Here is a 68,440-nt window from a genome sequence, read left to right on the forward strand (position 1 = left end):
CACCTCTAATCCCCCTCCAGTAACTACTCCATGCCGGGATTTCCCCATCACCGACCCTGAACCGTTTCATGGTGAAGTGGAGAAATGCAGGGGATTTATCTTTCAGTGCAGCAAGGTGTTTCGCCAGCGCCCCCAGTCTTTTTCTTCTGATGTTACCAAGATAAACTATGTGTTGAGTTTGCTTCGTGGTAAAGCCTTAACTTGGGCTGAGGCACTAAGTTCATCAGTGGATTATGACAGCCTTTCTTTTGGAGTTTTTTCTGAACAACTGTCTGTAGTTTTTGATCACACTGACTATTCTGGCTCGGCTGACAATCGTCTGCTAAAGATACAGCAGGGGAATCGGACCGTGGCAGATTACTCCATTGAGTTTCGTACACTGGCGGCAGAAGCCCGATGGGACGAGGCGGCTCTAAGGGCAGTGTTCGTTAAAGGATTAAAGGAGCAACTGAAGGACGAGCTGGCTGCTCGAGATGTGCCAGCAGACCTTCAATCCTTGATTGATTTGGTTTCTCGTCTCGACAGCCGGCTAAGGGAACGTCGTGCGGAGCGAGGACAGCGTCCACCAAGTGCCTTTTTCAGTAAGCCGAGCTATCCTCCCAGAAGTGCTCCCTTTGATTCCACACCATCTGCATTTTCCTCGCCATCTCACATGCCCACCTTGGATAAGGAGGAAGCGATGCAGGTGGGAGGTGCAGGATTATCACCTGAGGAACGCCTTCGCCGCATGAGGGCAGGAGGGTGCCTGTATTGTGGCAAACTGGGGCATCTCCTGGCCGGTAGCCCTGTCCGCCCAAACGCAGGTGCTCGTCGGTGAATTTGGGGGTCCTGACGAGTACACTTCCTACCTCAATTATTGCTCCTACTTTGCGCCGTTTCCTCATACCTGCCAGACTCTGTTCCAATTCTCAGACCTTGCCCCTTTCCGCCCTCATAGACTCTGGTGCTGAGGACAGTTTTGTGGACCTGGAGCTTGCCAACCAGCTGGGAATTAAATTGGAATCCTTATCGGACCCCATGACTGCTTATGCCTTAAATGGCCAACGCATCTCTAGGGTGACCCAGCAGACCTTACCTGTAACTCTGTTTATTTCGGGGAATCACAGAGAACAGATCCAACTCAAGGTCATTTCCGCTCCATCTACCCCGTTGGTTCTTGGTTACCCTTGGCTTCGCGCTCACAACCCTCATATTGATTGGGCTGGAGGAAGGATAATTGCTTGGAATCAGAAGTGTCACCTTAACTGTTTGCAATCAGCTGTACCTCCATTTCCTGCTAAGCCAGTGTCTGCTCCTTGTGACTCTTCTGATGTGGATTTATCTGGCGTACCTGAGGTTTACCACAAGCTGGGGGAAGTTTTCTGCAAGGATAAGGCTCTTTCTCTCCCTCCTCACCGTCCATATGACTGCCCCGTCGATTTGCTTCCTGGAGCGCAGTTACCAACAAGCAAGCTCTATAATCTGTCCCGACCTGAGAGAGAGGCCATGGAGAAATACATCGGTGATTCTCTGGCTTCTGGAATAATCCGTCCTTCTTCCTCCCCTCTGGGTGCGGGGTTTTTCTTCGTGGAAAAGAAGGATAAATCACTACGTCCCTGTATTAACTTCCGTGGATTGAATAACATCACTGTGAAAAACAAGTACCCACTTCCCCTGATTAACTCTGCTTTTGAGCCTCTCCAAGGTGCCACCATCTTCTCAAAGCTGGATCTCAGAAACGCTTGCCACTTGGTTCGGATCCGCCAAGGTGATGAATGGAAGACCGCCTTTAACACTCCCCTTGGCCACTTTGAGTACCTTGTCATGCCCTTCGGACTCTCTAATGCCCCAGCAGTTTTTCAGTCCCTGGTGAATGATGTTTTGCGGGATTTCCTCAACCGGTTTGTTTTTGTTTACATCGACGATATCTTGATATTTTCCAAGAGCCTGGAGGAACACCAGAATCACGTCAGCCAGGTTCTACAGAGACTGCTAGAGAACAAGCTGTACGTCAAGGCTGAGAAGTGTGAGTTTAACCAGGAACGTGTCAGCTTCCTTGGATTTATCATCAGACAAGGCAGGCTGGAGGCGGATCCTGGAAAGATTCTTGCTGTCTCCGAGTGGCCAGTCCCCACGACGCAGAAGGAATTGCAGAGGTTCCTGGGTTTCGCCAATTTTTATCGCCGGTTCATTAAAGACTTCAGCAGGATCGCAGCTCCACTCTCCAGTCTCACTTCCATCAAGGTCAGGTTCTCCTGGACCTCGGAGGCTAACGAGGCCTTTCTCAGACTCAAGTCTCTGTTCACTTCTGCCCCCATCCTCATCCAGCCGGACTCTAGCAAACAATTTGTTGTTGATGTTGACGCATCAGACATCGGAGTCGGCGTTGTCCTGTCTCAGACAGCAGGGCCAAACAACAGGCTTCACCCGTGTGCGTTTTTCTCTCACCGTCTCTCCCCTGCGGAGAGAAACTATGATGTGGGCAACAAGGAACTGCTGGCAGTGAAGATGGCTTTGGAGGAGTGGAGACACTGGCTTGAGGGCAGTGAGCAGCCATTTCTGGTTTGGACAGACCATAACAATTTGGAATACATCCAGTCAGCCAAGCGGCTGAACTCCCGACAAGCTAGGTGGGCTCTCTTCTTCGGCCGCTTCAACTTCTCCCTCACCTATCGCCCTGGTTCCAAGAATACCAAGCCCGATGCTCTGTCCAGATCATTCTCGTCTGTGGGTCCAGTAACCTCTGTTGACTCAATACTCCCCCTGAGTTGTGTTGTGGGAGCCATCACCTGGGAGATTAGTAATTCCATTCAAGAGGCCCTTTTGGAACAACCCGACCCAGGAAGCGGGCCGCCTAACCGTCAGTTTGTTCCTGACTCTGTTCGTTCCCAAGTCCTGCAGTGGGTCCACAGTTCCCGTTTCTCGAATCACCCCGGTGCCAATCGAACACTTTCTCTCCTCCGAAGACACTTCTGGTGGCCTACAGTCGACAGAGACACAAGGGAGTTTGTGTCAGCTTGCACAACCTGTGCTAGGAACAAGGCCTCCCATCAGAAACCCGCTGGGCTGCTCCAACCCCTTCCAATCCCTAGTCGACCCTGGTCACATATAGCCCTGGACTTTGTCACCGGTCTGCCTCCCTCTCAAGGGAACACAACCATTCTAACAGTCGTTGATCGTTTCTCCAAGTGTGCACACTTTGTTGCTCTACCCAAGCTCCCTTCAGCCCTGGAGACCTCCAAACATCTAACACAGCATGTTTTCCGTCTATACGGTATCCCAGCTGACATTGTCTCCGACCGGGGTCCACAATTCACATCTCAGGTTTGGAAGGCTTTTTGTCAGTCTCTTGGAGCTTCAGTTAGTCTAACATCTGGCTTTCATCCCCAGTCCAACGGCCAAACTGAGAGGGCAAATCAGGACCTGGAGTCTGCTCTCCGCTTTGTGGCTAACAGTAATCAGAGGACCTGGAGCTCCCATCTACCGTGGGTGGAGTACTCACATAATTCCCTCACCTCATCTGCCACGGGACTCTCACCCTTTGAAGCCTCTCTGGGATACCAGCCACCCCTGTTCCCCGAAGAGGAGAGTGAGTTGGCTGTTCCTTCTGTCCAGCAACGTGTCCAACGTTGCCGTAAGATATGGAGGGACATCCGCTTGGCTCTCCTCCAAGCATCCGCCAGGAGTCAACAATCGGCCAACCGCCGTCGACAGGTTGCTCCCCCTTACGCCCTTGGACAATCGGTATGGTTGTCCTCCAAGAACATCCCCCTCCTCACCGAGTCCAATAAACTGTCCCCTCGGTTTATTGGTCCCTTCCCCATTGTGCGACTCATCAATCCCTCTGCTGTCCGTTTAAGGCTCCCTAGAAATATGAGAATCCATCCCACTTTCCGTGTCTCTCAAATCAAGCCAGCTCTCACCAGCTCTCACCAGCGACCTGTGCTCTCCGGCCGTTCCCCCTCCTCCCCCCCGTGTCATCGATAACCATCCAGCCTACTCTGTGCGGCGTCTCCTGGATGTTAGACGCCAGGGTAGGGGTCTACAATACTTGGTGGACTAGGAGGGCTACAACTTGGAGGAACGTTGTTGGGTTCCTCGTTCTCGAATCATGGACCCAGTCATGGTCAGGGAATTCCACAGGGCTCATCCTGACAGGCCTGGTGGTCGCCAGGAGGCTCCCGTTGAGGGGGGGGTACTGTAAGGATTTGCAGTACTCCATTCCTTCTGCTTCCCTTTTTGTTTGTTGTCTGTCTGTGTCTCCCGGGCTGGGCGTGGCTGACCTACTTCTGGTTCCTGCCAATTCATCTCCGCAGCTGCTTCTCATTCATCCTGATCATCTACTCGTCCACACCTGCTTATTAACCCGGTCTCCTCATCCAGTCTTCACCAGTTCGTCGTCAAGATTACACTGAACCCATCATCACCTCCTCCGCTAGCCACGTCCAGCCACTTCCTCGTTGGATTCATCCGCTCTCCACGCTACCAGCTCCAGCCTGCTCGCTCCCCTCGGCTCTGAAACCCCTGCTCGCCACACTCCAGTCTGGTAGGACAAACTCTAACTCCAACTCCAACCTACTCACTCTCGGGAGCGTACAGACTCAGGCTCAAGCCACCTCTCATCTGCCTGGCGATATCCCCAGCTCACTCCGGAGCCTCGGCTGAGGATCTCCATTCCCTAGTTTTTGTATCCCCTTTCCTGGACTATATTACACAGTCAATATCCCCTGTCACGATTAGAAAATAAACCTTTTGCTACAAACTCCTGTTTTTCTGTCCGTGTTTGTATTGTGGGTTCAGTCCTGAAAAGCGATCAAGGAGCTTAACAGCATTCAAAATGTTACTCAAGTAAAAGTATAAAAGTATTCTCATCAAAATATATTGGAAATAGCGACAGTAAAGGTAATCGTTGTGCAGATTGGTCCATTTCAGAATAATATATATGATGTGTTTTATAATGATTGATCATGAGAGTGTTCTCAAAGCTGGTCAAGGTGCAGCTAGTTCGAATGACTTTGTATACTGCAGGGTAGCTTGTGGATTTACTCCAGGTGGAACTAAAGTCTGATTTAACACTTGATTATATTTCACATAATTCATCCAGATCCGTAAAGTAACTAAAAGGTATGAAATACATGTAGCGGAGTAGAAATACACCATGTACCTCTGAGCAAAACATTTAAATACTCAAATAAAGTACAAGTATCTCAACATTTTGCCCAAGTATAATACTTGTTGAGTTTATGAACTTAGTTACACCAGTGGCTATACAGATAGAAAGACTAAGCCTTGCACAGAGGCATGAAAATACATTTATGAAAATGCTCAACAGTGCTGGCAAAATTATATACTGACTGCTACACAATTAAAATAAATGCTTTTATATATATTTCTACTAGCGTGACTCTGTAGCGTTTCTGTTATTACTATCACTGCTGCTTTAGTTGTTCTGCCAGCCAAAATCATCTGTTATTCCTCACACAAAGTGGATTAAGGCAAATACACATCCAAAGTGTGTGTGTGTGTGTGTGTGTGTGTGTGTGTGTGTGTGTGTGTGTGTGTGTGTGTGTGTGTGTGTGTGTGTGTGTGTGTGTGTGTGTGTGTGTGTGTGTGTGTGTGTGTGTGTGTGTGTGTGTGTGTGTGTGTGTGTGTGTGTGTGTGTGTGTGTGTGTGTGTGTGTGTGTGTGTGTGTGTGTGTGTGTGTGTGTGTGTGTGTGTGTGTGTGTGTGTGTGTGTGTGTGTGTGTGTGTGTGTGTGTGTGTGTGTGTGTGTGTGTGTGTGTGTGTGTGTGTGTGTGTGTGTGTGTGTGTGTGTGTTGTGTGTGTGTGTGTGTGTGTGTTGTTGGGGGTAGCCTGCTTCTGGGAGAGTTCCTTCCAGATGTTCCTTTTTGTGCTGAGGCCATAAAACCCCCCCAATGGTCGCTCCGTGGTCTGCTCAGAATCTCTTCCCCTCCAGAGGTCACACCTGTCTCTGACCCCGGGTGCTGCGGTTTTTATTTATTTTATTTTGCAGCACCTTAGGAGCAGAGAAAGGGGGAGATTTTGTCCAAAAATGTAAACTTCTTCATGGGCAAAATAGCACCACATTTAACTGTCCCTGACTTGTCTTTAAAGCGTTCTTTAAGGCCTGAATTGAGTCTTCTGTTATGTAGCGGAAAATCCCATTTCCAAAAAAATCAAGAGCAAAATAGTTTAGTTGAAAAAAACTTCTCTGTCTGTTCGGATTTGGAGATCTCATGATTTATTGTTTGGGCTCGTGAAAGAGAGGAGGAGAAAACAACATCTATCTTTGAACTGCAATTACTTATCTTAAAAAGATTGCAACATTATACTCCTTTAAAAATTGCTCAATTCATTTAAACACATTTATTATGTACACAATAAAACCTCAACAAGTATATTGATCCTGGCTTAACCAGCGACCTTTACTCTATTGTTCATAAGCTCAGTAGTTTAACAATTATTAGAATTGTAGTAATTTCTGTAGACCAATTGTACTAGAAATAATTTGAAACAGTTTAATAAAGAATGTTAAACTATATTTAAAACTATAATTGAACTTCAATTTATATCAATTATCTGATTCCAGTGGCCAGTTGGAACAGACAATCAACAAAGTTTTCATTTTGCAGCAACAGCGCAAAAGGTTTCAATCACAATGAGTATCATGTCTGAGTCTAGTTCTGTCTTATCTGCTTTGTTTCGGAATGAGTTCAATACATTATGTTTTTTTTTATTTAAAAAAAATAAAATTGTATTCATTATTACCATACAATACATAGATTTAAGAATAAATGAAACAAATAATACAACATTGACCTATTTGAGCTTTACATCTTTACATTATTTATTTTTCTCAAGTCATTTACTTTTGGTGAGATAACTAAAGTGTAGTTCATTTTACCCTGACTATGGACTGATTCATTATTAGTTGTTACAAAGCATACACAAGACGGTAGACAAACCAATATGGAAACAATTAGACAAACAAACATGAACCCGCAACAAATATCAGCGTGACAGAAAGCTCCTCCAACTTAATTTAATCCGAATTAGGGAGATTTTCAGAGGGGGTAGAGAAATATCTGTTTAATATGAGTGCCTTCTTACTCATATATACTTGTACAAGTGCTAAGAACGGAATCTGTTGAAGAGCAATAACTAATTTATTCTCAATCAACAACCACTATGCTAATTTAGTGGTGCTATACTCGTCTGTCCGAGAGCATAGACTTTATTTTATCCATACCCTTCCTTTCAAGACAACAGCCAAATTCAGCAACTCATCAGCTATGAGAACACAGCGCGATGTCACATTTTCATACCACCTTTCCCATAAATAACCGCTTTCTTTAGTTCGAAAATCGGCAATGGTGTGGAACAAATCTGACACTGTGCTCCTTCCTCTCTGTCCGCGGCTCTCCACAGGGGGGAGGAGAATCGGCAGGCAGCTAGGAAGCGATGCCAGCTGTCTATTTAATCAGTTTAACCTCTGAAATCTCCAGAATTCGGCGATTTGTTTCAATACAAATCTATCACATTGCTCCTAATGCAGAAGCTTCACTTTACTGATGCTCTCTTTTAAGGTCTCTCCGAATATTTGCTGTGTGTAATTGTCCGGTAATTTAATTCCGAGAAACACACACAGAGGAAATCAGTCAAAGTCGATATCCTAGGTTATTTATTAGCCCCAAATATTCTCATTGTTTTTACATGAGCTGTGCTTGCTCTGTAGGTACGTGCCCAGTAGCAATTACAGTGCAAATCGGCCAGGACAAAGTCCCCGAGACACCGTTTCGTCAGGTTATGAATTAAACCCCCAAATGTAAACGAGTAGAGAAACCAAAAAAAATGCAGCCGCTCAGTTTCACAGGTAATTTATGATACCGTCAATCACAGATTCTGGTAAGGCAATGTCCAAATATAGATTTGAAATTACACTTACCAGTCTCTGAAGATATTTTGGTATCCTGTTCGTGATGCCAATTTGTGAAGAAAACTTCTGTTTAGCAATGTAGAACCAATGTTAAGGAAAGGATGGAAGCTGGAACGTCTTTAGTCAATACACTGACATTTATTGAGAGACAAAACGGCCGGAGAATTCACAAGGTATATTCACATCTCTACAGATGAACTGCCCCGCGAACTCTGGAGCCAAGAGGGGCACAGCGCAGATCTATACATTAGAAAAGGAGTGGCCTATATTCCCACCTTTCCATCTAATCAATACCAGACATTTAAGAACGAAGAATGGTTTGTTATTACCAACTTGCATGGTCCAGACTTCCCCCACAGGAAAGGCAAAAGGCCTCTTGACCTTTGTCCTCCTCAAGTTACAGACAGGGCACATGCAGGAAAAACTGAGAATCTCTAAAATACACAGATCGGACTAAAATATTCTCTGACACTAACTATGGATGGCATTAATTTGGCCTCCAGTGAGACTGTAAGGAATCTTGGTGTTATATTTGATCAGGATTTATCCTTTAACGCCCACATAAAATCAATTTCAAGGCCCGCCTACTTCCATCTACGTAACAATGCAAAAATCAGACATATCTTGCCTCAAAACGATGCAGAGAAACTAGTCCATGCATTTGTTACTTCAAGGCTGGATTATTGTCACTCCTTATTATCAGGGTGTACTAAGAAGTCAGTCAAGTCGCTTCAGCTGATTCAAAATGCTGCAGCTCGTGTACTAACCAGAGTTAGGAAAAGGGACCACATTACTCCTGTTCTGGCTGCCTTACACTGGCTCCCTATAGAACACAGGATATCATTTAAAATTCTTCTTCTCGCCTACAAAGCCCTTAATGGGCAGGCGCCATCTTACCTTAAAGAACTCATTATACCCTACTGTCCTACTAGGGCATTGCGTTCCAAGAATGCAGGGTTGTTGGTTGTTCCTAGAGTCTCTAAAAGTACAATGGGAGCCAGAGCCTTTTCTTATCAAGCTCCACATTTGTGGAATCAGCTTCCAGTTTGTGTTCGGGCGGCAGACACCCTATCCGTTTTTAAGAGTGCGCTTAAGACCTTCCTTTTTGATAAAGCTTATAGTTAGGGCTGATTAGATTCAGCCCCTAGTTTTGCTGATCTTGGCTTAGTTTGTCAGGGGACATCTTACTTCTTCCTTCTCTCTGTCTATACCTGTGTACTCTCATGTTCCGATTAACCCAGCTTCCCCAAATTTCTTTCTTTTTGGTGTCTATATACGCCGGGATCCGGAGTCATGGATGATCCTGCGGTCCTGTGTCCTGCATCGCGAGCCCTAGATCTTGAGTCGTGGCTGTGGTCCTGGATCATCGGTCCTGGATGGATATCCTCGTGGATTCATCTTCCTATTATACACACATGCATTTCCAAATATTTGGACTACCTATGATGCAAATGTATTATCTTTTCAATTTACACAGGGCATCTATTGCACGTCTGTCCGTCCTGGGAGAGGGATCCCTGAATGGATACTGTGAATTAAGCAATGGATGAATTAATTAATTAATGTAGATAGATAGATAAATAAATTAATATATAGATAAATACATAAATACATACATACACACATACATACTACAAACACACCTACATACATACAAACAACATTTCATTTTTTTATTATTATTATTATGCACTCAACGCTACAGCCAGACCAGAACTCAGGGGTGGTGCTCGTAAGGTGGCAGAAAATGATGCCAAGAAGCAGCACGTGATGGATCACATCAAAAGTTTTACATGTAGGGCTAGCCATTATGGAAGAAGGGGAGCACTTGGCCAGAAATACCTACCCTGTGACCTCAGTGTGAAAAGAATGCACAAGCTATTCGACCAACACAACCATGATGTAGTCAGCTACTCCCTGTATTACACAGTTTTTCGACAGCACTTCAACCTTGGATTCGGGCATCCTGCCACAGATGCCTGTTCTTCATGTGCCAGGTTTCAACTGAGAGTCAAGGTTCCCAGCTTGACTGAAGAAGAGAAACGCAGTGAGTCTGCATCCTACATCCTACACAGGAGACAAGCACGGGTGTTCTATGATTTGCTGGGGCAGGTAGATCCAACCCGGTATCACAGCAAGACGTGAACATGTGACAATTTACCATGCTGGGAGACGTGAAGATGTCACGATTTCGTCCCTTCAAACGTGACAGTTACAATTGTCAATATTAATATAATAATGATTTATTTTTTAATAGTCACACTCAATTTCGCCGATTTTCTTGTTGCCCCAGCTGGTTGACACCTCTTTTAGCAGAAACAAAGGCTACATTCATGTATTAAATCGATGTTAATCCATGTGAGTTGTGGAATTAACAGACGTGAGGTTGTGCGATTGTGTTGCCAGGCAACAACTTGGCTTCATGTTAATTTACAAACTCTTCAACTAGAACCGTAGTTATATTTGAAAACATTTTAGAAGGCCTCACGAAATACTTTAATGTAAAAATGTAAATGTGAAGGACTGTGTGTATAACAAAATACATCCGTACCGGAAACAGATGTAGGAAAGATCCTCAGCTCTGTGATTGGATGGTTTAGCCGCAATGCATGCTGGGATTTGGTGTTTATGTGATGTGAAATCCAAAAACATTTTTTAAAAATAAAATAATACTTTATTCCGAGTGTGCTTGCTTTTCTCTTTGAAAGTCATCACATAACGGCATTGTAATACACAGTTTGGCTGCATTAAATATTACATATCTGCCGTAGTTCTCTATTTATAGAGCCCTGCTGAGAAGACTTCTAGACAAACAGGAGAACTTCCGCAAAAACTGAAAACGATCATACGATCATACATATATAAGCAATTAAACAACATCTTACATTTCTTTTCACACAATATGTCTCCTTGCAGTATCAACACTAATTCGGCTGACTTTTATATTTGATCCAATTGGTAGATAGGCTGTATTTACACCATAACGTTGCACAGCTGATAGAAAGGGACACCTAGTGGTTAAAGCACGTTATTGAATTTATTATTTGTATTAAAATAGATCATTAATATATTAATATTGACAATAACAACCGACCGTCGTGGTACAGCATTTTAGTGTACAAAATAAATCATTATTATATTAATATTGACAATAACAACCGACCGTCGTGGTACAGAATTTGCTTGGCATTTCCGGGTATTTGGGCCATGTTAACAATACCGTGTAACTGTCGTGTTTGAAGGGACGAAATCGTGACATCTTCACATCTCAAAGCATGGTAAATCGTCACATGTTCACGTCTTGCCATGATACCGGGTTGGTTAGATCATGATGCAGTGACCCTTAGCTTTGACATGATGCAGAATTTGATACTCCCTAAAACCACCATAGGTCAGGCATACTATTCCAGACAGCTCTACATGTATCTCTTTGGTGTTGTTATTCACCATGGGATGGGAAGTAAGCAAGCAGTGGATGATGTTCATCTGTACACATGTATGGAGCATGAAAATAGAAAAGGTAACAATATGACTGCTTCAGCTCTGGACCACTGTTTTCGTCAACAGTTGAGTGGTGCTCTTCACCGTGGTCAGAGGCTGCGATTGTTCAACGATTCTTGTTTTGGTCGGAACAAAAATATTAACCTGCTGTCCATGCTGTTTTCCTTTATGAAGGAGGCCTTTCCAAGAATCAGTGCTGAGTATGTGTTTCCTATAAGGGGGCACAGTTTTCTGGCTATCCACGGATAGTGTGTTTGGGAGGATTGAGCAATAGGTTCGAAAGAAGGATACCATTCTTATGCCAGAGGAATACTATCAGCTTTTGCGCAGTCATGGAAATGTACAAGTCTATGGGCAAGACAGGGAGGCTTATGATTTCAAGACAGAAACACAGGCTTTTGTAAAGTCACAGAAGTCATTTAAGCTAAGTGAAGCAAGAATGCTGGAATTCAGGAAGGAGAAACTTGGATTCAAGGCTGTGTATAGCGGTGAATACTGCTACCACTCAGTGCTGAAGAGAGGAAAGAAGTGGGCAAACTTCAAGCCAAGTCAGCTTCCCAAAGAAAGCACAGTGAAAGAAGCAAAAAGGAAGGATGTCCTGAACTTGCTCTCTGAAATTGGTGTGAGTGACAATGTGCATGCCTTCTATGATGATGCACTCTCTCAGTCACAGATGAATGAGATTGACTGTGACTGTCATGAAGAGCCCATTGTGCCAGCCTTTTGAGAGTGGCCATTCCACTCTTAATGAATTGTAAGTTGTATCAACTTACTTACTGTTGTGTATTTTTGCACAATTTCAATATGAAAAATAACTTTTATATTGATAAAATGGATTTATTGCATTTTGGGGAAAAAATACAGTTTTTAAAATAAATCTTTGAAAATCTAAATCTGGATTTTAATTTGTAATGTTATTATAACCTCAATATGCTATGTGAAAGTCTGAAACAGAAAATAGTGGTTTTCACTTGCCACTATTCTTGGTAAAGAAAACACATTTTTACTCAAATTAATCAAAATGTATTTATAGCATTTTGGAACCAAACTCTTCATATGTATGCACTTGTTGGTCCCCAGCTGACAGCACTCAGTCAGTCCTCAGCCCATCTGTATTACAAGATGTGATGTCTCACTCTGATGATCAGAGTTATGACAGATTTTAAACACAACAGTCTTCAGTTGCAAAGTGATTCTCTAAACTGATGTGTGAATATGTGAATATGTGAATAAGTGTGTGTTTGTGTGTGTCAATCTGTCATCTGCATGAATCAATTACTATTTGGCCTGAGACTTGGGGTATTGGCATGGAGACAAATTTGCTTTAATTGTTCACACTCAGCTGTCATATTGTTGCTGTCATTGCAGGAAAATACCAATTCACTTATGACGCTCACATTGTGCTTTTAGTTTCCAAAACGTCATATTCAATTAAAGTCAGTGAAGAAAAGATACCTTTATCTCGAATACAAATCAGCTGCAGCCTAGGACTCATACATTGTGGATGAAAGAAGAAATCATCTTTGTTGATTTATCTCTGTCTCCAAGATGACATTGCTGAAAAAAAGACAATGCATGCTTCAGTCTGTCTTTCCATCTGTCTGTATGTGATGGCCCATAATATGGAAACCACTGATTGGATTTTAATCTCCAATGTTCAGATACACACATTTTGAATCCAGGATCCATGGAGCTGTAGCGCTTTCTAGAAGTATTGGTTGGGAAACATGCAACATGCCAGTTCATCTAAGAGCTTTGGACAAAATACTAATACAAAGCAGTGTAAAAGCATTCAGATTTTTTTTTAAATAAAAATACTTATACCACACAGAAAATAGTCGAAATACATCTGCAATGAAAGACTGCTTTCAATGTCCAAATGCTAATTATTTAACAGAGACATGCATTATTTTGTTATGGCCACAAAAACATTAAGATATTGCCCAATAATAAATGACACCTGGGACTCGTTAAATGAAGAAATATTTCAGAGAGAAAATGGACGCCTTTGTTTGAGGACACATGCCATCATTTATAGAAAATGTGGCTAAATCGAGGAGGGACTATTAAAAAAGAAATCCAGCTAAGAACGCATTGAGCAGTCTTGAAACAGTGATGTGCAAAGAGGCTAAACCAGTTCTCTAGGTAATGAAGGCTTGTTTTTCACAAATGTTATCATTCATTATTCTCATATATTCAAATCCATGGCAGAGGACATTTCTGTGAAGTTTTTTCCTTATGTATGTTTAGCTAAATACATGTTTTAATGTGAGTGGACAGTTATGTCTTTTATTCTGCATGTTATTCAAAAGGTTCTTCTTTATAAACCTAAATTAAGTAAAAGTATTAAAGAATTATCAGCAAAATGTACTTCAAGAAAAGTATTCATGCTGTTTCCTCCAAGTGTTTAACTATTGTTGGTTTAATTCATACACAGTCTATGGTTTAATTTCATTATTATCACTGCTGCTTCAATGTGTAGGTTGTAAAATGTAGATGACTGAGGTAAATGCAGTAGTAATGTCGAATCCAGATGTCTAAGCTAAGCTTTGTGTTTACCGCTAATAAGCACACATTTGCATGCTAACAAGCCAGGATGGTGAACATGTTAAGCAGTAGACCAGATAAACATCAACTTTTTAGCATTGTCACTGTGTGCATTTTAGCATTGCGGCGTTAACATTTAGCTCAATTGGTTGCTTTGGCTAAATATGGCCTCAGAGCTGCTAGCATGGCTGTAAACTTGTTTTGCCACAACAGAACAGATGTATCTGTGCGTTCTGCTCTTTTCATAATAATAAACAACTATTTTATACATATACAAACATACTTCAATGTCACAAAATAAATCAGGAAATGACTCCTTGCTTGGTTAGCTAAATTTAAGAGGCTTGGTGTGAGGCTTTTTCAAATCTTTACATGCAGGTTTCTTGATAAACAAGTGCAACACAGCATGCACTCGCTTGCTGGTTTCCTTACATGTAACAAGTAGGTCAATTAACTTTTCAACAGTGAATAAGCCTTGAAGTAGACGCTGATTTTTTTCGCAGCGGTACAGTGGTGGTGGTGGAATATTCAATAAAGGAAAATGAGGGCCATTAAAAAGAAAACTTTCATCATGTGAATGAACAGATTGCATCTTCAAAATCGGAGCCACGGTGTTGAAAATCTCATCATTTTACTTGTAGATTTTCAAAGAACGGGATTCATGCTTTCTGTCGATATTTAGTTCAGTTTGTTTTGGGGCTTTCAGTGTAAATAAAAGTACCATGACTCACAGTTTAAGTAAGAGCTCAGGGACGGGACTGAGAAAGTGAACAGAAATTGAGTCAATATATATATCCTTTATTTAACTAGGCACAAGACTCATTGAGATTAAAATCTATTTTCCAAGAGTGACCTGGCCAAGAGGGGCAGCATGTACGAAGTTACAACAGATAAAACACAGACATGAAAGGCAGACAAATACAGCTGTAAAACACAAATAAAATGGCACATTAGCCAGTCAATATGCGAAATAAAACAAACTATTAAAAATCATTCAAAACTGGCAACATTTAAAACGATTTTAGGATATACGAGCACTCACATCTACCAATGGTGTCGTGTTCTCTGTCCTTTAAGATGGACCTGAATTCCCCCATAGTGATTACAGTTTTTCTCGATTGCTAACACACAAAAATTATACATAAAGCACAATTATTTTAACTGACACTCAAAGAGCAAAACATCGGCTCAAATCTCTAAAACTCTAAACACGTTTTCAGCTTTTCACACAATTTGCAAATCAACATGGCACTTTTTGCAAACCACTGCACACGTTTCTCCATGTAAGACACAGGAATCGGACATAAAGTCACGTGTTCGCAGGTTAAAAACTCTGATAAAGACAACGCTTGTATCTTAACCTATAATAATACATGATAAAATATGTCTTGATTATATTTTGTAGTGTTTGTACGTCCGGTGGCTGCAGAATCAACCCCCGGTGGCACCAGCAGTGAAACCTCGACCAGCACCACCGAGGAGTCCTTCCACTTTGATGCTGAGCCCTGCACTCCCCTGGCAGAATCCACCATCTGCACCACACCGGCACCGCTCGGAGAGAGGCCAAGCACACTCGGCACTCGAAGGCCTCCGGCGAAGCGCAGGATGATGATACTAAATGAGATACTGTCTACCGCTGTTCATTGTTCAAGATTGAAATGGACAAGCCGTTTTTCTGCCCCTCTATTCACATGTAGCCTTTCATACGTGATGGTTTCTTCATTCTCTAACTGTTGTGGAGCAGAACTATACAGATGCAGGATTAGTCTCAAGTACCTCAATATAATTATAGTATGTCTGCACTTTGTGCTCATTTCATCATTCATTCATGTATTTTATATTCTACTAAAACTGAATCAAACCATAAACAAGGTGGCCTGTTGGGATTAATATATATATATATACAGATGCAAGAAAAAGTATGTGAACCCTTTGGATTCTCCACACATAGCGTTGTGTGTTCCTTCCAAAAAACTCAACTTTGGTTTCATCTGTCCACAGAATATGTTGCCAGTAGTGCTGTGGAACATCCAGGTGCTCTTTTGCAAACTTCAAATGTGCAGCAATGTTTTTTCTGGACAGCAGTGGCTTCCTCCGTGGTGTCCTCCCATGAACTCCATTCTTGTTCAGTGTTTCACGTATCGTAGATTCCTCAACAGAGATGTTAGCATGTGCCAGAGATTTCTTTAAGTCTCTTGCTGACACTCTAGGATTCTTCTTCACCTCACTGAGCATTCTGCACTGTGCTCTTGCAGTCATCTTTACAGGACGGCCACTCCTAGGGAGAGTAGCAACAGTGCTGAGCTTTCTCCATTTATAGACCATGTGTCTTACCGTGGACTGATGAACATCAAGGCTTTCAGAGATACTTTTGGAATCCTTTCCAGCTTTATGCAAGTCAACAATTCTTAATGGTAGGTCTTCTGAGAGCTCTTCTGTGCGAGGCATGGTTCACATCTGGCAATGCTTCTCAAGAATAGCAAATTCAAAACTGGTGTGTATTTTGTATAGGGCAGGGCAGCTTTAACCAACACCTCCAATCTCGTCTCATTGATTGGACTCCAGGTGGGCTGACTCCTGACTCCAATTAGCTCTTGAAGAAGTCTTTAGCCTAGGGGTTCACCCTGCACTGTGAATGTTTACATGGTGTGTTCAATAAAAACCTATTGTTTGTGTGGTATTAGTTTAAGCAGACTGTGTTTGTCTATTGTTGTGACTTAGATGAAGATCAGAACACATTTTATGACCAACTTGTGCAGAAATCCAGGTAATTCCAAAGGGTTCACATACTTTTTCTTGCAACTGTATATATATATATATATATAATATATCTGCATTATTTGATCCCACTTTATGCTTTGCTCTTGCTGCTTGTTTTACACTGATTTTATATCTTATTTCTTACTGATGTAAAGCACTTTGAACTGCAATCCCCTGTATGAAAGGTGCGATACAAATAAAGTTATTATTGGATGGATGTTTCTCTGTTCATTCTCCCATTATCATCCTCAATCTGCCTAGAAGTATTTTAATGTTGTAGCTGTTACTATATACAATACTAATGCTAGGGCTGCAACTGACAGTTATGTAGGCACATTGTTATTGTTTCTTATCGCTGTGTGATTAAAAGAACACAAATAGCAGGATAGGCAATGCAAAACTTTATTTTGCCCCTTCATACACACATAACACAACATTAGAATGAGCTTTTATCAACGCCTACATGATGATAACCTGTCAACATGACTTTAATACAGAGCGGGCAGAACCCAAATCTAGCTCCAGTGCCGCACGAAACATGTTTTCGATAGACGAGAGCGAAAATGGAACGCACACGCTATTTGTTGTTTGTTTATATCACGGTCTGTTCTTCTTCTCTGTTTTCCGGTTGTTGCCTCTTTTGAATGACTAATACACACTACCGCCGCCTGGTGGTAAAGAGAGTTATTGCCACTCACGCACTGTGACTGAAGTCTTTGCGGTGTGTTCCCGTGCGACACATGGCCAAGACGCAGGAGAACACCGCGACGCAACAGCCCTCTGGTGACTGCTTGGTGTGTCAGGGCCTTTAGAGAGATCTGAAGCATAGTAGCTATGTGCTGAGATGCATGTTGCACAATGTTAGTTTTGAATAAAATGTGATTTTTTTCAGTGATTTTCATTCAGACCAGACGCGATGCGAATATTCGCTTCGCTCTAAACGCTCCTATCGCATCGCTCTAGTCGCTCGAGTTTCACCGCAGCTGCCGCTGTGTTTACTCGCATCATTCAAACAAGACGCGCTGGCTCTGGAGCTACAACTACAACAAAATGAACATATTTTACAGTGATTTAATTGTAATACACGTTTCAAAATGATGCCGAAGTAACAACATACTGATACCGGTTAGTAAAAACCATGAATTAATGCTTTGACAAGTCTGCAGACAGACGGCAGGCGAAACACCCTTTTAAAATGCGTGCTTTCTAAATGGAGCTTGGCTATGCTAACGTTGTATATGCTCCGACCGTCCACACTCACAACAACGGCCTATACAGACATAAATAAACCAGCGACTGTATTCTCCATGACACAGACAGTCTGTGGTTTGTACTTTTGTCTAGTTTCTGAACAGATCATATCTGTCCCGGCTGTTTGAAGAGCAAGCATGGGAAACAAAAGATAGCATTTACCTGTTTGCATCCAGCTAGCCATGTGAGAAGCCTTGTTGATGCGTTTTGTCTTTTTCACGTGACTAGCTTACTGTGATATATACAAATCGGGTTGGTCCGGTCCAAGGTCTTTAAGTATCAATTTATCTCCCAAACTTCTCCTTTCAAAAGGATTGGAGAGTAGCTCTTGCACGGAATTGGGTGCGGAGCACTGCGGACGGAGGTTCCGGCGACTCCACCTGCACACCATTCTCATCCAAATACTGCGTCACCTTGGTCACTCACGAGTCTAAAAAACAACTCACATCAACGCACGTAAGCAACATGGGCGCCGACGTGAGCGCCGACGTGAGCGCCGACGTGACCAAAATATTTGACGGCGCTGATTGGCTGAAATTATGTTTCGGCGGCACAGTTTACTATTGAGACTTTTGCAATGTGCTGGTTGCTGCTGTTTGGCTCGGGGGCTCCGCCCAGTAATGATAAAGCCATGGGCAAGGCCAGGCAGGAAACATGTGACTTATCAGTAACTTTAGACATCGTAACACAATTTTAAACGAGATTGTATTGTATATTATACATGTTTGTGATACCAATTGTATGATATTTACCTTATTCATTAAAAATTAAACTATAAAATATATTTCTTTTTTAAATATTTTTTTTTAAATATTTTTATTTTTATTTAATATTTATTTCTATTTTTATTTTTGTATCTGGCAAGAGGTGGGGCGGCGCCCCTAGCGCCCCTATGGGCCGGCCGCCACTGGCATAGCCCATAAAAGATGAAAGTGCTTTAGATTATGCTCAGCAGTGTAGCTGGGTGGTCAAACAATCTAGTATTATGAATGAAGTGTGTTATATTTGGTGCTAAAGTTTGCATTTGGTAAGTGTTTATGGAGTTTTGAGTGCAGTTCTTCACTTAGCAGGAGAAATTAGGTGTTTTGCACGTTGGGTGTGTGGTTTTGTGAATTGTGTTTAGTGTTCTGAGAAACTGAGCAATTTAAAAAAAAATGTGTGTTAGCAATCGAGAACAACTGTAAATCTGAGAGTTTCAGCTCCTTCTGTACATTGTTCCAAGCTGTGGGGGCAGCATATTTAAAAGCTGTTTTATCCAGTTTTGTTCTCACTGTAGGAACCAGCATCTGAATAAAATCTTGGGAGCGCAGGCCATATAGACTTTCTCTCTGACACATATATGTGCAAATGTAGGAGGGAACCAACCCAAGCAGAGATTTATAAATAAAACCCAACCAATGGGAAAGATGGCCAATTAGCAGCAGCATATAAAGTGCAATGGTGTACTCGATATCCACATCCAGTAATAAATCGTAAGGCACAATGGTACACAGTATACAAGCTCTTTATAGGCAATGGTCAGAGGCATTCATGTATAGCAGGTCACCATAATCGAATACAGGTAAAAATGTTGCAGATATCAGATGTTTCCTTGTCTGAAAAGAGAAACAGGATTTATTTCTGTAAAAGAAACCTAATTTTATTTTTAGCTTTGAAACAACATTTTCCGTGTGTAACTTGAAAGACAAGTTCCATTTCAATAAATACAAAATGATAGAAAACAATAGAGTGAGGAAGAAAGAGCACTTTCAGATAATGACACATCCACCACCTTCACAAACCAATGCATTTTAAATGAGTTAGGACACACTTGGTCGGGCTAATATAGAGGCTCTAATGTTTCTCTTACGTGTGGGTCAGAACTGAAAATTGGTGTCACTCGATTTCCTCATGAGTGAGATAGTACTTCATACCACAGCGGTGCAAGGCAGATGTGTTTCTTAGCATCTAAAACAGACATGGTACTTCTCAACAAGTTATTCAGATAGAGAATTAGTGAAGAGATGAAGATTTCCAACCTTTTATAATGGATTTTTAATTAGATGTTTGGCGGGGTAATTACCACAAAGCCTCTGCTCTGTTTCCTGTAATAGAACTCAGTGTATAAGGTGGCAGTTTATATGTATGACTTTTTCTCAAGAGGTTTTTTTCAACGAACAAGGAGCTGTGGAGGGGGATTTTAGGTGCTTTGATTTCCCAGAGCAATTCAGTGGCAAACGCTGCGAGAAGCAAGCAGAGAAACTGCAATTTACGGCGTCATTATCATCATCACCTAAGAGGAATGTTGGGCTGATTATGTGTCAGTGTACTTGAGAGAAATACACAAGGGAGGACATGTGTTGGACAAAAGAAGTGTCTTTCACTGTCATGGCACATGGTGAGATTTTGAGCATAAAAGGGGAACTTTGTTAACACTAGATTTATGATTCATCCGTTTTGACAAGACGACAGAACTTTCCCACAAAGCATTCGAGGCCATTTTTTTAAACCTAAAAGAAAACTTGCTTTGAACTATTTGTGGCGCAGGTGGTCTTTATATATCCATACAAACAGCCCGAAGTCACACACATGCTGCGTTCCATTTTCTATAAATAGATCAATACCGGGTAAGGTTAAATCCAATTTCAGCACATGAATGATCCCCTGCTCTCATTTTTGTGCTCGAAGCCCGATCAATGGCGTTGGACCATCTGTTATCGTTTCCCCGTCAGTCCACACAAGATGCTTCAGCAGCTGCTCCCTGGCAAATCACAACACTGTGGAAGGGTTAATGCTGTCAACAAAGCTTTAGATGAAGAGACTCTGTGTATAACGTGTATGTATGAATCATGATGAGCTGTAACACTAGAAGAAAAACAGGTTGATGTCATTATTGCATCATGTTTGCCTTGTCAAACAGATACACCGGAACTATAGAATACACAAGACAGACATTTCCATCAGTATTCTTTTTTTAAAAGGGCAGTGAAACACGTTGGAGAAATATGCTTTTTTGACATTTTGCAGAGTGGTAGCTGGACATATTATTCAATAACCATGGGCATAAATCTCTCTGCTGGTTTCAGGAACTGGCTCCTCTTCAGCCACAAGAACATTAAAGTAAGCCTCCAACAAAGTGCATGTTGGATCATCAAACAGCCTCTGAAACCATGTGCACAGAGGGGAGAAAGTACGCAGGATTGTATAAGTAGACGCTGATGTGTTGGGTGGCTATTTCTTTGCTTTTATTACAGACAAAATGGAGAGGGATCAAATGTTATGATACAGAAAGAGACGCAATAAAAGTCCCAGGCCAGACTCAAAATGGAGACGTTGCGATTCATGGTTGCCTTCTCAATCCCCAAACTGCAGGAGAACGCCGTAGGCATGTTCTCTTTTGTATTACTCACACAGCTACTTATGTAACCAAGTGCAACACCAGGAATGCCTTTGAGGAAAAACTGTCAAAAACTTATTCTATTTAAAAGAAAACTGTGTTTCACTATACTCTAGAGAAAAAGCTTGTGAGACAACATTTCATACAAACCAATTGTTTTGAAGCACACTGGACTCTTTGGCTAGGTCAAAACACGTTCGTCTGGCTCTTACAGTGTAATGTAAAAGGTGTTGGTTCGAGTTGAGGTCAGCATCAAGTGCAGGACCGTCAAGTTCTTCCATCCCAAACTGGGATGTCTTCTTGCAGTTGAGGTTTGTGTGATGGAGATGGGGGAATGTTTGTTCACAACAACAATTGTGGCTACTAAAGAGAGTTCATAGATGCTGCAATAGCATCACTTAAACCAAAGCTATGAGTATTAATTAATATCAAGAAAAGCAAAGAAAGGCATTCATGGCTCTTCTCCTAGGAAAATATGTTTTCGCTCTTTTCCTGATTGACATCAAGAGTTTGATTGACGGATGGTTTTCAAATCACCTTGCAAGTATTTTTTGAATGTGCATGCCTGTTGTAAAAAGTTTTCAATGACAGCTTTTCAAATGGTTCCTGCACTGGTTGACAACATTGATGATAGGTTTTCTCATGGTGTAGTTCATTCTGTGTTCTTCCTTAATTACAGTGTAAATTAATGTTTAATTTCGTTTTTAGTTAACAAAGAGCAGCCATCAAAGGGACTCTAGTTAAGGTGTTAAAATGACACCCACAGATCAGGAGAAGTGATGATCAGCAAGAGATTCACTTCTGTAATCGGTATTCCTGTTTTGTCACATGTCTGTCAGTAAGTTTTAACTTGTGACCCATGTTCCTCTTTGTTTGCAAACTGTTCTCATGATTTTCTCTAACTTTCACATCAGCACAATGCAGAAAAAGTCACTTTTTTGTTTTACTTTTGCAAATCTGGGTGCTGCACTTGCAGTTTAGGCTCATGTGATTAGCTGTTTTTGCTGCTCTGTGGTCTCATGCTGCTTTATAAAATCACATCAAAATGCTGATTGTTGCTGACAATTACCAGTCACCCTCAGGTCATAAGGAATGACACAGCTTTGTTGAAACGTTGCAATGAAGATTAAGTTGAGTTTGCACTTTGCCTTTTGGTTTTTAAATCATTGTATCTGCCTCTTGTGAATTTCATAATGGACAATATAATAAACTAATTTCAACTGAATGCCCTGCTTTTATTACATGTGCTTATGGCTGATGGAAAAGGAGGTTCATGTGGGACCAAATGTGTGTATGTGTGTATTTGAGTGTGTGTATGTGATACAAATACAGTATTAAAGCCCTTTCTGGAAGTTAATTAGCCAAAACACAGGATGTCACTGCATGATGTGGCTCTAATGCAGCTGTGTTTAGTGTTATCTCTAGCCTCTAACCATGACTTGCTCATTTCTGAGTAAAGGAGTGAAACATGTGACATGGCTGTCATGAGGCATCACCACCACACTATGTGCACTATGTAAATCCTAAATGAGTCAGAAGCAACATTTCCACGCCTTAGACATGCTCAGTAATACGAGTGATAATAGCAAGAATAAACTGTAGTACTGTGCCTGTTTTGTAAAAATGGAAGCGATTTAATGTGTTATATTCAATGAAAATATTATTTCAACAAACATGGAAGATGATCAAAATCAAGCTCACTTACGGAATCTTCACGATACGTTTTTTCTAAATGTGCTGCCTTTTAGGGATTTGTGTAATAAAAAGAAATAACATAGGTTATGTAGGTATGACATCAAACTCTGCAATATGGACCCTTTGGGACCCCAAATTAGATAATGAATGATGAGATAAATATATTGCGATTCTTTATCTGAAAGGTTAACCTGAAAGTAATTGTCTTTTTAGTTCTATTTGGGGACATTTAATTATATTTAGCATTTTCATTTGGTATAATGATAACTTTATTGCAGAGGGTTTAATGAGGGAATCAATAATCACATATATATCTTTGGGTTTGTTTTAAGTCTCCTATTTATTCTTCTAGTCTTTTTGTCATTGGTATTGCCTTAAACCTATAATGTTTAGATTTCTTGGAGAGTTTGATGGTATTATTCAAACCCCTTTTTATGTAAGTCAAGATCCATGGTGCTAGTGAAGCTTAGCGTAGCATTAACACTGCAGGAATGAGTCCTAAAACTTGGAAATGAGTGTGCATTTTTTGCACCTTTTGTCATCTCTCGCAAATGATGTTAGTTTAGTTAAATGTTTTTGTATTTGTCTCGTGATTTTCCCCTTTCATTTTGAATAGTAACCTTTCCTCTCGTTTCAGATACTCTGACCTCCCTTCCTTGTGTGTCACTCCTGTGATTGTCGACCACGCCCCTGATTGTTTCCACCTGTTCCCCATTACCTGGTGTATTTATTGTCCTCGTCTCCCTTTGTCCTGTGCCAGTTCGTTTAGTTTCTTGTGACAGTCTACCAACGTATCATGCCAGAAAGAATCCCAAGCAGAGCTTTGAGCCACGTCTTGTCTAAGTATTCATATATTCATGCTCCTAGTGTTTTTTCTCATTGAAGTGATTTTGTTTTGTTAGTGTTTTTTCCTCATTAAGAGTGACATTAAAATGTGTCAAGTGTAACAGTGCCAGATTTAGCTTTGAGCTAATTTCCATCCGCAGTCCCTCTCATAAAACATTTAAGAAAATTACATTTTACAAACATAGCAAAAACAAACAAAAAGTGCAAAAGAGCAAGAGCAGCATACATAAGTATTTACCACATGGCAGTACAATATAGCAGCAACGACATATAAAGTGCAAGAGAAGATACAAGAGCTACCTAAAGTGCAAGAGGAGATACCCCTGTATTAAAGTGCACTTAGTAGTGATTGCACATCTGTTTGTTTCTCAACCATTCTTTGAGTTGACCTTTGAAGCTATTGAGAGTGGGACAATCCCGTATCTCAGTTGGGAGGCTATTCCACAATGAGCTGCCTTTAACGGAGAGGACATTTTGTCCAAAAGTGGTCCGTCTGCGGTGGACCTCACAGTCTCCTCTGGTTTCTGACCTAGTGCAGCGTCCATGTAAACATTTATAAATAAAACACATACTTTTAAAAGACTTTAAATTGTCAAAGCTTAAGAAATTGTGTTTTTCAAGGATGTTGATGTTTTTACATTTAACTTTAGCAAATGTTGTTTAGCCAGTGTTGAACCTTGTCCAATGCATTTGAGAGATTAGATCATTTCAGTGTTCTTCCCGTGTAGAAAGATGACCGCATCATCGGCATACATTTGCACATTCAACTCAGGACAGAAATTAGGGAAGTCATTTATGTACAGAGAAAACAGTAATGGTCCAAGAATGGAACCTTGTGGAACCCCAACAGGGTTGTAAAGGTAGGGGGATTTGGCTCTGTTGACCAAAACACACTTCTGTTTTCTGTTCGATAAGTAAGACTTAAAACCAATGTATCGAGACTGGCGAAAAATTGAAATACGTCAGCTTTGTAAGGAGCACTTGGTGGTCAGCAGTGTCAAAAGCCTTCCTGAGATCAAGGAAGACAGCACCTACATATGGGCTCGTGTCCAACATACATTTAACCTTTTCCACAAAGACACAGTTAGCTGTCTCAGAGTGGTGAGCACGAAAACCAAACTGCATTGGGTGGGGTGGAGTGAAACCTTTGTCTAAATGTTTGGTGATTAGTTTTGACACCCATTTCTCAGCTATCTTAGAGACACAGGGGAGGATGCTGATTGGTCTGTAATTGGACATCATTGCCTTATCCCCAGATTTAAAGATCGGTGTCACCGTGGCCACCTTCCAGGATGATGGAACTTCCCTCGTGCTGATAGATTGATTCACTAGCATAGTTCACTAGCATAATTTTATTAGACCGTCGACTTGTGTTTTTATAAAGTTGGTGTCTAAATCATCTGCATCCCTAGCCTTAGAACCTATTCACCCTAAGATTATATGTTTGACCTCAACCTCTGTGATTTCCTCCAGGTCAAAAACGGGGTGTGTATCCACAGTCGGGCTAGGTGACTGTCAGTGGATAGTCCGGATTTCAAACTCTGCTTTAATGGGCTAGTTGCACAAGATGGCGTCTATCAACTTCCGGCGGCTGGGTGTGCGGTTGTAAACTTCCGGTCTACAGTAGAGCGGTAGAAGGAAGAGCGATAGATAGCGTATAGATATTATATAGGCACTATTTTACACTCGATGTCTCCAAGACCTACCGAAGGTTAACATCAGTGATGTACATCGGCTGGTACAAGCGGCAGGCTCAGCCCCGAGGAGCAAAAGAGAAAAGGGGTTCAAGATGTAGCTACATATCCAGCTACGTCGACAATTATGAAGGTAAGTGACAAACAAAGCTGTAGTTACTGGCTAACTTTGACAAATTGACAGTCTTGATACAGTGTAAAGCGTTTTAATGATGTACTATTACGTTTTTTTGGATAACATGAATGATATCCAATTCCCCACAGTTTCAAACAAAGATCTACCTTCAGGGAGAGTGAGCGTCAGGGCTAGCTGTTACAGGTCCATGAGAAAGCATGAAAAGCCTCACGATCTCAGAGTAGGGAGGAAAATAAAAGGTGTTAATCGGTTCAAAGCCTCAATCAGGTTCATGTTCTGGGGTTTTGATGTGGCAAGAGTAGGTAACCTGTGATTTAGGATTCAAATAAGCCCAGCTAGCTGACGTGTTGCAGCAGATTACATAGTGACAATACATTTGCTCACATCAACTGGTAGCTAGCTATGTGCAGGGCTGCCAACACTCACGCATTGTGCGTGAGAGTCACGCAATTAACCCATATCTCACGCACTCACGCCACACTTGCCTTTCCTCACGCTAAGTTTTCGTCCAAAATAAATGTATATAAATATAAAAATAAAGTGAAGGAACAGCAAACCGAGCGGTCTACGAAATTAGACTTCTGGCTTAGTTCAGTAAAGTTGGAACGATATTGGGAGATTCCGATTTCACGGATCAATAACTCATGAACAAAACGTTATTCAGACACAAATGACGTCTCCTAAGTACCGTGGTAAGGTTGACAACGAACTTCAATCACATTTTGATCAAAAAAAGCCAATACGCGCCGTCCTCCGAGCTGGACACATTACATTGGTCTCTATTCTTTCACACACACATACGGGTATTGGGCCGAGGGCGACACCGTACTTCCGGTATCCGCCATTTCACGCGAGGTGCAAGCAGAATATCATGGTCTATTGCCTTAATCAATATAGTCAACTCTAAAATACCACATATATGCAATGGCATGATAATATTATTGATAATATTATTGTGACAAGTGGGGTATTCACCTGGTGTTTCCAGAAAAAAAGAAGCACTTGACTTTATGCAGGAAGCAGACAGCGGGACATTGTACGAAAAGTCAGCACACTCATGATAGTGCAACATGTTTGCAGCGTCCAGGCAGCTCCCGTTCGAGCATATGCCTTGAGTTGCACATAGCTCCAACGATCCAACACACACACACACACACACACAAACACACACACAAACACACACACCCCATTTATATTGAATGAGAGAGGTTCCAGGTTGTTGTCTTTAATATTCATGAGAATATTTGTCATTGTTCAAATGATAATAAACATTAGCATAAAGCATATTTGTCCACTCACATGTTGATAAGAGTATTAAAAACTTGAAAAATAATCCTCTAAGGTACTTTTAGAACAGATCAAAAATGTGCGATTAATTTGCGATTAATCGCGATTAACTATGGACAATCATGCGATTAATCGCGATTAAATATTTTAATCGACTGACAGCCCTAATATATATATATATATATATGGCGCGCGTTGCATTGTGGGTAGCTCGTGACGTCACTGTGTGTGAAAGAAACCGCAGCCGGAGAAGAAACGAGTGCTCAGGGACCGTCTGCAAAGTGCAACTCCGAAAAAAGAGAATACAATAATATTCAATCACTATTATACAGCTTATTACTACCAGACTCACCACACACATCAATAGTCTCCTGGTGGTCATACTACAGCAAGGAGTTTGGAAGAATATGCTTTTGAATAATTTTGGGGAATATTTATTATGTAAAATCATCTTCAATAAATATGGCATCATCTTAAATAACTTTACTATCATACTGTATGTTTCTACCAAACTCACTAATTGCATTGTTGTTGTTAGCATCTGGTTAGCTAGCTGCGCTAACGGATATTAGAAGCTGTTTCTAAAACAAGGAAAGGGAGAGCTCTCTCCTGTCAGACTGAGAGAGATAACTACAGCTCAGTGAGGTAAGGGACTCTTGAGTGTTTAGATAGTTAACTTTAGTCTAGTTATCTCAGTGGGTCTCAAACGTTTTGGTCACCATTTATGAGAATAAATGAACAGTTATGAAATACTATATGACAGTAAAACAAGAATACAGTTTAAAAGGTGAGTGATTTGTAAAATATCCATAAAGAAAAAGAAAATCTGTGTACAGTTCTGTTTCATATGGGTGTTGAGAGATGTATCCATACATTCATTTTGCTCTCAAAGTGCACCAGGTTGATGCATTTAACTTCAATATGTAAAAATCTTACCGGGGAAGCATGCCCCGGGACCCCCCTAGAGGAGGTGAGGACCCCCCCCCCCCACTTATAAAATAGCCCTTACACCTAAATGCCATTTTATATGCTGTGAGCTGATTATCGAGCCTTCATTGTAAGAGTCGTGGGTACACTGTGTATGTGCGTATTCCACTGTAGCGCCCGGTACATTAATGGGAAACCCTAGTTTGTACATGTTCAATACATTTGTAACACTGTACACATGAACGCTTCTTTTTTCTTTTTACCAAAAAAAAATCTCACTCCAAGCTGAACTCAAATGGTGGCAGCCCTGCTATGTGTGTGTAGCATGAAGGGGCTACAGATTTATTTTCGTTTTTTAACCCTCTCGTGTAAAATGATAAATACATTAGCTAAACCCAAACTTAGCTTTCATCAAAGATTCTTCATGAGAGGTTGAAAACCGTCTCTGCTTTCATGGAAACCCCAGAAACTGGTTGTGACGGCTGCTGTTCTTTACTGTATGGTTAGTATAATCCATGTAGGGTCCAGTTATTTGTATGGGCCAGTGTTAGGTAAGTGCTGGTTTTGTACCCTACATCTATGTTAAGCTGTTCAACGTTCTACTAACACTATTTTCTGTAGTTATAATATAAGATAATACATTGAGAGAGCTGAGACAGGCTATACAAGCGTATCTGTTTGAATGTCCTCAAATTACAGTATTCCAAACAGCAGAACTTCTGTGTATGTGATGTGACTGACAACCTGACATGGCTTAGCCTTTTCCCACACCTACTACTTGCCTGATCAGCCTGCTCTCAGCTTTCTCATTTGTCTGTGTTGTATTGAAGCAGTGTCCTAAATGTAAAATGACTGACATTTTGTTTTAAGAACTGTTCACCTGTAGAGATTGCAGTAGCAAAGTGTTCCTGTGTAGCTGGAACAGCACTCTGCAACCACAATGTTGCACTGCTGTTCCAGACCGCACACTACTCCACACTCAACCTGGCTGCTGTCCCCCCTGTCCTCAGCTGCACTGAAACAGAGTAGCGATGGCACAAGCCCAGAACCATGGTAAGTACAGTATGTGTTCACAACCAATCCATGGTTTAATGAGTATTTCCTTTGTGCAAAGAGCTGATTTAGTATGTTGCATCAACGACCTTTTCAATTAATTTGACAATTCTTTTGTGTAATTAATAGGGTGTGAAACCAGGCAGAGTGAGTGACATGGTGTTCATTTCCACTAAGCCAAAGCAGTTTACAGTTGCTGACGGCGTAAGGTAATATATATTGTCCTAAGTAATTGTATGTAGCCTGCTACAACTTTGTGATTGTTGCCTGAGTGTAACATTGTTCTTAAAGTCCTAATTATCATATAAACATGTTCAAAGGAGTACACGTTACAAGGCCGTGCGGGGGGAGCTGCCAGACCCAGATGTCCTCAAAGTCAGCGAGGCATACAAGGACTTCTCAGCAGACATCGCACCACGAAAAAAAAAAAAAACGAATGGCTCACTACTCAACTCAACGACTAACACTCTATGTGTTGGAAATGCACACATTATATATATTTTTTGCATCTACTTTCTGGATATTGTACATCTGTTCATCTGTTATATAAACTAGCATTACTTAAATATGCAGAGACTAATTGAAATGTTTAAATATGTATGTTTCCCCCCGATATAAAATCAACCTATGTTTTGTAAAAGTTTATTAAATTAATCTGTAAAATGTTATCATATTGTGGATTTATTAAATTATGTATTTTCCTTTGTTATTTATGTGTGCGTTTGTTTTGAGGATATAATTCATTATACCTAAACATAGTATGGTATAACTGCTTTTTGTAATGAAATACACAATTGGTTTGGGAGCAAGAAATCTTTTAATCGTTGTTGCCCAGGCTTGCCGAAATGAATGGAAACTTATCTCCCGATTATAACATTGTGTAACTTGCTGCTGTTAAATACCGTCAAACTATGTGCAATATGTGCTTTATGTGCAATATATACTTTATATACATATGCCATCTTTAATAACTGTAATATATATACCGGGCTGCTAAATCCTAAGAACTGCTACAGGATTTGATTTGTAGATTTGATTTGTTTTTTATCTGTATTTTTGAAAATTATGTAACTTTTTTTTTTAGCATATTGTTTATTATATTATAACTTAGTACTTTTTTAGCATATTGTTTATTATATTATAACTTAGTACTTTTTAACGCATGTAAGATATTCAACACTAAGCTGTCTGTGGCTCTTTCCTACTGTAACGCTGCAAATGTCCCCTCTGTGTGACTAATAAAGGTATTCTGATTCTGATAACGGGACGAATTTGTACAAAGGGGCACACAGCAATGTAGTGCCGACTTTCTTACACGCTGGAAGGCCAATCGCTTTTCTTTACCCCGAAATCCGCTCATTCTTGCTCTCGGTGTGACATAAACTGTCAAACTGTCAAGTTGTCAAAACTCGGTACTCAAACCGGAAGTACTCAGCCGCACACCCAGCCGCCGGAAGTTGATAGACGCCATTTTGTGCACAGAGCCTTAGATTTCATTAAGCCCCAAAGCCCCCCTCGGCAGGGGCTTTTGGTTTTCTTTTTCACGACACTGTGTCTCAGGGCATCTTAATATTTAAAAACCTATTAATGTGTTATACCAGATTAACGGGAAGAATCTCAGCTAACTGACGATACAAACCATTTTTACCAAAACAAAACACAAGTCTCATAAGAATCATCTAAATGACCCCTGAGCGAAAAATGCTAATGCACTTTGGCACAGAACTCAAGATAAAAGATACCCTTATTACTTATCATAGCTGCACATACAAGATATCCGATTAAAGCTGAGGTTCCACAGATTATTTAGGTATATATATCATCACTGAGTGATCCGAACTCGCGACAGGGGAAGCAAACACAGACATCACAACACGTACCTTTACGTAGCTTTTACGGGAGATCGTCTCACCGTTGCTGTCAATCTGATCAAAAGACTTGTTCAATGGCATTACAACGAGAAAAAACACGGCTGAATCGTTTAATCCATAGGTAAAAATGTTTCTGTGGAATCATTTTTTTTATTTATAATCCACAATTCCATTTTTATGTAAAAATCGGAGAATAAAAATTAGCTGCTATAATGGTAGCCACCAGAGTTATCGCAGCTTCCGGTTTTGGCTATGCGTCAGTCTCACACATACACATTACCAAATAAGGAGTATGTGGGAGTTCCCCTCGATTCCATTGGTTCTGACGGTTAGAAAGAGATGTCAATCAGCAAAATCGAGCAAGGGGGGCCAGAGATAGGTCAAATCCACCCAAATGACCCCAGAAGTGTTTTTGTTTGCTAAATCTCTCTAAAAAGGTCAAATATCACTTGTTTTGCATCAATCTTGATACAGGGTACTTATTATATGTTGTAGTTTGGATTCCTAAAGCTTTTAGTCTACCATCCCATCATTCAAGGGTGGTTTTCCACTATAAGTAAGTACTTTTTTCTTTTTTGGACGGACACAATCATTTACATTTTTTTACTGTGTTAAATCTGAATTTACTTTAAAATAAAAACATCTATATTGATTCTGACACTTCTACATCCAACTCACAGGTGTAACCTTGCTTTGAGAAAAAAGATTATTAATTTAACCCTTTTAGAAGGGAAGATATGGTCATTTGTTCTGGGAATGTCATTTTCGAGCCTGAGACCTGAAAAACAGGCTCGGGGCATAAACAGGTTAAATTCCTGCATTGTAGATTCAGCCAGGGAAGATGATGTTCCTTCCTGTCCCTAAGGCACCCTCTCTTTGAGAAGGAAGACATTGTATCATTAATTTTAGCTATAAACAGATCACTGTTTTCACCAATATCTTCAGAGGACAAAGTGTCCCCAATCAATCATTTTCACTGCATCCATAAAACGTTGTTGCAGGTTTTTGGGGATGAAGCGTGAACCGAAGGCAGGGATTTTATGTGTGGCCATGAACCTTTTTTCTGAGTTTCTTGGTAAAAAGAATAAGATTATGGTCAAAAAGACCAGTCAGGAAGTTGTACATTTTAAGCTGTATGCAAACATATCAAAAATGTTCATGGACAATACATCACAGTTTATCATTTTACACCGAGACATGCTGCAGCTGCTCAAATGCCATTATTTCCAAAACTCACTCACTGCAAATTTAATTAAAACAGGAGATAGAGGAAGTGACAGAACATTTATTTAAGGATTAATGTGTACATGGTATTGCATTTGTAGTCATATTTGTTTGCTGTGATGCTGTTTTCAAGCAGCCGTGCTGTCAGACTTCAACCGTGTCAAATATCCAATTATGTGTAAATGTTTATTCCCGGTATATAACTTTGATGTGACAGGAAGGATATTGTCTTTATTTAGTTGTGCTGTCTGGATAGCTCAGAGTTTCCACCATGAGGTTTTTTAAGAACATGGTAAGAATATTATTTGTAAACCCTGGAGGGAGGTTGCTATCCAATTTGTGGGAAAAGGACGCCACTAGCTGTTCAGTTTTTGTCACTGCAATCAGAATCAGAAACAGGTTTATTACCAGGTTGACACGAACGAGGAATTTGACTTGATGTCATGGTGCATACATAAAAGTAAAACAAAAATTAAAAACAGAGGTGGAAGAACTATTTTAAGAAAACTATAATAACAGTACTATAATAAAAAGTACTTAAAATAATAAAAGATATAGTAAAATATAGCAGTATTTACATATAAATAGAATGGAATAAAATATGGAATAAAATTTGGCAGTAATAAAAAAAGAAAACAAGGCGAAATTTATTACATATTACTTCAAGGATTCCAAGGTGTTATGGTCATAATGCACAAAGCTACAGTGTATAAATGGCCATGAAATTATTCTGACCTGAGGTCCTCCAACAATGCAACATATATAATAAAATACAAAAATACAAAATTGTGCAAAAAGTCTATATGTCAAATAAGAACTTACTTCAACTTCAACTATGGCTTGTTAGAACAACAGCAACCTTTAGTAGAGATGGTTTTAATTAAACATATAAACTGAATCTTAAACTGCCCAACAGTTGGAACGAAAAGCTGAAACAAGTATTCGCTTCATACAAATTAATTGGCCAATATTTTGACAATTATTTTTATTATAAATGTGTTCAAGATCCAGTGAAAAAAATGCAGATTTTTTTGGGACAGAATTTCTCTCTAAATTACTGTTTTTACAAAAACAAACAATCAATAAATGAAAGAAATATCTAAAATCATCCATAGCAAAACATATTATTAGTTAATAGTTATAAAGGTCATCCTTAAACAATTACCACAATAAAACCCTGATTTTACATCTAATTATGATAACAAACTTGTGATAAGATAAAGGCTATAATGTATAAATCACAAGGGATATTTGTACTACTTTAAATACCGTTCATGTTCCTTGTTGGAGCTATATATCTCTTTATATTATTTAATAGTTTAACATTTATTTTCTTGCTGTTTTATAGTGTTTATTGTAAATGTATTCTTAGTTAGTCTCATAAATTAAAGTAGTTTCTATGCTTTTATTTTGAAGGCATGTTTTGGGCACTGGGTGATTAGAGCACCTGGTGTAATTGTATATATTTGAGACAGGTGGAGGTGGGAGCCAGAGCACTAGTAGGCAAACGGTTTTTTACCAGGGTGTTTCAAGCTACACAAGGGAAAGCCATAGGAAAGGCTTAAGGAACGAGATATAGGAAACCTGTTCATTGTATTTTGTTATAGGAATAAAATGCACAACGGAGAATCTTGTCTGGACCTGGATCATTGCCCTGCGTAAGATCCGCTAACTAGTGCCTTAGCGGCTGTTAAGTTAACTATCTGTTTTAGTTCTATATGATTTTGGCCGCTACAAAGTAAAAAACCGTGCCGTGAAAGCGGCGGACTTGTTTTTTGAAGTTCTTTTTTGTGGATTTTTGGATTGCCCGCGTTTGAAGTGGAGTATTGGATTTCACTTTAAAAGACACATTGGGCTCTGGACTGACTTCAACAACGGCACAGGAACATGGGCGGTATGTGAACATTTTCTCCAGTGGCTGTATAGGAAAACGGCCTCACTGTTGGAGTGCTGGAGTCATTGTTTCGCCGCATATGAATGAACAGTGGAAAAAGTTTAAAGAATAGTTGGACCGTGGAACAGGTGCACACAGTGATTACGCACTCTGACGCGCATGCATCAGCATTTTCTCCTGTGGATTAAAATAACACATTTTGATATTTAAATAACGCCAATCAAAGAAAAATGATGCAAGACGTCACATCACAGGACAGAAGTGGATCTTCTGACGAGGTAAATCCTAAGGACATTGCACCACACATGTTGTGTTTAAAGGACAATAATTCCAGATCACAGAAAGTAGTCAGATTATCATACAGATCATCTGCAATAATCAAAACTGAAGCTGATTTAGCAGTCCTTAAAGAACGCATGGCTGCATTGAAGAGGAAGCATGCATTGGAAGCCCAAGAGGAGGAGCTTAGAAAAGAAAAGACAAAACTTGCTTTTGACCTAAAACTGACTGCACTCAATGCCAAACTTGACACACTGAAAATCCACTCTAGGCGTGGATCGAAAGGATCTGTGGAAAATGGTAACAAACAGAAATCTGAAAAGATAAAGTTTCCTTCTGCCCCAAACTACAACTGTTTTTCTCTCCAACACAACCACCACTCACAGGATACATGTTCAAGCTTCAATATGAAAATAGAAAATGAGGAAACAAATTCCATAAAGGTGGATGGATCTAGTTTTGTTTGCCCTGCTGGTCACATAATCAAAGATTATTGGAGATATTTGAAGTGCAGTGTGTGTCACCAGAAGCAACTGTCAGCCCTTCACATTGAAGATGAGGATACAGGCACATCCTACAACAAAGCACACGTTTCACCTGGACAGTCAGAGGCAAGTGTTCATACTGGGGCCAGTGGACAGGACGATGGATTCAGCTCTGGCTGCCCTATTGTATTAACCTCCCAGCTTGCAGTGGAACAACAAGAGAAGATGCTCATCAAACTTCACATTCATCATGATTCAAAAGAAAAAACATCAGCAGTGCAATGGGAAAAGCACACGGAGAGTGAGGAGCAGGGAAGAAACCACAAAGAGGAGACCAGCTCCAAGACATCAGAGAGTCAACACAGTCATAAACATCAGACCGAAACACAGGTTGAAGAAATGCTTTCCAACCTCAAGATAGATTGTGTGAACAGTGATGGAGACACAGAGGAGCCTCCTTATGAAGAGGATTTGGATGACAGAGCGAGTGGAAAAGGCTCAGAAAATAATTTCCACCGGGAGATATGTTCTTCATTGCAAATACAAGTGGACCCTGGATGAAGGGAAGGACGGAAAAGGATTGGTCAGCTCTGTGAGCCCCAAATGAAGACCAGTGTCATGGAGAGACCTGTTTGAAGATCTGCCGGTTCCTGGATGCAGCAGCGTAGCATCATGAACATTTATTCTTTGTTTCTTTAGACTATTTTTTCTTTCTCTCCATTTCTTTTGCAGGAAGCTGTTGCCTGAAAACTATGCAGATTATTTGTAGGTTGTATGGATGGGATAAAGATAGAGTATAGCTCCATTTTTATATATATGTAATTGTGTGTTTCCACTGGCCACAATTAGGGGCCGGAATGTTGGAGCTATATATCTCTTTATATTATTTAATAGTTTAACATTTATTTTCTTGCTGTTTTATAGTGTTTATTGTAAATGTATTCTTAGTTAGTCTCATAAGTTAAAGTAGTTTCTATGCTTTTATTTTGAAGGCATGTTTTGGGCACTGGGTGATTAGAGCACCTGGTGTAATTGTATATATTTGAGACAGGTGGAGGTGGGAGCCAGAGCACTAGTAGGCAAACGGTTTTTTACCAGGGTGTTTCAAGCTACACAAGGGAAAGCCATAGGAAAGGCTTAAGGAACGAGATATAGGAAACCTGTTCATTGTATTTTGTTATAGGAATAAAATGCACAACGGACCTGGATCATTGCCCTGCGTAAGATCCGCTAACTAGTGCCTCAGCGGCTGTTAAGTTAACTATCTGTTTTAGTTCTATATGATTTTGGCCCCTACATTCCTGATCACACAAGTGTAATGTCCAACAACACAATATATGAAAATAAACATTTTGAAATCGATCTCATTATTTTCTTATAAATGTACATTTGCTTAATTCAAACGTTAAAACGAGCGTATAATTACCTTCCAATAACTAAACTAAAAGCTAGAAAACATTTCCGTGATTAAATTGAAGTATCGTTAACAGATTTTGTTTTAAATACCGGAAGTGACGTCACCGGCGCGGATTGAGGATCACGTGACGAAGCCTGCCCGCTGCAGTCAGCTGATAGAAGTCGGCAGTTGTAGACAACAAGTCTGAACTGCTCAGTCATTGTTGCGTTTCTGATTCTTCCCACTGTTACAATGAAGATGTTATTGCTGTGTGTGTTCGCGGCCTTAGCCCTGACCAACGACGCGCTTGTTCGGTAAGAAAGTAAAATAGTTCTATATCACTAGTACAAGTATTTTTAAGTCAAGGTTTATGGGATTGAATGTGAGCTAGCGTGAAACCTACAATTTCAACTCGTGTTACCTAACGTTTCACGACAGAAAATTGTCTGTTTGCACATTTTACACCTGAAATATATATAATGTAGAAGTTTGGTGTGTTAGCTTACAGATTCTGTTAGCTACTTTTTATCTCGACTGTCTCTCTGTGATCCTGTGCACAGCAGAGGACAGCGTGTGACTTCTAAACCTGTTCAGTGTTGCTTGCTGTGAACTATCACCTCTCTGTAGGCTGATCATAGAGAGGCTTCCAGAAACCAGTTCATCATACTGGTGGAGTAACCTTATATGCAATTTGAGAGTACTCGTTTGTTTTACTTAACCAGTAGCCTATATATGTTTAGCATTATTTGCAAGGGGTTTGACCCACTTTTTCTGGTGGGTACTCAGGACTAATAAGGCTGTCTTCGAGAATAGAAATGATTAGTCGATTTAAGACCATATCTCTTTGTCGACTAATCAATTAGTTGAATGAATCGCCTGATCTGTAAAACGGCGTCAGTCAGCATGTCGTTGTGTCCCTCCCTGGGCAAGACACTTCTCCCCAAATTGCTCCTGTGGGGATTGTCCACAATATTGAGTATGTAAGTCGCTTTGGATAAAAGCGTCTAATAAATGACATGTAATGTGTACTAAGAAATAATCCATGGATTAGTTTACTGGGGGGTGCTGTTCTTGAATATGAAAACACATTCAGTAGAAAACACTGTTAATAAATGTAGTAAAAACGTTTCCCTCTGAAATGTAGAAACATTGAAATGCACTTAAAACAGGAGTTTACATTAACGATGCAAAGTGAAGAATAATACACTGTTGCAGTTCTCACTGAACCAGTCAAACCTTGATCATGGAGCACAGCTAATGAACTAGTTTCCACCTTTTCCACCCGGGTGCATTGGTTGTTATGGAGCTGATGGCATGGCCCAGGTGCGATGCCAGTTACCTGTGTGTTTGTTCATTCAAAGATATCAAATCTATGCAACCGCTGAAGGCTGGATGTGACTTCCTGTTATTGAGCTTTCCCATATTTGGTTGCACATTCTGCTATTTTTAAGACATCATTTTAGGTTCTTTAAAATGTGGAGGTCTCTTAATTTTGTACAAATATTCAAACTTCGTGATTGACAGCTTGCACACAAGTCATGGCATGTGCTAAAAATAGAAAGTGTCCCCTCTGTGGTGTGACTGTCTTATACATCCTGCTTTCTTTCTTTTTTTAAACCCACATGTCAGCAATATGGTGCTTTAGTCGTTAAGAAAAAAGAGAGCTGTTTCAGTCAGACACTGAAGTTAAGTTAGCAATATGACTCCATGAAGTTTGCTCTTGGTTTCATATTTAATTTTGACTGTGCTAAAGTCACAAGTTGATGACTGGTTAAAGGAACACTGTTTCTGTGGCTGGTTTATCAGTCAACCCTACCTAGAAAACACAAAACACTTGCAGCCTAATGCCAAAATCCCCCTTCATGAAGATTTAAATGCTCAGTTTGGATTGAAAGTGTTTTGTAGAACTATTTAACATCTTCAGGTAGTTTGTTTTCCTTTTAATCTTTATTTTTGTTTTCTCTTGCTTTTGCTTTGGCACACCCTTCTTAAATTAAACTGGGTGAAGAACACTAAGAAACACAGAATACTGATCTTTCTAAATGGAAGATTTAATGTAGGACTTCTTCAGTTGTCTGAGCTATGTGTGTATTTAGTCAATTCAATGGATATTGATGCATTATGCACAGTCCTAATAATATTTTGCAACACTGTGAAGATAAGGAGGAAGTATGTAGGTCAAATCTTATCTGCGACACCACCAGTTGTGTAGGCGTTTCTACAAATGAAGTAGCCTAATGATAACTCTTAATTTCCACCACATTTAAACTTAAATGATGTTGTTCAAAGCACAGTCAACAGTCTTTAATGTTTCTTCCCATACAGAATTCCCTTAAAGAAATTCCGTTCCATCAGACGTCAGCTGACCGACTCTGGGAAGAGAGCAGAGGAGCTCCTGGCCAACCATCACTCCCTGAAGTACAACTTTGGCTTCCCCGCCAGTAATGCACCCACTCCAGAAACCCTGAAGAACTACTTGGACGTGAGCGTTTCTCTCAAAACCACTGACCTGTGGACCTTTAAGTCTTCCCTTTACCCTAATGCACTGCTCAAAAGCCAAGTGGGGGGGGCAACAAAGGTCCTGTTGTGTTGTGACGCCTCTGCCTTTTCCTCAGCTCAATAGGAAATTAGACTTTGCCTCTCCAGTCCAGTAAATCCTTTGCAAACACAGCTTTTTAAGAAAAGCTGATTCATTCTGCTGAAGACTAATATCAGCTTTTCTGTGAGAAAACTGAATGTGACGAAAGAGGAATGTTTACCACATGACCACTGACTCAGTTGTTTATCTGGAAGCCTGATAATCAGCTGACTGAACGTTTGTTTGTTTGTTTGCTCTCAGTTTTTCTTTACATATCAAACTTTTTTTGTATTTCTGGTTATTACACCCATCAACCTTTCAATACAAGAAAAGGTGAAATGTCAAAGAGCATAATATTCAAGAGATTGTCCATTTTTGATGTTTTACATAAATTAAGTATTTACGATTGTGATTATATCTAGACTGATAATATTTGTTAACAGATATCAGTTTATCTGTTGATGAATAGGTCTGCACAATATTTAATTTGGACATACTAGAAAAGCCAACAAGTCGGACTTAAACTGTCAAATTTAAATAAATAATACAGGCCTATTTTCAATCCTGCAACGCAAAATAGTAAATAAATCATTATTTATCATAACAATATTTCAATACATTTTATTTACTAAATAAATATAAAAAAGTGAGAAAACAAAGCTTTCCCTAACGCGGTGCAAACCTCGGGAACTCCTGCTGTATATCATCCAGAGTATCGAGGACACTGCTAAAATAAATTGTTTGTACATGTCAAATGTAGGCACCACAAATACAATTATCTCCATTACAGTCAGAAATGTCAAAGACCATGTCACCTAAATATAAACTAATCCAATACTATGCAAACGGCTTAATGGTATGGACAACATCTGTAGCTCGGGCAAACCAAAGCAATAACAAATCGAAGTGTAAATCAGATAAATGCGGGTTTAAAATGTATCTCAGAATAAAAGGAAGTGCTTTGAGGGTGGGATGACTTGACAAAACTCCCCCAGGCTGAATGGTTGGGCCCTTTTCAATTTCAGTCACATAAAGGGAAGTACATTTGTCGAGACATCGTGTGTTGAGTCACATTTCAAATTGTGAAACATTAAGTGATTTATTGACACGACTTGGTACTTATGACCTGTGTCCTAACACTTGAGCAGCTGACACCAACAGCTGCGAGGACTCAGCGAAGGCAACCAAACAGTTTGTCACTGTTAAAGGAGACTGGAGTCTGAACATAACATTAATTTCCCTTTATCGAATTGCTATTTGCCATTTATCAAAACATATCAAATTAACTGAAAATGACCCTAATTTGCTGATAAATGGTTCATGCAATCTCAAGATCAACATACAGCAAATCATGGTTCAACCGGCCCATTCATTCTGCCTTATTTCAAATTAAGAGCTTGCGGTATTTCTAAATAAGTGTTGGGGTTACTTTTATAAAAGAATATGCCTGAAAACTGCTGTGAAAGATCCACATTTGCTCGGGGTGACCAGGATTACATTTTCCTCATAACATTACAATTATGACATGCTCAGTTTCTCTGCTGTTGGTAGAAATGATGAGTGTTTTGTTATCTTAATCTCTATTATTGAAAACTTAAGATCAGCTCTAGGATTAAGTGTTTATTAGATTTATTTCCTGCTGGGTTTTTTTAAGTCCTTGAAAGCCCACTAAATCTCAAAAGGCTTGTTGATAATCAAATGTTTTCTTCCCCCCCCCCCCCTCCAGGCCCAGTATTACGGTGAGATCGGCCTGGGTACCCCCCCTCAGCCCTTCACTGTCGTCTTCGACACGGGTTCCTCCAACCTGTGGGTGCCCTCTATTCACTGCTCCCTCTTGGACATCGCTTGCTGTAAGTCCACCTGTCGTCATCGCAAACACAGTGCTGTAAAGTTACATTTTCTCGGTAAAATGTTGGAACTTTCAATAAAATATCTATCTTTTCTTTCTCACAGTGCTTCATCACAAATATAATTCTGGCAAGTCCAGCACATACGTGAAGAACGGCACCGCCTTCGCCATCCAGTATGGAAGCGGCAGTCTGTCGGGATACCTCAGTCAGGACACATGCACAGTAAGGTTCTCGCATCAAAGTAAACTTCAGTTTAGATTTCAGTGGAGATTTATGTGACTGACCCGTTATTTCTCTTCATTTCCTAGATCGGAGACTTGGCAATTGATAGCCAGCTTTTCGGTGAAGCCATCAAGCAGCCCGGGGTTGCCTTCATCGCGGCCAAGTTTGACGGGATCCTCGGCATGGCCTACCCCCGCATCTCTGTGGACGGGGTGGCTCCGGTCTTTGACAACATCATGAGCCAGAAGAAGGTGGAGCAGAACGTCTTCTCCTTCTACCTGAACAGGTGAGGAACTGAAGGGTTTCAGCATGTTGCCACTCTAAAATGATAGGTTCTTCTTGTTTCCACTGTCGGCACAAACCAGTCAGTTGCCTACAATCTTGTCCACTTCATAGTTGTTTGAATTTGCTTGACTGTGTGCATTTTCATTATTTTTTTCTCACAACCTGCACTGTTTGCCTGCGTGTTGCATTGGATGTTGGCCTCCTTCTGAAATACTAATGACATACGATTGGAAAAACGGGGGTTTTTATTTATTATTTGAAGCTGCCCTTTTGATGTAACTATTATGAAATCTGGGTATACTGCTGTTGAGGGTAACGACAGAAAATTGAGAAACCATCTTCCTCTGAAGAGTGTGTGTGTGTGTGTGTGTGTGTGTGTGTGTGTGTGTGTGTGTGTGTGTGTGTGTGTGTGTGTGTGTGTGTGTGTGTGTGTGTGTGTGTGTGTGTGTGTGTGTGTGTGTGTGTGTGTGTGTGTGTGTGTGTGTGTGTGTGTGTGTGTGTGTGTGTGTGTGTGTGTGTGTGTGTGTGTGTGTGTGTGTGTGTGTGTGTGTGTGTGTGTGTGTGTGTGTGTGTGACCACAAGTGTGTGTCATTGGTTAACTGTAAAATGTTCCCTGATAACTGTAGATAAAGAGGATGTGCAGATGGATCATTCTCACGAACGGGTTTCAGGGTTCGTACGGTCATTGAAAACCTGGAAAAGTCATGGAAATTCAAAATGCAAATTCCAGGCCCTGGAAAAGTTTTGGAAAAGTCATGGAAATGTAACTAAAGTTGCGTCAAATATAATTTACATTTGATCTAATCGCCGAAATAATCTGCGGTCTCGAGCTGTTATGTGCCATCATGACGCGCATGGTGTTATTTTTTAATATATGAAGCGCGAGCTGTGTGCTCGAGTCTTCCTTCCTGTCGGTTGAACTCTGCTGCTCCGGGGTGAGGGTCAGCTACATTAGCTACGGTGCGTTCGTTAACTGTGCGGAGTCACTGTGGCACAGACTGCACCGCTGGTGAACAGCTGTTAGAACAGGCCGTTCAGAGCAGAGCGGCAGAGTGTGATGTGAACTGAAATGTTTTTCTGTCGCAATATTATTTAAGGAATCGTTGAGCTAGCTAGCTAGCATACATTGTCACTATCTGCTAACGTTAGCTTTAGCCTTCGTTTTCTAATAGTTTTTTTCATAGGCTAAAAACAGAGGTGGTACAAGTATAGATATTGTCCTAGAGTAAAAGTAGAAGTACTCGGATCTTGTACTTTAGTAGAAGTACTCAGATCTTGTACTTAATAAAAGTAGAAGTACTCAGATCTTGTACATGACTAAAAGTAGAAGTACTCAGATCTTGTACTTAATAAAAGTATAGTACTCAGATATTGTACTTTAGTAAAAGTACTCAGATCTTGTACTTAATAAAAGTATAGTACTCAGATATTGTACTTTAGTAGAAGTACTCAGATCTTGTACTTAATAAAAGTAGAAGTACTCAGATCTTGTACTTGAGTAAAAGTATAGCACTCAGATCTTGTACTTGAGTAGAAGTACTCAGATCTTGTACTTAATAAAAGTATAGTAGGCTACTCAGATCTTGTACTTGAGTAAAAGTAGAAGTACTCAGATCTTGTACTTGAGTAAAAGTAGAAGTACTCAGATCTTGTACTTAATAAAAGTAGAAGTACTCAGATCTTGTACATGAGTAAAAGTAGAAGTACCAGAGTGTAGGAATACTCTGTTACAGTAAAAGTCCTGCATTCAATATGTTCCTCAAGTAAAAGTAGAAAAGTATTATCATCAAAATATAGTGAAAGTAGCGACAGTAAAAGTAGTTGTTGTGCAGATTGGTCCATTTCAGAATACTATATATGATATGTTTTATAATGATTGATCATGAAAGTGTTCTCAAAGCTGGTAAAGGTGCAGCTAGTTTGAATGACTTTGTATTCTGCAGGGTAGCTTGCGGATGTACCTCTGAACTGTAGAGGAGAAGAAGAACAAAGTAGCAAAACATTGAAATACTTAAATAAAGTACAAGTATCTCAAAATTGTACCCACGCATAGTACTTTTGAGTAGTTTATGAACTTAGTTACTTTACACCAGTGGCTATAAAGATAGAAAGACTAAGCCTTGCACAGAGGCATGACAATACATTTTCAAAATGCTCAACAGTGCTGCCAGAATTATAAACTGACTGCTACACAATTAAAATAAATGCTTTTATATATTTATATTAGATGTGACTCTTTGGCGTTTCTGTTATTATTAACACTGCTGCTTTCAGGGGGTCAGGGGTCGGGTCCTTGCCACCTTTTTCATACCTGATGACTTTGCCTCCCTGACTACAGTTGCTTTAGCGTGTAGAAGCTAGTAAGCCTACTATTTGATTTGTTTTAGATAGGCACTACATGTTTCATATGCAGACCTTATTTTCCTGTTCCATGTTCATTTTTTTTTGGTCATGGAAAATTAGGTAAAAGTCATGGAAAAGTCATTGAAAATCATTGGTGAAAAAGTGTATGAACCCTGGGGTTTATAAAATGGGAAAGTGCATTAAAAGACAAAATGTCTAGTCTTTATCACAAATAAGTGTTCCAATCTTCTGGTCAGATGTGAGTGGAATAAATATTGAAGGGAACCACGGCTGAAAATGAATGCTAATGTTGCGTCAAGTCTTCTGGATGTAGAAACAGGAAGCTGGTAACTTCACTAAATACTCTACTTTATACTGAATTAATTTAGCTGATATACATTTTATTTTAATCTTTAAATATCTTTTTATACCACTTGTTTAACAACCATAACCAGGGTTCTTACGGTCATTAAAAACCTGGAAAAGTCATGGAAATTCAAAATGCAAATTCCAGGCCCTGGAAAAGTTATGGAAAACAATATTTTTCCCAAAGTTTTGGAAAAGTCATGGAATTGTAACTAAAGTTGCATCAAATATAATTAATATTTTAGCTAATCGCCGAAATAGTAATACTATAATGATAATACATACTGTGTCGTATATTAATGAAACATAAAATGGCAATTAACTGTCGAGATATTTTGCTGCTGAGAGATTTTATTTGCTTTAGCCTGGAGAAGCTAGTAAGCCTACTATTGGATTTGTTTTAGATAGGCACAACATGTTTCATATGCAGACTTTATTTTCCTGTTCCATGTTAAAATAAACCATTTTCAGTGGTACCGCTGAGAAAGAGTAATTTGGTCATGGAAAATTAGGTAAAGGTCATGGAAAAGTCATTGAAAATCATTGGTGAAAAAGTGTATGAAGTGAACCCTGCATAACACTGACATTTTCTTTAGTTGTTATTGACACAAACAAAACGTCATTCAACTGTGTTGAGATAGCAAGCAAATGGATACTCAAACTATACCAAACCAAAATATCTGCCTGTCTTTATACTAGGTGAAATTAAACGTTTTTGTTGCCATCTCTCGTCAGGAACCCCGACACAGAACCCGGCGGAGAGCTGCTGCTGGGAGGAACCGACCCCAAATACTACACCGGGGACTTCAACTACGTCAATGTCACCCGCCAGGCCTACTGGCAAATCAGGGTGGACAGGTGAGTCCTCCAATATTCAGATTCAAAACCTAGAGATGACGATGATTGACTATACATCTTGCAACACAAGAGGAACTAATACTGAAATACTTTGTCAAAATAATTGTTACTTAATCTTCAGTCTGTTGACAGAAAATCTATAGACAACATGCTTCGTAGAGAAGAGTTCTTCTTTCTTTCTTTTTTTTTGCCCAAGGTACAGTTGAAACGGGTGCGTTTTCAGTTTTACATTTTTGGCTATTTAACAATAAATTACTAGATGAGAAGATAATTGTTGCAGCCTCAATGACATGGTCACTTTATTGCATAATTTCCAAACCATGTGGGCACCGGTCAGGCTGTGAGTGAGCTCTGATTACTGAATCATGTGTATACTGTATGTGTGTAACAGTATGGCAGTGGGTGACCAGCTGAGTCTGTGTACTGGGGGCTGCGAGGCCATCGTGGACTCCGGGACGTCTCTGATCACCGGCCCCTCTGTGGAGGTCAAGGCCCTGCAGAAGGCCATTGGGGCCTTTCCACTCATCCAGGGAGAGGTGAGGAACAGACCTAGGTGGAAGATGTACTTTTACTTGAGTAAAAGTAGCAATGCTAAATAGAAAAATGTGTGAAGAAACTTCCTGGAGTGAACTTTTAGCCTTAGACCATTAACATGCACATAAACCTAATGTGAAAGGAAAACTCCAAAAAGCATAATAACCTGTGATAATAGGTCAATGTTTAATTTTGGTTCCTATTTAGTATTATCTAATTACCCGAATCTGAAAAGTAACTAAAGCTGTCAAATATTTGTATTGAGTATAATATAAATTATTTACTTCCAAAATGTCATGAAGTAGAAATATGAAGTAGCTCAAAATTACAATAATCAGGGAAAAGTACATAGTTTTACTCGATAACATTCCACCAGTGAAAAGTCTTCATTTTGACGCTCTGAATAAGCAAACTTTTTATTTTTAAAAGATAAAATTCTAATGTTTGTATACAAATCTGGGGAAAGAATGCAGTTTGTCTTTAAAAAAATATATTTTCCACTTTTGTCTGTTTGTAAAGACAATGAATGCACTGATTGAACAGTGTAATAAACAGTGAATTCTTGTTGTTTCAGTACATGGTGAACTGCGACACGGTCCCATCGCTGCCCGTCATCAGCTTCACCGTGGGGGGCCAGGTCTACACTCTCACCGGAGAGCAGTACATCCTTAAGGTGAGGATGTTGGAATGTTTACAACCAGCAGGGGGGGGGCAGTCAGCTCCTGCTGCAACAAAACAACACTGACTGTGTGTTGCGTCATGATAAACTAAACAAATGCCGCTTTGTTTCACTTGGCAAAGGAGGAGGCTGGTTTGTTGTCCGAGCAGTGGTTGCACACATTTGTCATCAACACATTCTCACATGTATTTTGTATTATGTCTTCATCTTTAACTGTATTATTTCCTTGTAATTGTCCAGGTAACTCAGGCTGGAAAGACGATGTGTCTGAGCGGCTTCATGGGTCTGGACATCCCCGCCCCCGCCGGACCGCTGTGGATTCTGGGAGATGTTTTCATGGGGCAGTACTACACAGTGTTTGATCGAGACGCTAACAGAGTGGGCTTTGCCAAGGCCAAGTAAACGCATCCCGTGCTAGAGCAACACGTTTTTTTTTAATTCTGAGTTTTGTGAGACGAAAATCTTATCTGCACGCTCTTTCCGTTGCTTTGGATCCAAACCGTGTATAGCAATAGATTTTGCCTAGAGTCTAAATGCACTGATCCGAAATAATTTGTACGATTTTCAGTGTGATACGGATTGGAGGTTTGATATGACTCGTGTACATAATCAGGGATCAGTTGACTGTAATGGTATTTACCTTTTTAAACATTAAAGTTATCTAATTTTTTTTTTATTTTTTATTTTAAATCAGGGATTTGTTTTTCAAAAAGAACAATTTTAATTTGCATTTAAGGAGGAACTTGTTCCTCTACTACTGACTTTGAGTCTGAATAAACATTTTTAAAAGAAGCATCGTGTGAAAATGAAGAATAGTCCACCAGTTTTACATTTCACCTCGAGAAGATTATCTAACTCGCAAACACAATTAAGGTTTTAGGAATGATTTGCTAATCTGCTCAAAGAGTTAACAACGCATCATGTTTGATACCGCAACCTTTTTATTAGCAATTTGTAGTTGGTATATGTTTCTAGTCAGAATGCTATGCTAAACTAACTGCTTGCTAGCTTTAGCGCCATACTGAAAGTACAGATATAAAGGTTTTATGAATTCTCATATCTAACTCTCAGCATAAATGCAAAATATGTACAAGAAAAAAATATTAACTTTCAAGGCAGTCATCTTTCAAACTTTATTATTCCCTCACCACTTTGATGTACAAAATGACAACAATAGATTTATCCATAAAGGTAGTTATTTTACCTAACATGCTCAATATAAATACAATTCACATGAAACACAATCCCTCAGCAGTTTAGTACGAGTAGATACATTTTATCTTCACATATTTTTCAATATAAAATCCAGTTTAGTAAAGCCTGTACAAGAGCCTGAAAACATCATCACAGAACCTGACCTGAAAAAACAATTAACACACAAATAAAATAACCACAAGGGAGTGTCAACTATCTGCATTAATTCAAAAATCCCAAATACTTCCTCAAATGAATGCAAACACTGCAATAACCCGACCATTACCACTTTCTAATAAGGCATCCATTATAACTGTGATTATAAAGGGTTAATTCAGTTACTAATGTAAAGTAGATCACTTAGTGAGTCATCACTTGCCCTAAGCTTGCCTATGAACCATTTAATCCATATTATACTTGTATATATTTAATTTGTAAAGTATTATATTAAGAATTTGAGGATGTTGAACAATTTCTTCAAAACAAAGAGTTTTGAGTTCAATGATAACTACAGCACGTAAAAGAAAAAAGTGTTAGTGGATACAACAATTATAAAGCTCACAAAACAGGCCAAGAACAACCATTTGTTTTAAGCCTAAACGTCAAATGTGCTACATTTCCCATCTTACAAAAAAGCAACTCTTATAATTGTTATTAAAGTTTAAAGGTCACCCATTATGCAAAATCTACTTTTTGCATTTCCTTTATACATAAATGTGTCCCCTCTGTGTTAAGAGATTTGGAAAGTTTCAGGAAAAAAGATTCCTTTTCTTTTTGTCCTGATCTATCTATATAAAAACCTGTTGACCAGCTGATCAGATTGTGGCCACTTTGTGATATCACAATGTTTTTTTGGGCTGTGTAACCATTAGCCAATAACCAACCAAGGTAACCATTTTGTTTTTTCAAACCAATCATCTCTCAGAGGGGCGTGGCCAGCGGCGGCTCTTTAGCATTTAAAGCTACAGACACAGAGGGTGTTTCTCAATGTCGAGGAAGGATGCTCCAGAGCCACTATTTCAAGGATGCTACTTCATGGAGTCCCGCCGAAAAGGACTGTTCCAATGTCCAGGATGCTTGGAATTCTGCCGAGGCCGGCGTCCTTCGCTGCGGGAAATTTCGAGGCTGCACATGTGCATCCTCCGTGGTCCCACAATGCTTTGCGCACGGACCAATTTCCAAATCTTTGGCGGAAATCACGCTCCATTTAAGGCGGGGCCTCGCATATGACGCACACCTGTTAGCCTGTTCCACCATTCTTCGTTTTCCGAGGCTAGGAAGCAAGGCCGGATTAACCATATGGGCAACCTGGGCAAGTGCCCAGGGGCCCTTGAGCAAAGAGGGCCCTCAGTGACAAGATTTTAAAAAAAAAAAATTTATTATTTTTTTTTTTTTTTCGGGCACAACCTCACTCATCATAGATTGTTTTAAATGACACTCACTCTTCGCTATAAATAACACAGCTTTTCTATAGGGTCAAATTAATATATTTTCTAAACGGTCTCTGTACTGCAGGTCTCACTATTTATGCGCTCAACTTTATTACTACGCGGCGGCGGTGTATAGCCGACTCACAGCCCCACCCTCACTCATGTCACATTTTGTCACGTGAGCAGAAAAAATGGATGGTGCCGGTAGCCAAACGCCCAGCGGGGCTGCGAAAAGAAAGAAAAAGAAGAGAGCGGCGGCTGCATTAAAAAAAATTCCAACAATAAATTGCTTTTTCAATAAAGCAAAAAGTGACGAAATAGGCCAGCAACAACCACAAGGAACAGTGGCGGCGGTCATGGAGGATGTTGTTGAGCTAGCGAGCAATGTTAGCCTTGAACCTAGCATGCTAACGCAGCAGCGGGTAGAAGAGGAGGAAAAAGATGAAGACGAGCCTGACGAGGACGTCACAGAGCAGGGTGAAGGTTCGAGTTCATCGGAAGTTCCCTGTGTCTCTCAGGACCCCGCTTTTGACAAATAGGTGTGCGATTTGACATGCCAGATTGACTGAACATTTTAAATATTGGTCATGTTGGTGGGATTGGGTAGGCGTGGTGTTACTTGTTGGTACTTGGGTTGGGGGGGGGCCCATGAGCGCTCAGTGCCCAGGGGCCCCTGGAGGTACTAATCCGGCCTTGCTAGGAAGGATTCTTGCCTCACTTCTGAAGGACCTGACTCGGAGGGACATGTCCTACCAAGGAAGCTTCCTCGACATTGAGAAACACCCACAATCAGATCTTTTGAAACAGGGCTGAAACAGAGAGGTATGAGGCATGATACAATGATCTGTTTGTTATTTCGAACCAAACACTTCAGAGACATGTTTTATTTGAAACCTATAATATATTGTTGAAAAAGAGTAGGATAGGTGACCTTTAAAGATCTCCTATCATGCTATTTTTAGGCATATATTATGGGTCTCAGATATATACAAATATATAAAAAACATGTTTATGATGTGTTTAGCTCAAAATACCAAACAGATCATGCATTTTAGACATCCCTCTCATATCCCTCTGTTTCAGCCCTGTTACTAAAGTGCTGAGTCAGTAGCTGCTGGCCCCGCCCCCTTTGGAGCACGGCAAGGCAAGCAGTGAGGTCTTCTTTCTGCCTGCAGATACAGCTAAATGCTGCTGTGATTAAACGCCATATCATGTTCCAAACCACTTCAAGGATTATTTCTGAAACAGTATGGAGCTCAAATGCTTTTTCTCTTGCGGGTTTACCACAAGGTGAGTTCCTTTTTTTATTTCCTGCTTTTTTACACATACTCTCCAGTAGCCTACAGGTTAGCCCTGAGTGTTAGCGATGCTTGCTAATGTAAACAAAGACCATATTACGTCCAAAACACATAGCACATTGTTTCTGATAGTGACGTTTCTAGTGGGTGTAAAGCCAGCCTACATTTCCGATAATACATCATATCGGCAGCAAATGTGGATCAGCTGCGTTGTACCCCCGTTTTTAGAGATGTGGGTACAGAGGAAAAGAGAGAGGGTTTTATTTTCTGACACTTGGTGAGATCCCTGATACACCGGGGACACATTTATGTAAAAAAGACATCAAAACGTGCATTTTGCACGATAAGAGACCTTTAAGTCATTCAAAGCACGTAAAGACTTCAAAATTGGCTTAAAACAATTGTGATGTAAACATACTGTATGAAGAGGAAACAGTTATTGGATTAATTGAGAAATAAATCCTCAGATTATTTGACAATTAAAAGTTAGTTGCTGCCCTTTTAGGAATTTATAAATGTTTTTGAAATAAATGGTGCCTTATTAGAAAGTAATCTTACTTATCCATTTACAACATTTACCTTTTAATACAACTTGGATCTTGTTTTAGTAACTTTGGCCACCGTTTTTACATAATACTACATAATAAGAACATTGTACTCACCAAATACCTGCAGAGATCTGGGAACAGACTGTTTGTAGCAATGATGCTTTAATTTTAGCCAAGACTATGAGAATAACACCAGAGATGTGTGAATCTAGACTGAACCTTTAAAAGGAGAAGTCATCTTTATGAGTATTGATCTCATAGTGTATTTTGCAATATTGTATACAGACGGGTGGTGTATACTATGATACTCACGGTGGAAAATAATAAATACTTTTTGGATACTTGCATGTATTCTTGGGGTTTTCTGTTATCCAGAGATGTTGGAAGTGTCATGCTGGACTCCTGAGTCCTCCCTGCTGCTGTCTCCAAAAAGTGACACCAACAACAACCAGCTGAGTTTCATCCTCCGTCTGGAGTTTGACCTCTGACCTCTGACCTCTGCTGTCAGCCCTCCTTCTCCTCGCCTCCCTTCTCTTTACCGCGGTTCTTCTCCTCATCGGGCTCTGCGCTCTCGCTCTCCTTCTCCCCCTCAGCCTCTCTCAGCGGGGCAGCCGGATCTCTGACCACCCCCTCCATATACAGCTCCTCCTCCGTCTCCTCCTCCACCCGGCCCACAGTGTCTGGGATAATCTCCACCTCGATGTCGGAGGAGTCCTCGCTCTGCTTGAACCACACGGTCTTCTGGCCCTCCTTCCTCCTCTGCTTGTTAGCCATGGACCTCATGCCATACTCGTCCCCGTCTTCCCTTCCCTTCTTGGACGTCCTCACCGAGGGGCTCCCCTTGGGGAGGTGGTTGCTGCAGACGCCACAGGAGGAGCAGTTGCGGTTCCGTCCCTCCATGACCCGGCCTCGAGCCTGGGGGAAGGTGCTCCGTCTGGGGACCACGTGGTTGGAGCGCTTGCCCCCCCCGCGGCTGGCGTCGCCCTCGGTCTGGAAGCCGTCATTGGTGTACTGCAGGGAGTCCCTGTGGCCGGAGTGCTGATCCGACTTCAGGCAGGGGCCCAGGCACTGCAGGCAGGAGAGAGGCCCCTCATTAAAACAGCAGGTAATGAAGCATGGAGGATATTCAGGCATGTGCACTGCTACAGATGCCAGCGTATGTTCATATTTTATGTTTTAACACGGCCCTTCTGTGGATTTCAGCTAATAAATATTCATCAAAGGCACACAGGAGGACAAAGGCAGGATTAAACAGCTGAGTCCACGACTGAAAAACCATCACAGAGTGGAGGTGCCACTGAGAACAAAGGCTTCCACACTGTTTGAAAGTGGCCAAAACAAATTGATAGTTTCAAAGAAAAATAATATTTGTATTATAGAATCTACTGTCAATGTTTCTCTGAAAAGTCATTTGAAGAATAACGAATGTAAGGACAATGCAATTACAGTTTCTTCCACTTAAAAATAAACCTTCTTCTTTCTGTTATCGCAGCAATCTTTGATTACATTTTATTTGTATTTAACATGTATCTATCCAGGAGGTTATGAGACAGAGCATTATAGACAGAGCAATGCTAAGTTTTCCCGTGCTTATTGTTTTTATGCTCAGCTAAGCTAAGCTCCACAAAAGGTCTGTGTCTAAATACTTCCTTGGTAAAACAATATTTAAGTCACTTATGTGGAGTAATGAAACAAAAAAGAGCATTTTGAACTGACTTTGTAAATAAACATTGACAATAGCCTGTAAAATAAAATGTTGTTTATAATTCTTAACATAGACATAAGAGAGTAGTATTATGCATCAGTTTTCCATTGAAATGGGAACACTGGGTCAACAAGAACTTGTACAAAATAAATAAAGGGCCTAAATACACAACAAATCAATACAATATCCAGTAAAACATGCTTTAAAAACATTTTAGATGCTCAAAAAACGATGTGACTGACCTCACATATTTTGTCCATGCTGCCGTTTCCCTTCCACAAGCGGGAAATCAGGAAGCCAATCACGATGAGGCAGAGAACCAGCAGAGCCGCCATCACCAGACCCAGCAGTGCCATGTCGCCTGGACGGTAGCCGACGTTAGAGGGGGACGGGATGGCCACCGCTGAGAAGGGAGAGGGAAGTAAAAATAAGCCTCAGAAAACTGTTACAGTAGGAAATGGTCTTGTGTTTAGGGGTTGCAACAGGATGCTGGGGAGCTTAATTCCAGATAATTCTAGCACAACAACTTGTGTACATGGTGTTAAATATTTTAATTTTGTTTAAATAGTACAGCATCATATTATCTCTAAATAAACACTTTTGTTGTCCAGGTTTACTAGTACTATGAATGTTAATTCCTCAGTCAGTATGATAGAGAATAACAGGGATGGTCTAACCTGGAATGACCTGAACAGAGAGGGCAGCTGATCCAAACTCCCCTGTCGCCGAGTCCACAGCTCTGAGCTGCATTCAGAAAAAAATCATTTCAAAGTAAAAAAAAAGTGCCAGTAGATGGAGACGGAAATATTTAATTGTACTTTTTTTTTTTTTTAATTGGCACATCCGTCACCTGAAGTGCAAAAGACTCCGTCTTCACGACTCTCTTCAAAATAACAAACCCGTCGGTGGTGACGTTGACGTAGCTGCTGTACTGAACCTCATACTTCACATCAGGATTTGTACCCTGAGACAGACATACACACACACACACACACACACGGAAAATGTTTTAGGTTTTTTCATATTCTATGTGAAAGCTGACTTTTTGAACACAGACACACAGCCCTAATCTTCTGGAAGTTAACCACTAACTTGTGAATTATTATAATTGGGGAAACAAGTTAGGAAAACACATCTGAAACTGGTACTGAAAGAAACTGAGAGACAGTATACTTAATTTAATGTGATGTCCTGATGATTCTTTAAAATAATTGCGCGCTGTACAATGAACCTCTTATGATACAAATGCTCATTTGATGCAATATTAATACAGACATATTATTAGGAGCAGGGTTAGGAGACTTAGTTCTGGCTAAACTCACTGCAGAATAAATCCTGTCAAACTGTTTTGGGGGCAAAGGTATCTGCAAAACATCAGCTTGATAGATAGACTAGTTCACTCACAGCGGCGAAGTCCTCGTCCCGCGCCCGGACCCTGAAGGGCCGGTTGGTGCTCCGGTCTCTGAGGATCATGCTCTCGGGAACAGAGTTGCTGTAGATAAAGCCTTCATATCGTTCCTTCTCAAAGCGAGGAGGGTTCCTGCTTTTCTTCATCACTTCGATGGTCACCTGCGTCACAGCAAACTGATCCCTGTTTGTCACCTGAGACGCCTGAAGGGCCAGGAATGGACGATACGTGAGTTACATTCAGTTATTTTCCATTCAAAATCACTACAGAATAACAGGCCAGAATGTATTTGTTTTGTTGGTACCAGAACAGTAAGAGTTATTGGGCCGACAATGTCAGCAGCTTTAGCCATGGAGATGTTTCCTGTGTCCTCATCGATCTGGAAAATGTTCCCCTCATTTCCTGGTAATGAAAGAAAACACTATGAGCAACAAAAATGCAATGAATCATTTCAAAGAAAGTCATATTTAAAGCAGGTCCTTCTATAAAGTAACTAATGACTGTACATAAAGTGTTTATGAAGTGTCCAGTTTATTATGGTACACATAGTTAAAACCAATGCAGTCTTAAAAGTCCCCTATTATGTCTCTGAAGTGTTTGGCTCTAAATACCAAACAGATCATGCATTGTATCATCCCATAATCCCCTCTGTTTCAGCCCAGTTTCAAAAGTGCTGATTCTGTGTCTCTAGCTTTAAATGCTAATGAGCTGCTGCTGGCCACGCCCTCTGTGAGATGATTGGTTTGTAAAAAACCAATGATGCTCTAGGAGGAGATTCGAGTGATAAGGTGGGGGGGGGGGGGTTGCCAGGTTTTTATATAGATGAATCAGGACAAAAAGAGAGGGACTCTTTCTTCCTGAAACTTTCAGAATCTCTTCAATCTGTGACAATCTCTCTCTCAGAGGAAACACATGTTTATGTATAAAGTACATGAAAAAGTGAATTGTGCATAAAAAGTGACCTTTAAATAACAACCCTGCAACCCTGACAGTAATTTTATTTTAAACCAGTGAGGAAAACACAAAATAATATTTGTCAGCTAATTGAGAACATGTGATTTCATTACCTTTTAAGATCTTTTCTTTTTCTTTTTTCAAAGATGGTTCTTGATTATTAAAGGAAGCTAATTATCATAACAAATAACGAAAAGAGACTTGCAGGGGGGGTGAATGTGCTGTCACATAATATTAACTGAGAACATCACCACTGTAGGCATCAAGAAATAAAGTTGTTTCTGTTCAAACCTCGGAGGATCCTGTAGCTGATCACCTCGCTCCGGTTCTTGTCTCCGTCCTTAGCGAACACCGGACCCGGCTCCAGTACCAACGGCCCGTCCTGCGGGTTAAAACCATCACACCATTATTCTGCTGCACACATTTGAAATCATTCAAACCAAGGCTTTATGTCTCACAGGGGGACCTGGATGAGTTAAACATCTGATGAAACGCATGTCGTCTCGGGGAAAGTTCTCGATAAAGTTTCTAGACAGTTTTCAGCACCTCTCTTCACTTTCTGAGCAGTGTGAGAAATAACTCTCCTTTGCATAATACTATATTTAAACCCATCAACATTAGACACTGACACATGTTACATTCACGGAAACTAATGAGGGGGTATATTTCATTATCACAGAGGTCTAACCTGATGGTGCATTCAGGTGATCCTGGTCCTGTTAAATTAACATAAAGTCAATGAAAAGATATTGGATATTTTTGAGACTCTTCGACCACAACCTAAAAGTCTACAGTTGCAGTATGTCCACCATGTAACCTTAGCATGTTAGCATAGTACACGTGAGGCTGTTGTAATTGCCATTAGTTCTGCAGGTATTTGGTCATAAACAAGTCTTGGACGATTCAAATGTTGACCTGATGATGGAGCTAGATGTTGGACATTAATGAGACATATTAATTGCACCTGCATGTGTTTGGGTAAACGCTGTGAGGGGATGTTTTATCATTCTTATTAAATAAAAGGAAAAAGCAGCTGCTCACCTCCTTCTCGGTGAGGTTGACTTTGCCCCTGTAGCCGGTGCTCACACACAGTTTGGCGATTCCCAAGTTGGTCCTCAAACATGGCTGAAACCATGGCGGCCGGTTATCCACGTCCTTCACCTGCACCGTGATGGTGGCCACCGACGTGAAGAAGGGCTCGTTGGAGGCCGAGCCGTTGAGCGTGTCCTGGGAAATTATGATTTATACTCGCAGGTCAAAGGTCACAGAGAAGCAGATACATCTGGATGTTGTTGTAATAAATGATGACTACCTGCACGTGTAAAACCAGAGGAATCTTCTGCACAACATCGTAGTCCAGGATGCTTTTAATAATTATCTTTGGAGTGTTGATGTTTTCCAGTCGGAAATATTTATCCTGGTTTAACGAGCAGAGGGACAAGAAATATGTCATATCTAAATATATATCACATACAACTACATTTAGCATCTCTCTGTACAAAATGCTTTACATGACAACAATTATTTGAAAAGATAAAAACATTTTTTTAATTAGATACATCCGTGCTTATTAAAATGCAGAACATGAAATAGAATAAACAAGGTAAAATATGTTTTTATAGATAGATCATAGATAATGATTGTCTCCGCATAAAAAACATGCATAACTCAAGAGAGTGGTTCCCAATATTTGTTGGTTTAAAATGAATTAAAACCTCATTAAATTGAGTAAGTAAATAAATATTATTATATTTGAAGTAAAATAGTTAATTTTACAAATATGTTTTCACTTTTGTAACTATCTATATTATGAAACGTTTTATTCAGGGGTTTGTTGGTATATCACTTACAGCCTGTAGTATCTGCTTTGCATTGCCTGCTTTCGATAGACACATATACATACAGCACATACTGTTTCATATTTCCTCGGCATCTCGCGGTTCTCTTAAATAATCCAGTATCAGCCCCTCATGACATTAAATGCGTTCTTACTGTTGCAGGCTCTAAGCGATAGTACAGCGGCTCTGAATCCACATCTGAGGCTTCTATCAGTCCCAAACTGGAGTTGACTGCAGTGAGCTGCAAGAGACACAACTCAGTCAACACAGCGTGTAAGAAACCTGAAACACACACCCTTGTGTAAAACACCAGCACCACTCACCTCATTCACCTCCAGCACGTAATGGCTTTGTGCAAAGTTTGGAGGGTTATCGTTCACGTTTTCAACTAAAACCTCAACAGGCTCGTTCACCTTTAAAGAGAAGAAGCTCAGTTTACAATCAGAAACACTAACAGAGTTCTTCACCTTCTTACTGCTGTTTAAAAGCAATCTTCTTGGTTCACTAGTTTAGTATTGGCTCCTTTGTCGTTCTATTGTGTTTGTTTTACTCACAGATATGGACTCTTCTCTGCTGCACTGCACCCACACCGTCAGAGTTAAACTATCCAACGACTGACACAAACACACAGCAGTTATACAGAGCTTTAACGAACAATACATTATTATAAACACCAGTACTGAAGATAATTGAGTTGCCATAATTAAGTAAATATATGTTCAAGGACTCTACCCAAACAGGACATACTGTATTCTGCTGATTTCCAGTTTTATATGTGTATGTTGTGTCTCAAAAAGGTCTTTATTTGTCTCATACTGCCTGTGCTGCAGCACCTCTTTTCACCCTCTGTCTGAAACCAGAGCCCAGCCTGCTCTGGTTGTAGGCCAGCTACATGTACATGTACTTAAGGAATGGGAAAACCCCAAAAAGCATAATAAGGTCTCTTAAAAGTCAATATATGACTAAATATGCATTTTTGGTTGAATTTGATTCTGTTGCATTTTAACGTTGCAATCTGAATTTTGTTTTCCTTTTTGCAAAATAGAACAGTAGTGACTATACAGGTGGTGCAACAATTAAAAAAGGGGGAAGAAATACTTAGGTGACCTACAGAACTTAACATAATACATTACCAACAAACAAGAGTAAAATAAAAGTCAGAATAATTCAATTATTATATCATTATATATATATCTAATAATATTGTTTTGACATCTTTAAGAACAACAATTTAAAAACAAATGTAAAGGATCCTTATGGAGATGTGTGCTGACTATAAGGGCTAGGATCCCATGTTTTAAACTCTCACCTCATAGTCCAGGCCTTTCTTCACCATCAGAGCGTTTCCTTTCAGGTAGAACAGATCTTCAGGGTTCACAGTGAGGGTCAGCTCCACATCATTACTGGAGTCGATCTTAACCACCTCAACGTCGAGCGTGCTGTTCTCAGGGACTGTCACAGGGCCCGGAGGAACCGTGCACACTGAGAGGTGAGAGGCATCAGATACATCAGAGTGGAGAGAATAGAGTGGAGGTCAACACAAGGCCTGCAGCATTAAGAGGGAGCATTAGAAGAATTGTATCCAAACGTGGAATGGAAATGTGTTGGGAAAGCAGGGTTATTGTGAATGAGGAGATACATATCTACATTACATAGAGGTTTAATTATTGTTTGTTTAGTTAGTTTACTTATTTTCCCTTTAAAACATTGTAATGTTTGAATATAAATGTTGAGGTTTGGGCTGTTGGTCGGACATAAACACTGCAAACGTTACATTTTGGGCTCTGTCTGTGACAGCATTTCTCCCTATTTTAACTACTTTAAAAATCAAACAATCCATCCAATCTAAATGGCAACAAAATAAATCCATAATGTAAAAGAATCATCGGTTAAAGGTGGGGTAGGTAATTTTGGAGGAACCAGCTCGAGTGCGCTAAAATTTGAAAATACACAGATGGAAAACATCTGCCACTTCCTTACAGAGCCCCTCCTCCAACACACACTAACGCGCACATGACCAATGAGGGCATGGGATAAGTTTGTGCACAGATGGAAGGCTGACAGGCAGGCAAGCCATCCAGTTATTTTAGCCGGGCGGCTAAAATGATTGGTCGTGCTTTTTACAATACTACGGCTTCCACAGATGACATTTTGTTATGTATTTTTTGTCAAAGCACTTCAGATATTCATTGCTATCGGGATGTTAAGAGCATTCCATGAAATATAACAAAAAGTGTATCTCGAGCCGGTTTCTCAAACTTACCTACCCCACCTTTAATAGTTGAAATTGAGCTCCAAGCTATCCAAGCTCCTCTACTTTTAAAACACCAGGACCAAAATGTGCTAATGGCCTCCTGTTATTATCACCTGACTCCCCCAGATGCAAACCAGTACTTATATAATCAAGTAAAATGACCTGGCCCACTAGTATCTCTGTGTGAATTAGTTGGCTGTTTGAATAAACACATTTTAATCCAGGAATCTGCTCAATCTGAGCCCAATGAAAAAATGTATTCGGACAAAGGGCCCCTCCACAAATAAGGGCCACAACTTCAGGCTGCCTTCCTCAACATTGTACTATGTTGGGGGAAAGTAAAAAGATTGAATTGAACTAACTTCATCTTGGAGAATATATAATATAAAGAAATATCAGCTGTGAATACGAAGCACAAGCAGACTGTTAGCTTAGCTTAGCATAAAGGCTGGAAACATAGGGGAACAGCTCGTCTACTTCTGAGAACCAGCCTACCTCCACCATTTAAGCTCAATAATGAACATGTTGTGAGTTTAAACTGCACCAAACCTTAATTCAAACAAAAATCCAAATCAAATATTCAGGTTGTTATTTTTTTCTCTGATATGTCACATGTATTCTTATAGGATATGCTTTTTAGTGTTTTTTCATGCTGCACTGAAATCAAAATCCCATGACTGGTTATGTGGATTAAATATATAGAACCCATTAAAACAAGGGGACTCTGGGTCAGGAACCCTTCTATGGGCTATGCAATCTAAGAGCCCAATCTTCTTTCTGATCCAAAGGGAGCACTATACAATAAAAGCACAAGGGTTACATAGTGATGTCACTATGTTACAGAAGTAAACAACGTAGTCAAATGTGGGGGGTTGTGGGAAAGGAACTCCCTCTGGAGGGAACTTTGGGATTTTAGCCTTTGCAGACCATTTACATGCACAAAAACCTATATAACGCACTACAGGAAAGGTAAACCCCTAAAGAAACTTCATAAGGCCCTCTTAATCAGTTGTCATGGTGTACTAAGATGTACTGCAGATCCAAAGGGATCAAAAAGAAGAGAAGTATTTCAGTCTGTTTTTCCCTGGCTTAAGAGTGTTTTGACCTGTCAGGCCTCCAAAGGTCCTTCAGAAAAACGGTTAATTCACTCTTTTCATGAGGGATAATACACCCCCTGGCTACCACTGCTTTAAAGGCGGAGAAATTGAAAGCATCAACATGACTCTCAGCAGCCTCATCAACATCGCCTCCTGCCCTCCACGGGCCGATGACTCCCTCCAGAGAAATCAGAGTTCTACTCACGTCTCTCCGCCGGACAAAGTGCACAAAAGCAGAGGGCCACGACGCATCCGAGGAGAACGTTCACAGGTTGGCTCTTCCATTTCAGTTCCATGTCCTGATTTCAGAGGCAGCAACAAATGAAGTCCCGGAGGAGGATGAGGAGCCCGTGGTACCAGCTGGTACTCGTCCACATAATGCCCCGTCTGTGCTGCCCGGCCAGTGGGAGTCGACTACAGTTGCAATGTTTGTGACTTCATCTTACGGGCACATATTGCATTAAGCGCCTGCCAGCAGAGGACTCGCAGCCTCCTACTAAAATACTTGCATCTGTTTTAGAAGGACGGGTCATTCTTTATTGGTGGCACCAATGCATTCTGGGAGGGATCCAGAAGAGGAATGTTTGCAGCTGAAAACATTTCCTCACATGGCTAACTCTTAAGGTTAGAGAGACCTGTTTTAAGTGGCACATACTGTACACATAGAAACATACAGGCCTACATATAACATATACACAAGAACATTTATTAAAGTGCTGTATAGCCTCAATGAAAAGTATTGTTTAACTTGAGACGTTATGCACTTTTATACTTATCTGCAGTACATCTTAGCGAGAAATGAACTTTTCACACCATGACAACTGATTAGGAGGGCCTTACGGCATGTTTGTAGGGGTCTACCTTTCATGTAGTGCGTTATATTGGCTGTTGTGCATGCAAAGGCTAAAATCCCAAAGTTCCCTCCAGAGGGAGTTTCTCTCTCACACACTCGCCCTCTGCCTCAAAAGCCTTAATTCGACTCCTTTGCTTACTTCCGTAACATAGTGAAATAACTATGTAACACTCGTGCTTCTGTGCACATTGTAGGTGATAGTCTAAGGGGCGGGACATCTCTAGGAGGTGGACCAATCACAACAGAGCTGGTCAGTTAACCAATCAGGGCAGACTGGGCTCTGGTTTCAGACAGAGGGTGAAGAAAAAAAAAAAAGTTCTGCAGTATGACAGAAATGACATTTGAACATTAAAGTGTGTAAACATGTCACAGTAGAAGCACAAAATAGGCCTACAAATATAAAAACCTGAATATGATCATAATAGGGCCCTTTAAACATTAAAACTAAAGATTGATGTCTCCAATAGAAACTAAATGGCTTGGAACTAAGAACCCAATATCAAATGGCTGACAACCAGCCATGCAAACACAAGTTAAAGGGTCAAAGATGTTTTCCTCTCCCTGTCCATCCTGTCTGATCCCTCACTCAGTAATAATGACACAGAGTTACACTGGCACACACTGGGACACATAACGGCCTCACATGTGGACAAGGCTCCACTGTGCATACACCATGCTTCCATGTACTCACACACACACACCGCCTCTGTGTGGGAACAACAAGTGCGCAGTGTCATGAAGTAACATGAGGCACATACATTATGTTTCCATGCAGGGATGCCCCTTTCTCTCTCTCTCTGTTTCTTCCCGTTTCACCACCGGGAGGAGCCATAACGTCAGCGACTGTAAGCACTTCTGTCACATTTTTTAGGACAGCTTCATGTATTTTGGCAGCTGTATGCTATATCTGTAAGCTGCTATCTACAGTATATGTGCGGCTGCTATCTGTATATGCACTATTCTGTGTAATGGCTGTGAAAACAAATATCCCTCTGGTACAATACATTTAAATCCCGTGGTGCGCAGGTCAGGTACTGGCCTGTAGAAGTATTTAGGAAATGTCCTCCCCTCTGTATCCCCCTTACAACGCTGCATCTATATAATAAAGACACTCTGCCCTAAAAAATTACTATACAAAAACAAATAAATGAAATCTAATCTAATCTAATCAATAAAGACAATTTAAGCCTGTGAGTTAACACATATATGTGAAATGACAATACATTCATTAATTAAACATTTAAAAATCTAATAATGTATATTAAAAAACAAACCAACAAAAGTCATAGAAAATCATCACATGAGCAGTTGGGGTTAAGGGCTTTGACAAGACCATTTATTATATAGGAAACAGTTGAATACAATATGTATAATAGATTATTTAAAGATGTAGACTTTGCCAAGAAAATGCATTTCATGACATGAATGAGATAAACTTTGGACTTTTAACTGACCCTTTTTATATAAGTATTTGTGTTGATGATATAACTGTAACTTGGGGTTTGAGGGCTTTAGCAAAAGAAGCTAATCTCATTAGAGACCTACTTAATAGTGTTATTGTTCCACATAAAGCAGAAATAGAGAGCTGTGCCTTAAATGTTATGAGGACTAAGTTACTGAAAACCAGAACTGTACAATAAAATCTGTAAGTGTTTAGTATGCCACTGTTTATTATATTAATATATAAAATAAGATTACTATAACTGCTGCATCAATATGTGTTGCACAAATAGGAACCTGAACATTAGCATAATAGGTCCCCTTTAACTCCTTAATATACTGTATCTAATCTACATGCATCATATTCTTTAAGATCATCACATTTGTATCTTTGTCGCCCTGTGCAAACAAGTTAGTCAGAAAACATTCATTTCCAGCTGATCCAAGAGGCTTTTTGAATAGTTAATTATTCTTAAGAAATAGCAGGATTTTCTTAATACATAAATTATCACCTAGTTTTTCATTTAAAATCAATACAACTGTATATTCATGGTTTCAACTGGACAAGGTAAGGTGATACAAAGGTTTAACCCTAAAACTGACTAAAGCTAAATCTACAATATATGTCTCTTAAATGGAGTTGATGAAAGTTATATTAACATTTAATGATGATCAAATTGACTTTCATTACAACAGTGAGTCAGTAGGGGAGCCGTAGGGTCGCCGGTTCAAGTCCCCGACCAGACCTAAAATATGGAGTGTGAACTGCTACTTTGAGAGGTCCCAGTTCACCTCCTGCCCTGCCGTGGTGCCCTTGAGCAAGGCACCGGACACTACCATTGCTCCCCGGGCGCGGTACAATACTGCTCCTAGACTCCTGGTACTAGGATGGGTTAAAAGCAGAGAACACAATACCCTGTGTGTGCTGGGTGCTCTGCATGTGTGACCATTAAAGAGGGTCCCAATTATATTCTAACAGGTACTTACTCAGTACTTACCTACTCAGTACTTAAGCTGCAGAAACCCTTTTCACTGACGTATGGACACGAAAATAGAGCCAATGCATAATTCAGGATCTGTCACTTGAAGCACAAGATGAGGCTTTTTTTCATTTGCCTGGTTGTAAAAGTCCCAACTCGCTCACACACTCGCTCACACACACACACACACACACACACACACACACACACACACACACACACACACACGCTCACACACACGCTCACACACACACACACACACACACACACACACACACACACACAATCACATATTTGCAAATATCTTGTTCACTGCAGGAGTGTGAACTGAACCAATTAGCATCTACGAACGTCACTTGTGAAAAAAAACCTGTGGAGATGTGAGTCTCATAACTTACATTTTCATTGTTTCAAGTCCATGCCAATAAGACATTTTAAATACAGGCTCATTATTCTTACTACTTTCAAATTCATTCAGAATGTTCCTTTGTTAAAAATATAGAAGTATTATCATACAAATTAAAGTATTAAAAATAGAAACATGTCTCATGTGGCTGTTATACTATTTTACTAATTAAAACATTAATTATAATTCATGTTTTTCCTACAAAAATTGCAAATCATTTCTGTCAATTTAATATTTATTTTCAGCTGTACATGCAAACATAGTTTAGTAGTTAAATGTATACCAAGACAAAAATTGTTTGTGGAACAAAAAGTTAAGTAAAGTTAAAGTACCTCAAATTAAATTACATTATATTTTCGCTGACGCCTCTATCCAAAGCAATTTACAGTGAGTGCATTCAACCTTGAGACCTAAAAAGCAAGAATCCTGCAGGGACATTTCCTATCTAACCCAACCAGATTAAGTGCAACTGCATCAGTTTCACTTAAAGCCAAACCTTCTGTAAGTGCTAGGTACAGATGACAAGATATTCTCCTTTGGCCTACGTGCTGGTAATAGGTGAGCTTTCAGTCTGCGACGGAAGATGTGTGGACTCTCCGCGGTCCTGATGTCAATGGGGAGCTCGTTCCACCATTTTAGGGCCAGGATGGCAAACAGGAGTGTTTTTTGTTGAGGGTGCAGCTAGCCACTGATTGGCCAATGCGGAGCGGAGTGCACACGGAGTGTATACACCCTTACACTCCAGTACTTGGTTGCATTCAACGATACAACTTATTTTGTTATACTTTTTGGCCCCTGTTCCATGTGTAGAAAGAGCCTATTCTCACCAAAAACGGAGCTTTTCAAATTGTCAAATTACTTTATTACTTAAACCAAGTATTTAGGAAGCGTCGTCATCTCCTCAATTCCCCACTGTTGTTGCCTAAAACGACAACAGTGGTGCTTAGCAGCAGTTCGACTAATAGATACTGATTGATGTTTTAAATGAATGATAATTTAGATGATGCATTGTAAGGCAAACTGCTGAATGTGCCCAGTTCTTGCATCATGTTCCTGCCTGGCCTGCATCAGTGTTGTCAGTGAGGACATGTCTCCTGGTGTTACCTGAGGCTGACCCTGTATTAACACACTGAAGATTATGGGACGCAGGTTTGTCACAAGTAGGTGACGACATAATGAACCAGTGTGAATGACACTCTGATCTGTCTGACCAGCTTTAAATCACACCAGGTGTCCAACTACAGGATTGTGCATGACATTTGAGCCTCTGAGCGGCTTACAGGTTGACACTGGATTCCTGTTGTCGCTTTCCCTTCATACGCTACAGATTAAAAGTTTTCTTTACAGTGGCTACAATCAACAATTTTATGACACGATAATATACAAAGGAGACTTGGAAAGGTTTTGATAATTCTTAGTGGAATCTGCCGCTTTGGCCTTTATCTGTTTTTCTGTCTGATGCAACTTCACTGTTCTGGTTTACTCTCACTCCTCTCATGGCCTCATTTTCAGAGATAACGTTAGAAGGCACACTGCTTTCTCAGCAACAAACAGTAGGCAGACAAAGTGAGAGACTATCTGGTGAGCATAGAAGAACATTAAGACACAGATATTCCCCTAAGGAGTATGTGAGACCAAAAACAGAGCTAAAAGATGGGATAATATGATGACATGACAATGTAAGTTACTTTAAAAAATGAAGCTAACGTAAAGCATTATGAATTAGCTGTGTGTCTTAATGTCCTCTATAGATAAAGCTGCGCTTCTCTTCAATTGGACAGAAACTTTTTTTAAAACATTTGAAAAGGGCTCAAATATCAACAAAAAAAATGATACGCTCTGCTAGAAAACTTAGAATCTCAATAAAAACAAATTACGCGTGACCTCTGAATGTATAATTACTATTGAATTTCTTTTGGAATGAATGACTGTAGGAACAGACCTACTTTACATTAGAGTGAAAAGGACGTTCTTCTACAGACTCAGTGATAAAATAGAAGTCATTAATAAATAATGGTTTCTTCTTTTAAATCATATTCATAAAACCCTGTGAGAGTTCAACTTCTCGTTAGCAGGGAGCTCCCAGCATGCACTGCCAAATATAATGTATCACAGTGTCGAGAGACGTCTTGGGTAGAAAAAAGCAGCTACAAATTGAAAATGTCAAAAACCAGCGGGGACGGAGTCAGGTATCCATTTAGTTGTTTTCTTATGCTAATATTTCTGCCTCTATTTTCTTTATCTTGCTGTATTATATCCATATTTTCTTTATCTTACTGTATTATATCCATATTTTCTTTATCTTGCTGTATTATATCCATATTTTCTTTATGTGGACCAACATCTTCCTATTTACCTATTCATGTGGTCATTAATATCCATGTCCCTCAGTAATTAGTCTTATCCCATCAACCAACTTTATCGCATAGCGCTCCTGTCATCTTATGAATTTTTTAACGCATGTCCCCTTCCCAGAAATAACGAGGGGCCCTGCTGTTTTTATATATCAAGGGAAAATCCAGAGCCTTCCTCGATCGTTGCCCTATGTATATCTTTTGTGATGGTGCTTTAGTGCGGCTACCTGCAGGGTTAGAGAGCCCATCACAGGCTCCTTCAGGACAGACTGACCTGTAAAAACTGCGGTCAAGTGGCAGAAACACACTTAAAGAAGTTCCAACGGAAACTGCTCAATAGATTTTAACAGCATTTTGAAAATTGAAATAACTCTGTCAAACCACAGCCCATGAAGAAAATGTCACTATTTGGAAAAAGTTGAATATCTCCGTTGAATACGAACAGAGAAGGCAAAACAAACAAATATGTTTGGTCCTAAATCAGACCAAACCTTAACTATAGCATTGGCAAAACACATCTATATTTCTACAGGGATTTGTAACAGATTTAAAAGAGTACAAAGAAATGATAAGAGGCTTTGATCAGAAAACACTATATGTCACTCTCAAGTTAGTTAGAAACAAGCTATTTTGTCGTATTTTTTGAAGACTTTACCAATCTATGAAACTTTCCAAGACGGACTTTCACAGATAACTTTGACAACAACTGGCCAGTTGTTGCAGGACAGGAAGTAGCAGAAGACTCCTTTCTCTGTCCCATTCCTTTGTCCATCTAGGAATATATTTGAGGTGAGTGTGGACTTGTTTTAATACAATCCTTGATGTCTTAATGTAGGTCTACTACTTTGATAAAGGGCAACTTTCTGCTAGGAAATCTTTAAATATTAAATAATATATCAGAAATTGCTCCCATTTACTTTTTCAGTGGAAGTGTATAGGAACAGGAGATTAGCTTACATGGTTTCATGGTTCCCTTCATTTGGAAGACTGTTAGGAACCTTGACTCAATAGTTTGGAGGACTCAAATGCACAACCCAGAGACGAAAAAGGTTTGAAGAAAAATAGTCTTTACTTGCAAAAAACAAAATCACTCTTTAGAGGAAATAACAAACTGACAAATGTAAAGCGCTCACATGGAGGAAAAAGGCAAAACACTGAATCTCTTTAAGCGATGGCTTGGATCTGGCTTCTTGGGACAATGAACAAGACGAACCGACAACTAACAAGGGGAGACAGGACAATATGAGGTAAGTGGGCACAGGTGGAAACAATCAGGGGCGGGGCAGACACTGACGATGGCGGGAAAAGGAACCAGAGCAGAAAGTAAAGGGACCTGGAATGAGACAAGGGCTGCAGTCGGATAGTTTAAAAATCAGCTCCTAAGTTCTAACCCTATCTCCTATTCCTTGACCTCTGAGTGAAACGTCACGGGGTTAAGGGCTAGTGGATAGGAGAATTCAAAAGGACTTTAAAGGTACTTTAGAGAATCCGAATGCACTTTCACTATCCGACGTGTTTATGATGCGCCAGCGGATGTCATTTTGCTGCGGTGGGGAAACTATGGAAACCACAGTTTTCTATACAGCGGACTACAACATGGATGTTTAATAAGAACGAGGGACTATTGTAAACTCATCTAGAGACTCTGCACCGTGCTCTGATGCTGCTGCTTTGCTTTATGAACGTGGACAACAGAGAAACATATTCTTCATGACCAAAGTTGGAATTGAAATAAAAAAGGAAAGTGAAACTTCTGCTCGTCACCCTCTCCCTCCGGTCCACATTAATACTAATGATCCCAAAGATTGTATGAACTATGAAAAGATCTTAAAATCAATACAAATGTATTTATTATAAACGTTAGTCCTTAACATCTATCACTGTGTATATCACCATTCAAACATCTTTTAAAAGTTGAACAAACCCCACACAGCTCAGTAAAGACTGTGAAATGTTGACTTTATTTGATAATTTCAGTAAAAACTAACGTTCATATTTCTCTTTTTGATTATAATACTGATGAACATTCAGAACAAAGCACTTTGACAACTTTAACTTACCACCTACGTTTTAAAATGCTTAATAAGCACCGTAACTCTCATGATATCATTTCTCGGTCATAATCGGTTGTTTCCGTGAACGGCCGACTGTTGTGTGATGCAAATGCTGCGGCTGCAATGCATTGTGGGGCAGCATTTTCGCTTCTCCTGTCGGTTAGGGAGGTCCAGTGGTTCCTAAACTAAAGGAGGTTATAAAGGAAGTTTGAAACCGCCTTTCCTATCATTCTCATCATTCTAGAGAATTCGAACGGCACTTATCATGGCTGCCACTGAGGCACTTCCGGGTCATTTCACTCCTTTAGGAAGGTTCCTAAGCTAAATGGACTATTCGACTTCAGCCAAGGTGAGTACAAAATAAAACAGGAAGTGGAACATAAACTAAACTAACATGAACATGACAAAACTTAACATAATTGACGGGACACTACAAAGACATCTCACAGTGATCTATTCTCTCTTTATAAAACGGACAAGTCAAATCAAGCAATCTGATTGGTTCTTAGCCGTGATATACTGAGCGTATACCACGGGTAGAATTGTAAATTACTTTTCACAACAAGTCAGTATCCCTCCGCGTCTGAGAAAAACAGTATACCGTTGGGTTGAAAAGCAAACTGCCTGCAGTTTGCTTTTCATACTGGAACAAGAAAGCAGCGGAGAAGTAACGGGGCAGAAACCCTCCTTTTTACGCAGCGGTCCAGACATACACATCAAACGGCAAAACATATTCAGTGTGCAGTTCCTTTGGCATTAGGGCAGGGATATCTAGA

General features: G+C 40.2%; 2 protein-coding genes and 1 long non-coding RNA gene across 3 annotated transcripts; 2 read left to right on the plus strand and 1 right to left on the minus strand.

Annotated features, from left to right (window-relative positions):
• The first annotated feature begins 36,293 nt into the window (after nucleotides 1-36,293).
• Nucleotides 36,294-46,643, plus strand: ctsd (cathepsin D). Its single transcript, XM_034105878.1, has 9 exons — nucleotides 36,294-36,450; nucleotides 38,462-38,618; nucleotides 40,441-40,564; nucleotides 40,668-40,786; nucleotides 40,873-41,072; nucleotides 44,516-44,638; nucleotides 45,030-45,174; nucleotides 45,747-45,845; nucleotides 46,092-46,643. The coding sequence occupies exons 1-9, from the start codon at nucleotides 36,389-36,391 to the stop codon at nucleotides 46,251-46,253; spliced, it is 1,191 nt and encodes a 396-aa protein (XP_033961769.1). The 5' UTR covers nucleotides 36,294-36,388; the 3' UTR covers nucleotides 46,254-46,643.
• Nucleotides 46,339-60,005, minus strand: cdhr5a (cadherin-related family member 5a). The gene is made up of 14 exons (XM_034103101.2): nucleotides 59,783-60,005; nucleotides 57,536-57,708; nucleotides 56,781-56,840; nucleotides 56,550-56,639; nucleotides 56,381-56,467; nucleotides 55,701-55,805; nucleotides 55,430-55,615; nucleotides 54,680-54,770; nucleotides 53,739-53,836; nucleotides 53,431-53,637; nucleotides 52,877-52,990; nucleotides 52,704-52,770; nucleotides 52,269-52,429; nucleotides 46,339-51,389 (listed from the first exon to the last, which is right to left on the minus strand). The coding sequence occupies exons 1-14, from the start codon at nucleotides 59,871-59,873 to the stop codon at nucleotides 50,826-50,828; spliced, it is 2,094 nt and encodes a 697-aa protein (XP_033958992.1). The 5' UTR covers nucleotides 59,874-60,005; the 3' UTR covers nucleotides 46,339-50,825.
• On the plus strand, nucleotides 51,299-51,807 carry LOC117461290 (uncharacterized). Its single transcript, XR_004553682.2, has 2 exons — nucleotides 51,299-51,426; nucleotides 51,525-51,807. It is a non-coding gene; the product is annotated as an uncharacterized lncRNA (long non-coding RNA).
• Nucleotides 60,006-68,440: the final 8,435 nt, after the last annotated feature.

Source organism: Pseudochaenichthys georgianus, chromosome 3, assembly GCF_902827115.2.
Source record: "Pseudochaenichthys georgianus chromosome 3, fPseGeo1.2, whole genome shotgun sequence".
Taxonomy (NCBI): domain Eukaryota; kingdom Metazoa; phylum Chordata; class Actinopteri; order Perciformes; family Channichthyidae; genus Pseudochaenichthys; species Pseudochaenichthys georgianus.

Bases quoted from the DNA above. Each gene is read 5' to 3' on its own strand.
- ctsd (XM_034105878.1), top strand. From the start codon at position 36,389: ATGAAGATGTTATTGCTGTGTGTGTTCGCGGCCTTAGCCCTGACCAAC. The intron at 36,451-38,461 runs GTAAGAAAGTAA...CTTCCCATACAG, and splicing joins ACCAACGACGCGCTTGTTCG to AATTCCCTTAAAGAAATTCC. The intron at 44,639-45,029 runs GTGAGTCCTCCA...TGTGTGTAACAG, and splicing joins TGGCAAATCAGGGTGGACAG to TATGGCAGTGGGTGACCAGC.
- cdhr5a (XM_034103101.2), bottom strand. From the start codon at position 59,873: ATGGAACTGAAATGGAAGAGCCAACCTGTGAACGTTCTCCTCGGATGC. The intron at 56,640-56,780 runs GTGAGTAAAACA...TTCTCTTTAAAG, and splicing joins GCAGAGAAGAGTCCATATCT to GTGAACGAGCCTGTTGAGGT. The intron at 54,771-55,429 runs GTGAGCAGCTGC...TTTAACCCGCAG, and splicing joins TCAACCTCACCGAGAAGGAG to GACGGGCCGTTGGTACTGGA.